Raw genomic sequence first — 72,089 nt, forward strand, 5'->3', positions numbered from 1 at the left:
ACACACTCACACACACACAAACCCCGATCATTTCAAAATTAGTATCTCATTTTCTTTGTCCTTTCTATGGAATATCTCATTAATATTTATGATGTTTTAATAGCATTTGCCTCATTTTTGAAAAAGAAAATTCTCTAGAGTTGGTTTCCATTGTTACTAATCGATGAGAAGGCTGGGATAGGCTTTTAGCTACCTAGAAAGACAATGGAATCACCCAGTTATGATTAGTCTGAACCATAGCCCCAAAGTCTAAATCTTTAAGCCTGTGATTCAATCATTTTAATGCAAGCATACCATTACCTTGTCTGAACTCTAACATTCTTTAAATGGGTGTTTTTCAAACTACAGATCAGGACCCATTAGGGGGTTATTAAATCAGTTAAATAGCTTGGGACCCATATTTTTGAAAACTAAAATCAAATAGAATTAAGCAGAACAGAAAACAACTTTCCTCACACATGGAAAGGGCAGTGTATTAGTCGGGATAAGATAACCTAAACTGATATCTAAGTGGCTTTAACACAATAGACTTCTGTATCACTTACACAAAGCCAGTTCATGTTAAATGAGCCTCCTCGATCTCATAACTTCCGATTATGCAGCATGCAGTCTCCAAGTCAGGGTATCCCCTCTAGAAGCGAAGAAATGTTTGAGAGCCATACAAAGTATATTTAAGAGCCAAGCCTGCAAGTGGCTTGCATCACATCTGCCCACATTTCATGGGCCAGCCCTTGGTCATGTGTCCAATCTAACTTCAAGAAGGCTGTACAGTGCAGTCCTCTTATGCACAGAAGAGAAGGTAGAAATAAACTTTATATCCCAGCACTCTGCACTCATTCTTCACTGAGTTCAACATTTACGAGCTTCAGTGAATAGTTAGATATTTTAACAAATACCTCACTTTTTCTGGAATATTAAGCAACAATTTAGTTTTCTTTTTTCTGAAAAGAAGATACTTTTTGTCATTATTGGACCAAAAACACAAGTTTGTTTTAATGTATTTGGGTTTTCCTGTCAAGTTAATTAAACTGACATTGAGCATCTGCCAGTGAGTGAATCAGACCCCACGGAAGAATCAAAGATGCATGAGATAGTAGTTTTCATTTCTCTATCATCTGTTTCTATATCAGCATCATTTCTTCTGCCACATGCTCCCACTGAGCTCTACTACAAGGCCTCAGATAACTGCACTTAGAGACTGTCTTTTGCCCTAAAAAAAAAAAAAAAAATGGAAATATGCAACAGTTCCTAGTCTGAGAAAAACTGTCACCTAATTGTGAAGAATTTTTCTTCTGGTGCAGAATTCCTGGTGGGCTGGAGTACTTGTCTGATCTTCATATTCCTTTTGCTCAGCCTCTGTGGACTCTGTATCCATTGTTCACTCATCTTCACAGTCTTGGTACCTACTTCTAACTAGATGGTGCCATGGACTAAACTGGCTCTTCCTGCTACCTTCCAATGAATATGTTGAAGCCCTAACCCCCAGTGCAATTGTATTTGGGGATTAGGGATTTTAGGAAGCAATGAAGGTTAAATGAGGTCATAAGGGTGGAGTCCTAATTTAGTAAGACTGGTGGCCTTATACAAAATGGAAGAGATGCCAGGGAGCTCTCTCAGTGCACATGACCGCACACAAAAGGGAAAGATCATGTGACCACACAGGGGGAAGGCAGCAGTCTTCAAGCCAGGAAGAGCGCTCTCACCAGAACCTAACTGAGCTGGCACACTGGTCTAGGACTTCCAGCCTCCAGAACTGTAAGAAAATGCATTTGTGTTGCTTAAGCCACCTAATCCATGGTGATGGCCACCCAAACAGACCAGGACAGGTGCTGACTTGGATAATCAATGATGCTACATAAGTGGTAAGTGCCTATTTCTCTGTGCAGTTTCCCCTCATCTATCCAAGCTGAGTTCATTCCTCCCAACTTTCTGTTGCTAGAGGACCTTGCATACACACTGCCTACATCATACTCTATGTTACAAATTGTGTGCATATTCTCATCCTATTGAAATATAAGTTCCGGGAGAACAGACATCAGTCCAAAGATAATGCCTACTGGTGGGTAAACATGAAATAACCCTAAGAGGCAAACATTATTAATCCCATTTTACAGACAAGAATCAAGCTTTGATATTACCCTGAGGTCTTGTTGTAAGCCATCAGTGAACCAATGTATGATTTGAACCAATGTATGTCAATCTACAAGGCACATTTTCTTTTAACATTAAGTTATAGCTCTCCTCTCATCCCTTTCTCTGTCATGACAAACTTTTGGACTTGTTTCCAGAACACCAGCTCTGCCTTTACCCCCGAATCGTCTCTTTACGACTTACTTCCATGCTTTTCCACCATTTCGGCCCCTTAAAACCTGTCAGCTTTCTATGTCCTAGGTCCTTAACCCATTGTCATCTATCTACATTATTGGAGTTGACACCTTGATTAAAACAATGCAATATTATAATATTGAGTGACTCTATATTTCATTATTTAATAATGCTTTCTTAGTGGGCTAGTTATAATAGCATAGCTAATGAATCAATTTAATTAGATATAAACAAATTTGTTCTGTTTTCCTTTTAAAATTAATCTCTTTTTCATCATATTTATTACTACAAAATAACAAATGAAATCCTTTGTTAAATCACTTAAATCCATTGGGTTTATGTTATCAGGCACAGAAATGTTTGCTATCACAAGTCTTTAATTACTTTTCCCACTCATAGTAGGCACTCCCAAGTAATATATAATATGAATTTATTCAACTATTGCAAAACAAAGAGAAGCAAAACATCAGACTTCTTAAAAGCCTGATCATCATCATATTTTGATGATTCAGATAGAGCAGCAATATAAATAGATTAATAAAATTAAGAGTGATTCATATTCATTCCCTGGTGCAATTAGCTTCACTAAAGAAAGCATGATGCCATTCTAGGACTAAAAGAAGACCTTTTGTAGCTGAAGTTTTAAACATGCCACTTTAAAACATGTGCTTTATTTAAATTTGATTGCCTGTCCTCAAAGCATAAGCCCTTAAAATATTTATGAGTCATTTTTGGTTGAATGCAGCCATAGCACGCCATATTGGCTATAAAAAGTACATTAAAAATACTAGTAATAACCCATAATATTATTTTCAAGATAAATCTTTTCCTGATCAGTGATAATGGTGTCTTATTCTTTGAGTTACCATCTTTATTTATTAAAAGTTGCCAAGTTTTGGCTCAAAGATGTTCTCACACCAGGGTTCCAAATAAGTTAATAGCCTGTTTTAAGAACTGTCAGAACTAGATAGTGAAAATTGAAGCCACCATTTCAAGTAAGTTTTCGAAAGTCTAACTTTTAGGTTTTTCCAGACTCTGGGATCAGGGTTTCACAGAGGAAAAAAAAAAAAATCAAGACCCCCCCCCCCCAAATTTCCAAATTGCCCTATCAAATATATTCACTATATTTCAGTATGCCAAAAGAAGATTCCATGGTGTAAGATCAGCTCCTAAGGTAATTTAATGGATAATAATATAAAATGGATAACAGCCTAGATACATTGATTCTAGTGTTAAAAACGAAAACAAAAGCCAGTGAGTATAAAGGGATTGGCATCGTTATTGACTTCTATTGCTCAGTAACATCTTGGGTGGCTTTCTGCTCAACTTGTGTAGGGACACCTGGGTGGCTCAATGGTTTAGTGCCTGCCTTCAGCTCAGGGCATGATCCTGGAGTCCCAGGATCAAGTCCCACATCGAGCTCCCTGCATGGAGCCTGCTTCTCCCTCTGCCTGCGTCTCTGCCTCTCTCTCTCTCTCTGTGTCTCTCATGAATAAATAAATAAAATCTTTAAAAAAAAAAAAAACTTGTGTGTTCCCATGGAATGCAATCTAATTACAAATATTGGCTATCCATGAATCATGTAAATCTCATTCTATGAAAGCCCACATGTAAGCTTCTCCTACTAGGAATACACTCATTCCAATGATCTGTTATTCTAGATTATTCACACTGCTGCTCTTGTTCAGTCATTCAAATGTGTATCTTTTCCTTGTCTACCAGATGGCTGCTGAATTTAGTTGGCATGGGAAAAGCACAGTGAGAAGATATAGTTCTCACTCTCAACAAGCATACAGGATGGCAAACAGTTGTTCAATGTGTTAGGACTTATTGTGCTTTAATCTTTACAACAACTGCCTTGTAGGGTAGGTGTCACCATTCTCATTTACAGATGGGGGACAACAGCAAAAATAAGGATTAAATATTAAGTCCAAGGTCATAGAGCAAATATGTTATAGAATTTGAATTCACACCTAAGATAGTTTAATCTGGTCCCCAAACCTCTGGGCCTTTAATTATTGCTTTCTGTTTTCTTTATCAGTATTTTTTTTTAAAGATTTTATTTATTCATGAGAGACACAGAGAGAAAGAGAGGCAGACAAGGGCAGAGGGAGAAGCAGGATCCCTGCAGGAAGCCCGATGCGGGACTCATCTCAGGACCAGGGTCCCGCCCTAAGCCAAAGGGAAATGCTCAACTACTGAGCCACCCAGGTGAGCTTCCTTTATCAGTTTAAATGTATAGTTTAAATTTAAAAATGGATGAATTTTGCTTGTAAGTCTTCTTGAAACCATCCTTATTCATTATTCTTAAAAACTCACACTTTACTATCTAGTAGACTAAAACTTTAATATATTTCATCTCTTTTATAAAAATAATACTGTTTTTAAAATATTTTAGGCATTCAAATACCATACAGGATCTTGTGCCATAAATATGTTTTTGCTTCCCGTACATGCATAGAAAATAGGTCCTCAGGGAACAACCCCAAATGAACCCCATTCTTCAGGCCGGTCATGGGGGGTAAAACAGCTGAGATTAGAATGAATGTGGTCATGAAGAAGCAGGTCTCAAAGAAGAGCCAAAAAGGACTTGCAGTCATTCTAGAATTTAAGGAGTGATTTTTAACACACCAGGAAGAAGTGAGTCAATAAGGAAGAATGTAAATCAAAAGGGTACAAGTGAAAGGAAAAACACAGTCACTTTTATGTAAATCGAAAGATGTGCTTTCGCCAAAAGGAAATTCTGGGAAAGATCTCTCCTACACATCAGCAAAACACAGGCAAGTCCTCATTTGTTTTCATCCCTCTGTCAGGAACAATTTTCCCAGACCAGTGGGGCATGTAGGACTAGAATGGAAATGGATGAATTGAAATTTATCTTTGCTATGAAATCACGGAAGGTACAAAGAGACATTTTTGTTTTTTTCCTTCCTTTTTCTTGAGAAATTTTCAAAACTGCCATATGAGCTGTACTAAACTCTGAACTAAGACTAAGTATTTTCTAGACCATTTCAAGATTTAAATAATGGACTGGAAGCCAAGAAATCAATCATTTTTAAAATTTTGTTCATCTATAATCATGGAAATTTTTCCTTTTTCTTTATAAAAATAATGGTTTGTGATGGGGTTTGATAGTATTAATAATAAGTAAAATAGCAAACTAAACTCTGATCATATTAATGGATTATAAAACTTTTTTAGAACTAATTGTCAAACTAACATTTCACATTTTACATATTACTTCATTTCTATTTTAATTCCTATAACTTGAGATCTTTTGCCCCCAAGAAACTTTATCAAAGAGTGTATGGCACTTAAGAGTATTAAAAAAAAAAGAGTATTTTTTAAAGATTTTATTTATTTATTTGAGAGAGAGAGACCAAAACAGAGAACATGAGCAGAGGGTAGGGGCAGAGGGAGAAGCAGACTCCTCGTGGAGCAGAGAGCCCGATGTGAGGCTCGATCCCAGGACCTGAGATCATGACCTGAGCCAAAGGCAGACGCTTAACTGACTGAACCATCCAGGTATCCCTGTCTGGCACTTCAAAAGTAAATTAGCCACACATTTTTAGAAATCTGAGAAGTCTTTTATCAATATCCTCCTAAATATTTTGTTTTTTTTCTAAAATGACCATTCTTCTGGCAGCAAATTAAAGTCTCAATTTATTCCTTTAATGGCTCCTGTGTTTTTTTTTATTGCTGTTGTAACAAATGACCACAAACTTAGTGGCTTAAGTGATATAAATTTATTATCTCACAGTTCCATAGGTCACAAGTCCAGCATGGAAGTGCTAGCAGGCTGTGTTCTTTTCTCGAGACTCCAGGGAGAATCTGTGTCTTGTTCATGTGAATATGAACAGAAATCAGTGTTGTACAGTTTGCAAGACTGAGATCTTTGCTTCTTTGCTGGCTGTAGCTGAGAGGTATCTTAGCTCCTCGAGAAGATCTTTCTCTGTAGTCTGCACATGGCCCCTTACTTCCTAGAGCCAGCAATGGGGGTGTCAGGTTTTCCACATGCTGTCATCTTGGACCACAACTGGAAAATGTTTCACATTCAAGGCCTCATATGATTAGATTGGGTCCATGGAGGTAATCCAAGATAATTTCCCTATTCTATGATTCTTAAATTTAATCACATCTGCAAAGTTCATTTTGCCTTGTAAGGTAATAATACATTCACAGGTTCTAGTGTCTGAGATGTGAGCATCTTTGGGAGGCCACTCTTCTGCCTACCACAGCTCCTCCACTGTAAAGGAAAACTGGACTCTTTCAGATGATTGAGCTTTTCCAATAAGTCTCAAATTAAGATGGTTCATTGCCCCAAATTTATAATATTTCAGAACCAGAAAATACAGTAAAAATCTACCTTTTCTTCTTGTCAGTTCATCTCTGCTTGCCCAGAATCATTTAATTTTTCTTCCCTATTTTTTTTAGTATGTTTCTGTTTTCTTTTTCTTTCTTTTTTTTTTTTTTATTGAAGTTCTATTCCTATTCTTGCCGTGATGATTTTACTTAACTTCAGGATGTTCCCCTTCATGCCTGGAATTCCTGAAACCAGCAGACTACCCGCCCATCACTCAGATATCACAGTTCCTGAACTTAATCCAGCACATCTTACCCCTATTTTAACTCAACCAGAACTTAGTACCTACAATTTTTAGAATCTTTGTCATATATATTAAATTCTAAATTCTTTTTCTCTGACCTTTACCACCGTGCTTCCCACTGCCAATCCTGCACTACTACCAAATCTTTCCTAAAATTGCGTCCAGTATTTCAGGTCAGACTTCTTTCTACTCTCAACATCATTTATTTCAGTCTCATTACTTTTCATCAGGCCAACCTCACTCATTAACTTATCAAGTAGTGATTTAAAACCTATTCTCAGGTCACCTGGGTAGATCAGTTGGTTAAGTGTCTGACTCTTGACCTCAGCTCAAGTTTTGATCTCAGGGCTGTGAGTTCAAGCCCCACATTGGGCTCCATGCTGGGCACAGAACTTATTTAAATATTTTAAAAAATAATAATAAAATAAGATAAAATCTATTCTCTGCTAGACACGGTGTAGGTCAATGCAGATTTTGCAGAGACATTTCAGTTGCTTCTGATCTGTTTACAATCTGGTTTTACTCTCCTTGCTACTCATCCTGATCTTATTGAAAAATCTCAACTGTTTATTCACAAGTATTCAAAATATTCTTGATTACTTGACTTTGTACTAATGCTCCTGTATAATTAGTTCCCCCAAATAAAGGTTCTATGCTTTCCTAAGTCATTAATTAGGCAAAATAATAAATATTAGGTTGTTAAATAAATAAGTATGGGGAAATCTTAAAATCTACTTTCTCTTTTTGAATTCCCTGATTTTCTGAATGAAGCTGTCAAGAAGAGACATCACCAAACCTGATTTATTTGATGACCAGGACAGGACATATGTCAGCCTTCGCTAGACCAATATTGCTCACTAATTTATTGAATTAGTTAACTTACTACTCTTTTCACATTGATGATTTCAGATTTTTTCTGCTTTTCTTAAGCCGTCCATATACAGCTATTTACAACCTGTACTATATACATCACAGAAAAAATGAAGATCACCAGGTACAAATTCTTTTAATTTCTTATCATTTATTCTCTCCAAACTTACTTATAATGGCAGTCCTTACTTTCTAGGCTAACTCTGACACTCCTTTAAACCACTTTATGAACACTGTCACTTTCCAAATGTCTTGATAATTGCTCCATCAATTATCTACCTTTTCCTACATCTTCCATATCTTCTACACCATTGACTACACATCTGATTGTCTCCTATTCTAATAAAAACTTTCCCATTTGTTTCTTTAATTCCCTTCACTACTAAATATTTCATGAAAATATTCATTACTTATAAAATTCACTTTCCTCTATCTCATTTCTTTCTTAATCTCTTAAGATCTTATGACTGCCCATAAAATATCATTGCAACAATTATTTAAAAGGTCATTTAGAATCTATTGGTCACTTCTCAGTTCTCATCCAGCTTGACCTCTCTATAAAAAGATGCTATTAATAATAATCCTGTTATATTTGAAACTCTCCCTTGACTTTCATGACAGTGTTGTACCTTTCTGATTGCTCATATGAGCAGCATTCTATGTTTATGACTGCTCCTTCTAAATCCTTCACTAACTCCTTTCTTTCTGTCTGTCCCACATCCAACCCTCCATAATGACCTCGAAGTCTGTGCTTGGTCCAGAGGTGACTTCTTCCATATATATATATATGGGGTCCACGGATACTTCTGTTCCGATTACTCTCGAGTCTCTATCTCCAGTCCTGATAGCTAAACAGATGCCTTATATTGAATCTTTCAAGCAGGTCTTCTCTCAACCTTTGCAGGGTTTGCTTCAAGAGTACTAATGGAAGCTGACATATCATCTTTCTAAGTATTTTAAAATTATAAATCCATCTAATAAACTGCTAAAAATATGTATAGTTGATTCTTCTATTCTGTTAAGTATTCCTCCATAAAAACTTAGAAGGCCAGACTCATATTTAAACCTCTTACATTTCTGAGAATTCCTCTCCATAACATAACAGAAGGGGGCAACCATTCTAAATTTGTCCCCTCTTCTTTTCTCTTTTACCTTCTGGCTCTATCCAATACCATATAGGGCCTCATGTATAAGCATGAGGACCCCCATGTTTCAGGTGAAGGGTGCATCCTTTTCCTTGCACCTTTGATCATCTCTTGGGCCTAAGGGAGGCACATCAGAAGATGGACTCAATGAGGAGGACTGCATCAATCTCAGAAGTGGGTTTGAGGCCATTTGATCATGATATGAAAGGGTCTCAAGAACCCAGAGTTGATCTACTCATGGGCACTGGACTCCAGGGCACATCCTTCTCGGACCTATGAAGTCCTCAAGCAAGGGCAAGCATATCCAAGCCAGACACCTCTAAAGTTGTGGGTGAGGACACACACCCACACCTCTAAAGTTGTGGGTGAGGACACACACCTCACCTAGGGTGAGGACTCTTCTGCCAGGATCTAAAAACAGGAGTGCAAGTATTACCTGCCAATCATCTCTAAGAATGTTATACTGGTGAATCCAATTTTCTTTTTTTTTTTTTTCCTAATCTGAGCTTATTTCACCAGGATTATTCTTTCTAATCCTGATCCTCCCCCTATGGTCCTATATATGTATCCAATCCACCTAGTCACATAGGTCAGAGAAATCAGTCTTCAAACTCATCACCTCCTTCTCCCCTCATTGATATGGTCGCCCATAATATTACTCCAGTCTCTGAAATGCATTTAGCCTTTTTCTCCTATCCAACTTTACTTCCATTGCCTTAGCTGACACATTCATTTTCTTTCCCAAGAAACCTCTCAATTAGTTTTTCTCTTTGTGATCTCTTGACTCTCTAGTTCATTCTTGTAATTCAATTTATCTTTCAACAGTTCAGATAATGACACATCTCTCCTCCAGATCTTCATTGGTTTCCTACCGCCAACCAAAAATATTTTTAGCATGTCATCATATGCTCTTTACATGATGCCTCACAGACTCTTACTGTGGCCATGCTGGTTAACTTATGATGCCAACATCTAAAAACTTTCATATTCTTTTTAAAAATTTCTTCCCAGGATCCCTGGGTGGCTCAGTGGTTTAGCGCCTGCCTTCAGCCCAGGGCATGATCCTGGAGTCCCGGGATCCAGTCCCACATCAGGCTCCCTGCATGGAGCCTGCTTCTCCGTCTGCCTGTGTCTCTGCCTCTCTCTCTCTCTCTCTCTCTCTCTCTCAGTCTGTGTCTCTCATGAATAAATAAGTCTTTAAAAAAATCTTAAAAAAAAAAACAAAAATAAATAAAACTTTCTTCCCTTAGCCTAGAAGAACTTTCCCCTGGTTCTCAGTCTATTAGTTTCACTCAAAAGCCATCACTTCAAAAAACCTATCCTGATCCTACTTTCGGAATTAAATCAGTTTTCCCTCCACTTTTAATTCATCTTGATCATCCCTCTACCCATTCATTCATCTTTTTTTTCCATTCCTCCATCCATCAAGTCATTCAACAAACGCTTATTGAAAACCCACGATAAACCAGGCACTGTTCTCTGTCCTGTGAGAGTTTTTGGTCTCACGGAGCTCAGGTTAGTGGAGGAGAGAGGTATTAATCAAATAACGACCCCAAAATGTAAGGAAAAACTGACATGAACTAAGAAAAAAGCTCTGTAAGAGAGGAGAATGTTTTGTGAGAATGTATAACTACTTTTTCCTGGAGAGTTGAGATGGACTTGGCTGAGGAATTGACAGGCAAACTGAGATCTGAAAAAGTACTAAGAGTTAGCTGGATAAAGAGGGAAGAAACATAGCAGGTAGAGGAGCTGTGAATACAAAAAGCAAAAAGCATGTTGAGAGTGACCATGGCTTATTTAAGGAACTGAAAGAAAGAGGTTGGAGTGCAGAAAGCAAGGGGCTGAATGAAGTGAGAGAATCGGTTGTGATAGGGAGTGTCCATCCAGATTTTGTCCTAATTCTAAGAGAAATGGAAAACCTCTGATGAGTTTTATACAGTTTTGTAAAGAACTTTCTGGTGGTAATATGGAAAATGATCTGAGGATGACAGAAGTGGATGCAGACTCACCATTTGTATAACTATTGTAGCTCAGATGAGAATTGGTGGGACTGTGATGATAAAGAGAGGTGTACATATTTGGAAATACTGAGATCATGAAATCATCTAGACCTAGAGATGGCTTGATTTTTTTAAAGATTTTATTGTTTATTCATGAGAGACAGAGAGAGAGGCAGAGACACAGACAAGGAGCTTGACATGGGACTCGATCCTGAGTCTCCAGGATCATGCCCTGGGCTGAAAGCGGCGCTAAACCGCTGAGCCACTGGGACTGCCCAAGAACTAGAGATGATTTGATATGGAGGATGAGAGAGAGGAAGATGTCAAATTATGCCTACTAAGTGTTGGTACCATCCACCAAGACAGAACACTGTAAGATAAGGTCTATGGGAGAAGATCTTTTCAGTTTGGGGAAATTTCTGTTTAAGGTACACTTAAGATCTGGGAAGAATGTGTTTGATGTAAATTTGAGATACATTGGCCTAAAAATTTCTTAGAAAATATTTAGCATTAGAGGGGATAAGAGCCAAGGACTCATCCTAGAGGAACATTGCCATATAAAAACCTCTGAGGTGTGAGTTTGTGTGTGCAGGGGAGGGAGTTGGTATGGAGGGGGACACACCTGCAAAGAAATCTGGAAATTCTTTCTGCTTTGATTTATACTTACTTATGCTCTGTATGTCTGCCCCACTGAAAGTTCCTTGAAGATAGAAAGGATATCTTACTTATAATTCCCCTTCCATGTCTAGAAATACCGTTAATGATATGATGCTTGAATTGAATGTTGGTGACTTTTTGACAGGAATTGTTTACTTCCTGTGGAAAAATGCCATCTTTTAAATCTGGAATCATTTGTATGCATTTATTGTTTTAAAATGTAATTCAAAACTTTTTAGGCTATGGTTTAGGATAATTACTTTCAAAGAAAAGTTACACTTTCATCCTACTCATAAGAGAATGAAGAGAAGGTCACTGCATTATCTTTCTCTTTATTTTGCTCATGAGCAAAAAGCAGTCTTCTGTACTGATTTTTAATGTGGCTGTCACCAAAACTTGAGACTGTCATAAACTAAAAACATAAAATCTAACAATTTTAATTTTCCAGAAGTCATAAACTTCATTCTAGGTCAATTCCATTGCAAAATAACTCTGAAAGGTGATCTTCTTTTTTTTTAACATTTTCAACAACAAAATGCTTTTGAGCTTAAAGAGGTTAGTGTATACACCTATTACACTATCATTTCAGATAAATAAAAATTTTCTCACTTTGCTGTCACACCTGCATGTCAAGCCAAACCTAGGGAAATACACTTTAATATTAATTATATCTGCTTAAAATATTCTCTTGTCACCTTGATCTCCTTTCATAATTTTCATACACCAATCTTAATGTTCAGTTTTCTTCTCTATTCCTAATTATTTTTTATCTGACTCCTTCGTCCAAAAGCAAAATTATATGCAAAAGAAGATGCCTATTTGAGATTTCTAAGGCAGAATGACATGAGTAATATTTTGCAAAATATTCTGTCGATGCCAAAGATTGAGAGCGACATTATATATGATTTTTTGGTGTGTGTTGAGCTGAAACTTTTCCTGTCCTTGATAATTCTTGATCAGATTTATGTAGAATGTAAATAGTGTGTATTCGCTTTCAAGGTTAACAGTCCCCTGTCCCCAAAGCAGATCACTGACAAATGAAGGCAGCGTTTATGATTATTCGTCCCTGGAAGAAATTGATAATCACCTATGTCTAGTGAGTAAGTGCCTATTTGCAAAAAAACAATAAGCCTGTAAAAATTCAGTCTCCAAGAATCTGCCCTATCTGTTCTTTATCCCATTTATGTACTCTTACCATAATTTTAGTTCACTAAATGCAGGCCAGGGAACTCACGGTACCTCCATTTCAATGTTCTAGTGAAGGTCTTAAAAAGGCAGAGGCGGGGGTGGGGATCAAAAAGCTACACCAATTTCATTATCTGTGGCACATATGCTGAAAAAAAGGAAACATAGATTTTTAGTGGTTAGTGAACATTGACCTTAAATTACTGGCTCACAAATTAGACAATAATTAGAGACTTCCTCTTATATTTTGCTTATATTTCAGTTTACAAGACTTTATTGTCTCATTCGCTTTTTCTACATGAAATAGTAAACATCTTGACAACCATGTTATTACCCCAAGCTGTTCTGCTCTAGAAAGGACTAGCTCTGCTCTTCCAGATAATCTCTGACTATATCTATTAGTACAAGCTTTCAGGAGATGAGGCTCATTACAGAGATTAAGGGGAAATTTGAGCAAAACAAAAGATGAAAGATTATTGAGCAAAATATCACATAACATATGATAATTATAAATACTGATAAAACAGTACTTCCCATAATACATGTGTATAGGTCTTGGGCTTTTTTGAGGTAGCAAAGAATTGCTGGATTCAAATGTTTTCCCACATTTATCAGATGCTTTATCTTAGGCAAATCACTTAACCCTTTTTAGCCTTATTTCTCCCATCTACAAAATGGTGATAAGAGTGTCTTTGATAATTTATAACAAAATCTAAGATTGTTTCAAAAATCAAAGCAAGAAAAAAACATAAATTGCTGGCATTAAAAAAAATGACTGGCATAGTATATATAGTAAGTATTCAATAATATTTACTATATATAAGTAACTATTAGTAACTATTAGTAAACGGAATACTTACTATATATAAGTAACTAAAGTAACTATTAGTAAACGGAATTAAAACTGTTAAACTTTATAATAAGCAATTTACAAGCTGTACCTAAGACCAAATGACAGTAAAGGACCAAAAATTAAAAGCATAGCCAAAGATATTACTAACAAGATTTTAAACCAAAAAGAGCCAATATAAATAACCAACATAGTATTCAAGACAAATAATAGGTACTAGGATGAAAGGGAACTATAATCTGATTTTTCTTTTAAAAATGTAAATAAGGCTTATTATGTGAGAATAGATCTTGGTGAGAACAGGATATTAGTGGCAAGTATATTTCTCTCCCATTTTAAAAAATTTCAGAGATAAGCATTCCAAGGCCGGTTTGAAGGTCTCATAAGACATCAAAGACCCAAGTTCTTTCTGCTATCCTTCTTTATCATCCTTTGAACATTGATTGCATTCTCAAAGTACAAGGTGGCTACTGGGTCTAGCCATCAAATCCACAACTCCAGCAGGGGGAAGTAGGGAAGGCAAAGTCATCTCCCTTAAAAAGTCTATCTGAAAAAAAAAAAAAAAAAAAAAAAAAGTCTATCTGAAAGTCTCACCCATCACCTTTTATTTATGTTTCTTGTTACCAGGGGTTAGGGACATGGTCACATCTAACTACAAGGAGAGTGAAAAAAGGCGGTTCTCAGAAAAGCATATTGCTGCCCAAATTAATATCAGGATTCAATTATTTAGTTAAATAGGCTACCTAAAAGCCTCTGCTCCAAATCTTAGGTCACAAAGAAACATATTTGGAGGGAAATATATTCTTACAAATATAAGTATAAATAAAACAGAAAACGAAAAAAAGGAAAACTAACAAATTAAAAAGCTTTTTTTAGTCAAAGAAAAAATATCTGATGAAGTTTATCAATGACTCAGAGAAAGGGAGAAAGGGAAAATGAATGAGATCAAGAGGGAACAAATAAAAAACTTATGAAAAAGATATATGAGAGAATCAAAGTTATTGGGCAGATTTTTTAAGTTTATGAAAATGCCATAAATAAAATTAAACAATCATAATTTTGAAAATCTTGGTGAAATTTATGTTATTTATGGGGAATATAGATCCCAAAACTGAGCCAAGAAAAAAAGTTAAAAAAAATAAGATAAAGTTTAAATAAATCAATAAACATGGTATTTAAAATCCTATAAGAGAATTTTCTTCAAAAGGTCAGCGATTCACTGTTTTATAATCAAATTATTTGAAACTTTCAAGAAAAGGGTAAATATCATTCTTTTTAAACGCTCCGCAGAGTAATAAGGAAAAATTTTAAATTAATATAAATAAGAAAAAAAAATAATATAAATAAGAAATATAATAGTTAAATTACCCTAATTACAAAACCTAACAAAAGGTATTGACAAAAATAGAACTACTTCCCTTTTAAAAATGGTTGCAAATCCTAAATGAAATGATAGCAAATAAACCAAGCAATACGGGAAAAAGTGAGTTCAACTATAATTTAATATTAGGAAACAATATAATTAATTCTCCTAATAGGTCAAATGAGCAAAATCAAAGATCATTTTGATAGATGATCTAAAAGCAATTGATAAACTTTATATATATATATATATATATATATATATATATATATATATATACATATTACAAAAATAATCTTAGCAAAAAGGATTTGAGGAATAGTTTCCTAACTCAGTATAAACATCTATGTCATCTTAATAACTGCCATCATGCTTAATGTTGGAATAGAAAGTAATTCCATTTAGAGTTAAGAATAAGGCAAAGACACTCAACTCATTGTTAGTATTTAACATCTTTCTGGAAATGCTAAGTAATGCGATCAGAAAATGAAATGAGGTCTTACAATTCTGGAAAGAGAGGAGCAATATTTTTAAATCTTAAAATGATATGATTTATCCACATGGAAAAAAAGTCAAGAGAATTACCTGAAAAACCATTAGAACTAGCAAGAGATTTCATTAAACTGGTCACATAATGAAGTCAATAGCTTTCTTATATACTAACTACAGTTTAAGTTCCTTGGCAAAAAAAGTCTTCTCTCACCACTGAAATTCAGTTACTAATAAGTGGAAATATGACAGAAAATAAAGTCTATATCAAATAATAAGCAAAATATAAGCTATCCTAGAATAAACCTCTCTATGGAGAAAACAATAAAATAATCACATCTATCTATTATCTATCTACCTATCATATATCTCTGTGTAATGTATTTCTAGATTCCTTTTTTTTTTTAAAGATTTTATTTATTCATGAGAGCCACAGAGAAAGAGGCAGAGACATAGACATAGAGGGAGAAGCAGGCTCTTCACAGGGAGATCTATGCAGAACTCGATCCCCGGACCCTGGGATCATGACCTGAGCCTGGGATCTCAACCGCTGAGCCACCAAGCCATCTCTATATTCTAGATTTCAACTCTTCACCAATGTACCTAATTTATTTCTAAATGCCAAGATAATGCTTTCACAATTTATTGACCTATAACTAAAATGCAATCTACATAGTACAAACTTCACCTGTTTCAGTTATTGTTTCGATGACGTTTGGTGAAAAGCAGAGTAATGCAGCCACCACCACAAATTTTGGAACAGTCCATCACCTTCAAAATTTCTCCATGCCCTCTTCCAGTCAACCCCTCTTTCTCTCCACAGCCTCTTTCACTTGTTACAGTGTTCTCTTTCCTAAAATTTCTGTAAATAAAATGGTGTAGAATGTAATCTTTTGCATCTAGCTCCTTCTGCTTACTAAAATGATTCTGAAATCTATCTACATTGTTGCATTTATCAGTAGCTCATTCCTTTTTATTCCTAAATAGTATTCCATTGTGTACATAGACAACAGTTTCTTTATTCATTTACTAGCTAATAGGCATTTGGGTTTCATAGAGAAAAAAATCAACATTTAAAAAAAGATATATAAATAATCAGTAAATACATGACAAGATGTTCAACATCTTTGGCTGCTAGGGAAATGCAAATTAAATCTACAGTTACATAGCACATCTACTAGAAAGGCTAAAATTAAAAAGATTTAATAAGGAGGGAAATAAATGGAAATCTCATATATTGCTAGTGGAATTTCAAAATCAGAGTCACTGGAAAACAGTTTGGTAGTTTCTTATAAAAGTTAAACATAAAGTCCATATAAAGACTTAACGACTAATATTCCCAACAGCATTATTCATGATAGTCATGTATTTACTGGTTATATGTTTTTGAAATACTTGTTTTTTATTATTCTTTTGGTGTTTTAATATTGAATTATAAGAGTTCTTTAGGAATTCTGACATAAATTTTTTGGCCAGATAAGTGTGTTTCACAAATATTTGTCTGTGGTTTCTCTTTTCATTCATTTCCTTAATTGCAACTTTTGATGAGCAAGAGTCAAATTTTGATAATAAGTCTAATTTGTCATGTTTTTTCTTCTATGATTCATGGTGTGGGTATCTTGTCTAAACACTTTCTCTTATATTCTCTTCTGGCACATTTTTTCTAGCTCAGCTCTTTATGTGTGGTTCTGTAATTCATTTTGAATTCATATTTGTGTAATGTGTAAAATAAGAATCAAGTTTTAATTTTTTACAAAAATCCCAAAACAATTTATATTTTAACTTCATTAAGTTATTCTAAAGGTCATCTGGAATAAGAAACATGTGAGAATAGGCATTCTGAAGACGTGCAGGAAGGGAGATATGCTCTTTCTGAAATGAAAGGCAGTAGACAGCTACAGTCAATTAAGTCATGGCCAAACAGGTCAACACAATAGAATAAAGCACAGAACAGAACCATATATCTGTAATGAGGTAAAATATGATAAAGGTGGTAATTCAAATAGAATAGCCACAGTTATAGTCAGTAAGTGATACTGAAACAGCTGGCTTACTGTTAAGGGAAAAAAAAACATTGTGTGATAGATTTCAAATAAAAATACAGTCACATGTATAGAATTATATAATACTGAGGACAAGGAATACCTATCGGATCTAAGCATTTTTTCAAAACAAATATTTGTCAAACAACTTTCATGTACCCATCTTTGCAGACACTGGGGGCTCAGCACAGGTGAATAAAACAATGTTCTTATTGCCTCTTTGGAACTGTAGCATTCTGTAGTGAGGAAACTAACAATAAACATAATATGCTAATACATAAAGAAACAAAGTCAAATGACATAATACCCAAGAAAATCACTGATAGTTTAGAGGATTCACATTCACAAAACCAAAAAGGGACAGAATTTAGATTCAAAAAAGTTTTGTCTGACTCTAGATATTGTGATTTTAAGTGTAGATTTTGTGCTGAATCATATGCCCTAAATATAAATAACTATTATCTCTGGGTATACAAAGATTTCTTCTTTGCATATTTATGATTTAATTCCTCCCCCCTTGCTGCATATATTGCTTATGTTAAAAAAAAGTGAATAAACACCTATATGATATTTACATTGTATTTTGCAACTCTTACTAAATATTTTGCACATGATGATTCATTTAATTCTTATATAATAATCTTCATTTCATGGATGAGAAAACTGAATCACAAAGAGTTAAAGTGACTTGTTCAAGGTCATGCAAGGGGTTTTGAAAGACTGACTTTTAGAATGCGTGTTGAATGTCTAGATCAAGAGGATAGACCACTTAATTGATCCTTCCACTTGTATTGATTCTACCTGTTGAATTAGTGAAAACCTCATCTCATTCTCTTACTTGTTCTAGGTCGATAAGTCTCACATTGAGATCACACACACAGTGGAATCACCTGGAGAACTTGAAAACCAAGTAGGTCTTGTCTTCAGAGATTCTGATTTAATTAGTGTGGTTGAGGCATCAAATTTTTTAGAATCTCCTAGACAATTCTCATGAGCAGCCAGGGTTGAAAACTAGTGTTATAGATGAACAAAAGGGAAACATTCTACTCCCTGAATGTTCCTTTGATTTTATTAAGTCTCTTTATTATTTATCACTTTATTTGTTTGAATACTTGGATCAACTTTCAATTTTTGAAAGTAGGTATTTCTATGTGTATATGGATGTGCAAATGGAAAGTCTTATTCAACAAATGTTTGACCGCATACAAATTTTGATTTTGATTGCATACAAATATTTGATCTTGATTGTATACAAACATTTGATTTTGATTTGTGCCAAATTTAAAATTTGACTTAATATACAGTTGATGGAAAAATTTTTTTTTTTTTTTTTTGGAAAAAAATTTTTTTAAGTTGAAGTGTAGTTGACACAGTGTTATATTAGTTTCAAGTATAAAACATAATGATTCAAAAAATAAAAATAAATTAAAAAATAAAAAATAAAAAAATAAAAATAAATAAATAAAACATAATGATTCAACAACTCAATATTATGCTGTTTTGTAATATTATGCTTACCACAAGTGTAGCTACTATCTGGAAAACTTTTATTTGGAGAGAAGTTATTTTCATTCTTTGATGAGGTTCTTGTTTTATCATGAAGATCTCCTGAAGTTACAAAGTTTTCACCTTTGAACAAGTTCACTTGGAATATATATATTTCTTAGCCTACACTATGCTATAGTGTATGATTTCTTGATGCATTGATAGGATCATGCACAGGGAGATGTAATTTCACAAAATGAAGACCAGAGAAAATTATGAGGCAACTCAAAATACTTTTGCCCAATAATTTAGATGTTACAGGTAGAAATTCTGTAAGAGCTTGGAGCACTTTCATAATTATCCATTTTCTCCTTCACTTTACTTTTATTAAACTGGTATATATAAGCATTTTAAACTTTTATCTTAAGATAAATTATCTGTGAGAAATATGAACTAATCATGTAATGCTTTGCCTTTTGTATCCAGACAATTATTTAACATCTTTGTTTCATTTTCTATACCTGGAATATTCCATGGAGTCACATAATGCTACCAATGTTGTAAACAAATAAATTAATAATATTTTTCCAGTACTGAGAAAATCTCTTAAGTCTGAGGTGTACATTTTTTCAGAAGTTATCTTTTTTACTTTAAAAATGTATTCTATTGATCTGAAATGTATTCCTTTTTCAAATACTATTTACAAATTATTTTTTCAAAGATTTATTTTATTTGTTTTAGAGAAAGAGAGCAAGCCTGAGTGGAGCAGGGGTGTCAGAGGAAGAGGGAGAAAGAGAATCTTAACCAGACTCCCTGCTGAACACAGAGCCTAGAGCCCAGTAGGGCATGCGTTCAATCTCACAACCCCCAAGATCATGATCTGTGGGGAAATCTAGAGTCAGACATTTAACTGAATGAGAGCCACCCATGCATCCCTATTTACAAATGATGTTTTTTAAACTAAATTATTTAACTTATTTAAAATATATCCCAATCTCAAGGTGAATATTATAAATGCATATTGCTATAAATTTCTATCTTGAACCAGAGCTCTGTATGGGTAAGAAATAGGAGATAGGAAGAAAAAATATTCACAAGTGAAGAGACTTATTAGCCAAACTGTCTTCTCTTTTAAAGGAGATTCTAAATTTTAAGCACTTAGAGTTGGGTTCTAGAACTATTCTATTTTTATTCATAGACAGAAAACAGGCCTGAACCAGGGATTAGGAAAGCTTACAGGTTATTAGGAAAATCCTTTTTAGGAAAATCATAGCTATTAGTCTGCTGCTGAGAAAGTTGGGTTTCATTCAAAGAATCTCTTAATTATCTCTCCTATTGCTGAAGCTGCAGTTAACATATAGGAAAGAGTTCTTCCCTTTAATGAATTCCCAAATGCTATGGCATTTATTAAGGAAATATTTAAGTAGAGCCATTGTTCAGAGGATATTTTATTCTTTTCTTACTACTACTGCCCCTGCCTCAGCTTATTAGTTTCCTAGTGGGAGGTTATAAGAAATCCGTGAAAATTTATTGTATTCTCTGTCTGGCCTTATTCTGTACTTAACTTTGTACTTAACTGGTACAAAAATAAAAATAGGTTCAGCCCCTAGAGGGTGCTGAATAAGGAAACTCTTAAGCAAGATACAAGTTATTTTAGCTCCACTAAGATTCTGTTTGCTTAGCCCTTTCACTTAATCATTAATATAAGGGAAATTAAAGTTCATGATTATTCATTTCTTTTCAGTGGGTATTTTTAGAGTGTTCAACATGAGCAAGCTTGGTATTCCGTTCTGGAATATAAAGAGGGATAATAGAGTCTTGGGTCCTGGTCACATACACTTACAGTCTACCTATAGGGCAAGATAAATATGTGCTTATTCACTTTAATAAGCACCAAATTAGAAAGAATACACTTGACAAGAGCTCATCCATGCCTGGGAGACCAGCATGTTTCCAGGAGGAAGTTTGAGAATTTACCTTTGGCAGGGAGACTGGGTGAACATAATCGAGTAACAGTAAACATTTTGATGTAGCTGGACTTTAAGAATCTATGGATGGATGAAAGACAGTGAGAGGCAAATAACATCTCTTTGGGGATATTGATTGAATAAAAGAAGACAGTAAGTTAGCCAGGACTGAATTACATTTGCAAAAGAAATATTGAGCAAGAAAGTTAAAAATATTGGTAAAAAAAAAATGGTTGACTTGAAGTTTAACCCAGATCCCTGAACTACAGGTAGAACCCTTGTTCTCAAGAGATAGACCTCCTCCCAGTCTGAAACAAATCTGATTGCTATGATAGCCTCAAAAGAGTTTCTACTTACTTGTTTTTCTCAGCCTCATGATGCCTACCTGGTTTACTAACATGGGAGATGATTCAAAGCCTACATCTTATTATCTTGGAGTACTTATCATTGGGACTTTATAGAAGGATCAAAAAAGGAATTGAATTTAATATAAGGAGGCAAAATTATATACAAATAAGCTAAAATGACATAAAATTTAATTCAAATAATAATTTTATGTTCTTCCTCAATAAAAAAAAACCTCTACCCAGATGAGTTGTTAAAAGAGAAAGATCTCCTCCTGGGCAGTCTATGTTTCTTTCCTCTTTTTCCTTTAAATTTGGCTGAAAGTCTTCTGTGTGTCCCACCCTGTTCTTCTACATAAGTCTAGGAGGTCCTTGCACAGAGCGCTTATAGGATCTCCAGATTTTCTAAGACTCCACTAGAAATCTTCCAAAATACTTTTCATTACTGAGAGTAGTAGAGACATGGTTTTGTTTTTTCAGTTCCCTCTGCAAAATTCCTGCCACTGCTTATTACTGAAAACTCTCTTTGCTTCAGATTTACATCTGTTTTCCAACCCAAACACGTTTCAGTCATTGACTACTATTTTTATGTAACTCTCCTGATGCAGAAATGTGCCAATTTTAAATTATATTTTTATTTTTGAGAAGAGTACCTTGAAAATGGTGTCTGGGAACTTAAAACTGATTTTCCACAAGATACTCAGTAAATCAATCAAGAAAACATTTATGGTGTACCAATGGATTTCCATACACAAAGCTAAGCACAGCAGACAATATGATGAACGAGATCAAATCTTTGTATTCAGGGAGTATATAGTCAAATGAGCAGAAACATGGGTGCAATGATGCTTTCATGTAACATAATCCAACATCCTCCTCAGCCTCAGAAGCTCAGGTATTTTATTATTTGGCACTTGATGCTTGATGCCATGTAGAACAGTAGATACCTTATATTTATCTCAAAGTGTTCCATCACCTTACTGTGGGTTACATTTCCCTTGTCTATATTTTCCTCACCCATTCTACATATCTCTATTACATATCTTGGCATAATTAACTTTTTAAGTCGAATTTATTGAATTTCTTGAGAAAAATTCATAACTTGTACAGACATATAAATCCACCACAATCAGGACAGAAATTTTCCATCACTCCGAAAAGTTCCTTTTGGTCCCTTCCTATTCACATCTCTCCCTATACTATTGTCCTGCAATTGAACTGATTATTCTCCCTCTAGTTTTGTATTTTACAGAATGTCATATAGTACAGTCACAGAATATCTACACTTTCATGTCTGGCTTCTCTTATTTATAAAATGCTTTTGTATTTCGTATTGTCATATGTATCAGTACTTTTTTCCCTCTCTTTATTGTTGAATAGCATTCCAATGTATGCACATGACAAATTTCATTATCCATTAACTAGGTAATACCCTTTTGGGTTGTTTACTGGGTTTGACTATTGGAGGTACTTTTATTTATTTTTATTACTTCATAGCACTGATTAGGACTTCCAGTATAAAGTTGAATAGATGTGGTAGTAGCACGCATGCTTACTTGTGCTTAGTCTTCATCCACAGTAGCTCATGTGACATTGGATAGTGCCTCCCCTCCAGCTTGATGCATACAACACACTCTTCAGTTTCTCCAATCTGTGCCATACCACAGGCTGCTAACTGCTGTGGATGTCTTGTATCTGTCAGGAAGCTCTCTGGGACTTCTTTTCAAACAATCTTTGGGCCTGTTCTCTTCCATAAGGTGTTTCTTTGGTCCATGGGAAACACATACAACCCTGACCTACCATCAACTCTCTCACAGTGCTGCCACACTGTTTCTGCCACTAATAGCATCTTGTAGATACTGGTCAACCATGTCATTCAAGTTTCAGGGTTCATGGAACAAGTTCTCTAGGTGGTCTCCCTGAAATACCTCTCTCATGACCCAATCTGCTCTTAGATGGAGGCCAAGAAAACACCCCTGAGTGCAACAGCTTTCTCCAAACACATTCTTTCATCAAGTTTTTTCAAACTCAGCCATTTTCTTCCCTTGAGTAAGTTGGCTGAAGATTGTAAAACTGGGTTTTGGGCTGGACTTCTGAAAATCCTGCATAGAGGGGTCAAATGACTTTTTTTGAAAGACAGGAATATTTTCCTCTATTGTTTTATTCCTCGGTGAATTTTACTTGATAGAGAAGCAGAACAAGTCCCATTTTAGAACTATATTACAAATTAAGGAACTGATACTAATAGGTTGATCTTTCAACTTCAATAACTTTTCTGACTACACAGTATTTCAGTTTATTTCCAGTACATTTTCCTCTACGGTCAGGAGAAACATATTCATGAACATATAGCTTTGTACATATGTTCCTTTTAATCACTGCAATAAATTCCTATGATTAAGGAATTATTGATAAATTACTAAATAAAAACTGAAGATGAGATTAGGTAAAATTGTCAAGATCACAAAGAGTAAATATTTAGCAGTAAGTCAGAGCAGTTTAAAACATTTTTTTTAAAGTAGAACTTTGTTTTGAAGTGAAATCTTTTTTTCATTCAATATGTTTATTAAACTCCACAAGCGACCAGAAAGAGTGTCAGGCAATGTAAATTCTCTGATGAAGCTTGCTTTCCTGAGAAAGAAACAAAAATTAATTAATTAAATAAAAGAATGTGGTCATTTTGAGTAGTGGTGGCTTATATATCAAAAAGTTATTTATATTTTAAAAAGGGGGAGATATGATAAAAAATGAATGGACATGAGGATGGGGTATTTGGGTAGACTTGAAGGCCTAAGGAGGGGATATTTGAGTTCAGACAAATGACAAGAAGGATCGAGCTCTACTAAGATATGATGGCAGCTTGTCCCAGACAGCACGAACAGAGTGAAAATGCCCTAAGGCAGGAATATGCTTGGCAAATTCATAGATCAGACAAAAGGCCAGTGTGACTATAGATACTGAGAGAGGTGGAGCATAGCAGATGATGAAGTCAGATAGGCAGGTAACAGCTGGTCATGTAGAGTCTTGAAAGTGATGGTAAGTCATTAGATTCATTCTAAGTGCAGCAGAAAGCCTTTTGGAGGGTTTTAAACCTGGGAGAGACATGTTCTAATTAATGGATTTAAGAGATTATTCTCTTTACTGTGCAGAGATTGAGTTTTAAGCAGCAAGAGTAGAGGTTGGAAGAACAAGTAGAAGGCTATTACAGTCGCTCAGGTGAGATACAAGAATGGCCTAGTAAAGGTGGACAGAGGGAATGGATATATGATTTATATTGAAGGTAGAAATTTTAGGACTTCTTTATGGATTAGACTTGGAATATAAATGAAAAAGATAGTGACTTCTCAGCTTCATGGCTGATTGAAAAGGCTGGATCAGAAACAGTTTCAGAGATCAACTTTGCAGAAGGTAATTTTGAGAAGTCCATTAGATATCCAAAGGGAGAAATCAAATATATAGCTGCATGTATATTGGAAGCCAGTGTAGAGATCATGATTACAAATTTGGAATTCATTGACATTTTGATGACAGTGAAGGGACTAAATATAATGTCTTGAGGAAAGAGTTTGTACTGAAAATGGTCCGACAATTGAACCCTGAAACACTCCAACAATTGTAGATGAAACATAAAATTTAACACCAATGAAGTAGACTAGGAGAAACCACTAAAGTAGGAGAAAAATCAGATGAAGGCACATCATAGAAATCATGAGTAAGAAGTGTCACAAAATAGAGTGATCTACTCTAGTCTAATGTTTCTGAAAGGTAGAATAAGATGAGGAAAGAGAAATGACCACTGGAACATGGATGCCAATAGTGATGGTTTCAGCTTGCATAACCCACTAGAAAGCAGAGCCTGAAATAAAGCTACCATGAAGGTAGTTTATTTTGGGACATGATCCCTGCAACTAATACCAGAGGACTGGGAAGAGTGAAACAGGGAAGGAGGGAAAGTCAATACATGAATTCATTAGATTCATCATGACTGTTGACACAATCATCCCAGAATCTTCTGAGAAGTTATATAACATGCCTTAGAATTAACTGCCAACGGGATAAAAGAGAAGAACATTCACTTATAGGCACCCATCCCCTACTGTTGAAGGGTCGTTTAGGGGGTGTTAATTTTTTCATTCTTCCAGGTTTTTACAAACTTCACTGTTGAGAGATGCTGCTTTCAGTGGAATCAAAGAAGCACCAGGACAGTAAGACAGAGATACATGGCTTCACTGAGAAGAGGTATTGCCAGATTATATCTGCCAAAAGCTGGTTACTATAGCAATAATTGAAATCAAAGGTGAGCATCAAGGACGTAAGATGGGGAATAAGAAGGTCTGATAGTATCCAATCCTTGCACCTCTCAGATCTGCTTAGTCTAACATAGGTCCTTCAAGATTATGGATGACCTAAATTTCTACAAAAGACAATACTGAAGTGTTAGTTGAGCAAGCTATAGTCTCCAGTGCTGCAGCTGAGACTAAGGCTGTGATTTATATACATCAACATCCTTCTCTACCACCTATTCTGGATTCATTTAGCTTTGGCTGGCCCTTCACTAGGTCTAAATTGTTTGGTAGTGATTCAGATCTTCCTCAGTAAAGCATCTGAGTCATTAGTTGCTGTGCATCTATTTGGCCATAGTTGCTGGATTTGCCCACTTGCAGTTAGTAGTGATCATGGAAGTATTAAGAAATACTCCAGTAACTCTGCTGGGTTCTATACCTATTCCTTTCTGTCCCCATTATGTGGCAGCTATCCTAGGTTCTAATGGTAATTAATTACTACCACCAATGCAATAACCCCTTTCTTTGCCTGCTGAGTCACTCACATAGGAAGTGGCTGAACAGATCAGTTATTAACAGTCTCTTTAAATTCAACAGAATCCTTATTATGCTCCCTATGGGAGTGTCTGTCTTACCTGAGATCCAGGTTTTGTTTTTTTTTTATTTTTTTTTCTTTTTTTTTTTGAGATCCAGGTTTTGAATCCTACAGAATCTAAGAGAGAAAAATGTATATTCTGCTTTTCCTCTCTTTGATTTCCAGATCCATATGTCTCAAAGTTCTGGAGACTAAAAGAAAATCCAGGATCATTGTGCCAGCATGGTCAGGTTCTGGTGAGGGCCCTTTGCTAGGTTGTCAATGGTTGGCTTCTTGTATTTTTAATGACAAAAAGAGTGTGCTTTATAAAAGCATTATTCCCATCATATCATGGGGGCTCCACTTCCATTACCTTATCCAAACCTAAGTACTTCCCAAAAGCCCCACCTCTAAATGCCATGCCATCATCATAAGGAGTAGGCTTCAACATATAAATTTGTGAGGGGAGGTGGGGGAGGGGCACACAACCCTTCAATCCATCGGATGCTGAAACAATGAATATCCTATATTTTAATAGAGGAAAAAGAAAACTTCAATCTGTGCCTCACACCTTAATGCTCAAAATGGATCATATATTCAAATGTAAAGTCAAGCTCTGTAAAAATTATAGAAGAACACATAGGTGAAAACTTTAAATGATTTATAAGTGATTTGGGGTTAGGCAATATTTCCTAGCTATGACACTAGAAAGATAATTTATAAAAGTAAAAATGATCATAGACTTCATCAAAATTAAACCATTCTTCTCTTCAAAACACATTAAGAGAATGAAAAAAAAAAAAACCAAGACAGATTGAGAGATAATATTTGCAAATCACCTATCTGATAAAGGACTTATATCCATAATTTATAAAGAACTGTTAAGATTCATTAGGAAAATAAAAAGACACAGAAAATGGGAAAAGATTTGAACATACTCATCATCAAAGAAACTGTATGGATGGCAAACAAGTACATGGAAAGATGCTCAACAGAATTAGTAATTAGAGAAGTGAAAATTAAAATCTCAGCAAACCACTACCACAAACCTATTGGCATGCCTAGAATTAAAATGACTCACCATACCAAATGTTGGCAGGTATGTGGAGCAACTAGAACACCCATTTGCTCCTGGTTAAAAAGAGTTTGGCAGGTTCTTTAAACATTAATCCAATACCTACCATATGATACAATGATTCAATCCAAGGTATTTATCCAAGAGAAATAAAAGCATATTTCCACAAAAATCTCATACGTCAATATTCCTAGAAACTTTAATGGTCCCAACATAGAAAGAATCCAGGTGATCATTAGTAGATAAAAGGATAAACAAATTATCATATATCCATTCAATGAAATGTGATTCAGCAATAAAAAGGAATGTACTACAGATACCTGTAACAACACAAAAGAACCCCAAAACAATATGCTCAGGGAAAGCAGAAGACACAAACACTACATATTTTATGATTTCACTTAAATAAAATCCTAGGAAATGTGAATTAATCTGTAGTGATAAAAAATAGAGTAGCTGCTGCCTAGGGAAAGGTGTGGCAGGGAGATATAGGAGTGGGCCATTGATGGGAAGTGAGAGAACTTTTGGAGGTGATGGCTATTTTCATTATTTTGATTGTAGTTGTGGTTTTATAGATATATTCATGTGTTGAAAGTTACCAAAATGTACACTTTAGCCATGTTCAATTTATTATATGTTCATTATATCTCTATAAAGCTAATACTTGGTACAGGTAAGGCAAGATGATGTCGTGTTGCACATTGCTAAACTGTTAGCCTAGAAATAACCGGAAAAAAGAAAAAGTGATCCAAAAACACGTGAGGCACACCATGAGAGGTGTCTAATATAATGATAACAAAGTGTGAACAAAGAAGCCCAAACAGTAATATAGACAGAAAATACAAAAAAAAAAAAGCTTGCAACTATTTTCAACAGATTCATAGCACTATAAATACATATATTAAAAATGTAGACATTTTAATAATATTTTCTTATAACAAACCCAATGGTAGATAATTGTTATTTCCATTATAAGAATGAAGAAACAGAGACTCAGAGTTTTAGCTTGCATATTAGGGTTGTAGAGAAACAGAACCAATAGACACTGACTCACACAATTACGAGAGCTGACAAGTCTCAAGATATTTAGGGTGAGTTGGCAAGCTGGACACGTGGGAGAGCCCAGGGTGTAGTTTTAGTCTAATAGAAGGCTTGAGACCCAGGAAGAACTGATGTTTCTTAGAAAGTGAAGGCAGGAAAAATCTGATGACTCTGTTCAAAGGCAGTCAGGTGGAGGAATTTTTCTTATTTACAAGAGGGTCAGCTTTTTGTTCTTTTCAGGTCTTCAACTGACTAGATGAGGCCCACCAATATTAGGAAGGACAATCTGCTTTACCGGGTTGATCCACTTAAATGTTAATCTCATTCAGAAACCTCATGGTCATACCCAGAATGATGTTTGACCACATATCTGCACACCCTGTGGCCTAGTCAATTTGACACGTAAAATTGCAGCAGGTAAAGGCTAAAATATTTATAAAAGAAGTAATTTGGGGAAATACTGTAAGGTAAATTTAACTATGGACAGATAGAGAGAGTAGTTAGGACAGATGAGTACAGGAAAATCTCACATTAGGAAAGAATTTTTATTTAGAGAGTAAATGTTCGTACATGTATGTATGTTGATAGATGATTCAGAAGAAATCTGAACTTTTTTAAAAAAATAAATATGTTTCAAAGGAAATAATATAACTGCAAGAGTGAATTCTTGGGAAGGTGAGTCACTGAATTGATTCCACAATGAGCTAAAAGGCTGAGAGCTGGCATTAGAATTTCCTTCAAAGCGCATTTAAGCTCAGGACCAACTTACCTTTCCAATCTCTTCTTTATTACTCTCCATTTCACACATTAAAAATCTCTAATGATTGTAAACACACCGTGTTTTTCATTCATCAGGCCTGTGTTCTTCCTTTAACCTCATATAAGAGCATCCCTCACATTGCTCCCATGCCTACTGTCTACCTCACTCTTCAAACCCAGTTCCAATGTCCATGCAGCTTCCTCTGTGCAGCTTCCTTCAACTTCCTGAGAGCAAGTCTCTTACTCCCATCCTTGGTACTCTGAAGATACTTCACGTGATCCTTTATAGCTCTGATCACATTACACGGTAATGTTTATTTCTGTATCTGCGTCCTCTATTAGATTGTTATGTCCTTGAAGATTGGGCAATGCATTTTCTCTTCTAATCCCTTATCAAACACACCGCCTACTATAGTGTTTGTTCTTAAAATTTATCTCAAAGAATGAAAACATGGATAAAATGTAACTGCCTTGGCTGAGTCTCAGAACATATTTACATGTAGAAAGAACTTTCAACATTTGATAACAACTCAGTAGGAAACTGCTATGCGATTTCAAAACTTGCCTCTGCAAGCGCACAAGAATACAGAGTGCAGAATGCCCAGGGCCTATAAGACAATGCCCCTAGGGTTTAGACTAGCATCTCAAACATTACCTGATCACTCTTGGAAGTGTGCGGACATCCGCTTTGTCCCCCAGTATCTATGACCTCTGAAGATGGCATGAGTATTCCTAGGCTATTAGCAGTTCTGGTGAGGGAGGCTGGATAGTTTTCCAAGAGCTATGTAGAAAGCTGAAATTGACAAAGGCTAAAGGACCTGCCTGAGACTAAAGAAAGCCCATATTTGAGTTCTCCTCTGACCCTATTTGTATGTTTGGAGCATAACCTCTTCACTTCAGCAGAGCAACTAATAGTTTAAACATTTACAGTAACAAAGCAGAGAATGCCAGCAATGCTTTTCCTCTGTAATAGGAATTTTCCATGGATGTCAATTCTCTACTACAATTTTTCTTCAACAAGCTGAGATAACTTATGAAAGATGCTCTCTCTCTCTCTCTCTCTCTCTATATATATATATATATATATATATATAGTTGATCCTAGTATACCATGCCCAATGTGAGCCGTAGACTTCCTATTTGAGATTTATAGCCAATTTTGAACTTGCTGCTGCTGTCTGTTTCCCATTCTATTTCTCTAGGCTAGCAAATCTGTACACAGTTAACATGCAGGTTTAATTTTTTAGTCTATTTCCTTATCAAATTCTTGGGCTTTGAGTCTTCTAAAATGGCAGATGTAATCAGATTTGGAGTTAGGCAAAGGGAAATGGTGCTTAATGCAGGTGTTCCTGGAACCTCCTCTCCCATCCCCTCATTCTTTCCTTTTGTCCCCAAATTTTCTGCAGTCCTTGGTCTCTCAGGAATGGGCTGCTCCGCCATTAGCAACACTACTTTTGGGTGATGGCCCAAGCAGATCCTGAGTTCACTTTATTTCTGATATAGTCAAAACTGTCTTTGCATATGCTTATATTTAATGGTTTTTCTCTTGGGACTCAAGTAATTCTTATTTTCTCTGAGGTAACTTAATTTTATGATGTGTCTGGTATAAATAGTTTTTTTTCTTCCCTACTCCCCTAAGGCAATGACAATTTGATTTTCCATTTATGGTAACATTAATGTAATCTCCTGGAATTGAAGTACATCATTTTGGTCTGTTAGTAACTCATTTGCCAAGAATCAGGTTGAGTGCAGTGTTTAACACTGACCCAGCACCACCAACATCAAGGAGATCTTTGTCTGAGGAACCAATCATAAATGAAGGGGAAAGCAAGATATTTCCACAATGGTCTCTCATCTCTGTCATGTTTCCAGTTGATAAACTGCCACCCACCTAGCCTCAGAAAAGTTGTAAAACTGCCTCTGCATTCTGGCATAATGGTGCATGTTAGATTTCCATTTTAAGTCCTCTGAATCTCATCTTAGTAAAGGTCCTCAAACCATATTAGTTTGAAAGGCATAACGTTTCTTACAAAAAAGAAAATATCTAAAAGCTTCCATTGCTTGTCATTAATGATACCCATAAACTCCTTCCCACTGCCGATATTTCTGTCAATCAGGGAAATTAGTGCTAAGAAAAGTGCTGTGCTCAAAAAACCAGACTGTGCCTGGAAGACTTCATTCCAGTCCATTGTTCTTCGGTACCATGCTGCTCTAGCATAATAGCCATGAAGCTCAATCTCTGACATCGTACATTTTAACTAGAATATTTTGGCATTCTGTTTTACTTGTTACACTCATGTCTAAGGGAGGGAAAAATGGATCTTTTCTATTTTGCACAAGAAAGAATTATTCTTTAGAAGTCACTTTAAAAAGAGTTCATCAGATTGAATTTTATAGAATCATATATACCTTAAAAAAAAAAAAATGCCCGGAAATACATGACCTAGGTTAACTCACAGTTTTTCTTTCAAATCTTTCCAGCCAAGATCAATCCATCTTCTTCCACGGGTTCTGTAAGATACTTTTACCAAGTTTCTTTGGGTATTCCTGTAAAACTCAGGCTGGGCACAAGGAATTTCTGAATTCTGATTAAAAATATTTATGTTCTCTCAATGCAAATATTGGAATATCATCAGAACAAAAGTGATACTCTGCACTACATCTCCTTTTCATCTATTCTGACAGAGCAGCTTTAGAGCTTACTCAGTGCCTGGATGAGCTAAAGATTCACCTGAAAGCTCACTGGCTGAGTTTTAAGCTAAATAAAACAGAGATGAGGATGTTGGGGGTAAAGGGTTGAAAAGGAACCAGGGACATTATTTAGATAATACTTAAGCCTGAGGGGTTTCTTACTCACAACTGTGCTCCAAAAACCTTAGAACTCAGTTAGGATAATGCCGAGTTCTTAACCCCAAGGAACTTTTTCTGTCATCTAGACATTGTGAAGCAAGCAATTTCTCATGAGCCAGGCTTGTCCATGCTTCTGTTACCTGCTAATTTTTCAAATGATGCCACCGTGAGATTGTAAGTTCCTCAAAGGTTGGGTCCCCTAGGTTCACTTTTGCCTCTCTTGAGTTTAGTATAATGACTAGCATATAATAAGAAACCAGTACATATGTGTTGAATGAAGAGATGGATGGGTGAATGAATGATTGAACGAACAAACACCCTGGCCTAATCAATAAGTGGTTCATGTTCATCCTAACCTTTAATGCTGTACTGAGAAATCTTTTGATTCTAACTGTGAAAAAAGCTTAATAAAGTATATTGCAGCTTCACACTTAAATAACACCCAGGACTGAAAAAAAAAAAAAAAAAAAAAAAAAACCCAACAGAGCCTGTGTACTACTATGGATAGTTCTCCTTCAAGGGCTTAGACAGACACAGCCTCACACAAGGGTGCACAGCCTGGTGAAGTGAATAGAGTCTGCATCTCTGCCCTGATACAGCCCCTTAGTCATGAGCCTTTGAGCAGAGTACACATGGGGGCCCTATGAAGCCTCAGGGAGAGTTACCATGGGGCACTACCCCATCAAAGCCCCATTTGCTAATCTTTATAACTTAGCAGGGAATTGTTCTTTGCAAGATAGGATAATGATTTAATGTTAATAGATTCTCAAAATGGCTATTTAAGCTATTGTTCTCCAAGGCTTCTGATTTTTAAATTACTAATGTTTTCAGTTTTAAATATATACTTGTGCTCTAAAGCAGTTTTTCCAAGAAAGAAATTGAAAACATTAAACAGGGACTCTCCTCTGATTTACTAAATCAGACTTCTATACAAACGACCACACTGATAGTGAAAATTAAAAGCCGGGACACTTTAATAAGAAGCCAACCAACATTTAATTGGAAATTTACTGTAAAATTAGTTAAGTTCTACACTCAAGAAAGCTTGAAAACTCCTGAAAGCACTTGCTTTCCATCATCCAATAGATATCCGATCATTTTGGCTACTCACAGAAGACACACTCTGTTTTTGATCATATGAACAAGTTAGCTCAAGTCAAAAGAACAGTCTGGAAGTACTTTCAGTCACTGTGCCAGATGAAAAGTGTGGTGACATAGCCCGCCATGTGCAAATGTTGTCTGCATAGTTCATGGTTGTGCTCACAAGCAGAGAGACTTGGAGCAAACGGGTAACCAGCTACGGATGTGGTTCTTAGGTGAAGCTGTCTGTGTAACCTATGCAGAACAAATAAAAGTAATGATGAAAAATAACCCATAGAAAGACATCACTTTGTATTGCAAGATGTACCTAGATATTATTACAGTGGGGCCAACTTTAATAGTTCATCTAAAAGGCCACAAAATAAATACAAGGGAATTTTGAAGAAATGAAAAGAAGAAGCAACAAATATGCAAAGCAAAGGAAGTAAAAACATCTATTGTCCCAAGATCTAGAGGTAACTACTATGATAGTTTTGTTGAATATTATTCCAAGAGGCTTTTCACCCAATAAGTCTATGTTGTTATGAAAACCAGTTCAAACTCCATACATTCATTATTCATGATCTAGTTGTTAAAATTAATGGTATATCACATATAGATTTCTATGTGAATAGTTCAATATTTATCTGTAGCACTATTTGATGCTCTAGTTGTTGTACAATATTCCATTCTTTCTGATGATATATACATCATCCTGTATTTTTTTAAAGATTTTATTTATTTATTCACAAGAGACACACAGATTGAGAGAGAGAGTGAGAGAGAGAGAGAGAGAGAGAGAGAGGCAGAGACACAGGCAGAGGGAGAAACAGGCCCCATGCAGGGAGCCCGACGTGGGACTTGACTCCAGGATCACGCCCTAGGCCAAAGGCAGGCTCTAAACCACTGAGCCACCCAGGGATCCCCATCATTCTGTATTTTTAATCGGTACAAGATTGCTGAGTTCAAATAGTATCCAATGGTTCACCTCTATAAACACTGCTTTAATAAGCAACTTTGTAGTTCAAAGATTGAACTTTATGTTTTCTCAGGATAAATGTAGAAATGCTGGAGCAAGTATTATGTATCACATTGTAGAGAATTTGGCCTGCTTACCAAAACCCATCTTCTCCTCTTCATCTTGGACACAGCCAGGTTACATATCCCTGTCTACACTGCATTTGTATATGAACATGAGAACGAGTTTCAGTCCATGATTGTCAGAGCAATAGTGACCCATACAAACAAACCTCTTAAGCATACTTCTCTATACGTTTTTTCTTTTTCACTTATTTGGAGCAACAGTCTTCCTTGGGAGAACTTTGGAGGCCCTGTATTTAAAGTTGGTAAGAGGTGCCTAGGTGGCTCAGTTGAGAATCTGACTCTTGATTTCAGTTTGGAACCTGGTCACAGATCCCATCCTCTGCATTGGGTTCCATGCCCAGCAGGGAGTCTGCTTGCGATTCTCTCTCTCCCCCCCTCCCCAGATAAATAAAATAAATCTTAAAAAAAAATAAAAAATAAAAAAATAAAGTTGGTGAGCCTTCTGTCAGCCTGAGTGCTAGCGGGACTATGTAGAGAAGTACTCTACTCACATGGTCACTGACCCAATACTTAGACATACAAGAAATAAATCTCCATGGTGTTAAGCTGTTAGGTGTTCAGGGACCTACCTGACACTGTAACCAATATATACATTTTGAAACTTTTATAATATTTATTGTCATAATGACTTGCAAAATAAATAATTTCATCATTTATTTTACACAATAGACAATTGAGATTTTATTATCTTTTGAAAACTCTTTATCAAACAAGTGAAAATGATATGCCCGTGTTCTAATTTGCCTCTTTTAATTATTAATGAGGTTGAATGCATTTTCACACACTCATAAGTAACTGCAATTGAAATAAAATATTGAATCTTGTTCTCTAATCACTAACCATCCTAAAGGTAGTGTTAGTAGTAATATTGACTTTCAGCAAATTGGAGATTGGAAAGTATTGCAAATAGAGCTTCCAAGATTAAAAGGAAATAAGAAAATAATATTAATTTATTTAAAATTACCCTGTTCTAAGGAATTAAGGTGATGGATTTATTATTTTCTATGAGACTTTAAGTTTAACATAATAGCATAAACTATGGGAAAATAAATTTCATATGTTATTATTGACTCATTATAATTAAACATCTTATTCAAGCAGAACAGAAAATTGAACATAAACTACACCTTTTACAATTAAAACAAAGAACCTTCAGGGCACATGTTTACTAGTTTTTTTTTAATCCATCTTTAATAGTTAAGTGTTGTCTACTTATTATTGAACATATATGTACAAATCTCACATTTAAAGAAAATAGAGGCAAATAAAATTCTCTACAAATAATAAAATTTTAACTGATTTGTCCCCTTAGTATTTTCTGTCGCTTGATGATCTTTTCATTAGGGCAGCCAAACCTTGCTGCTCTGTAACATCCATAGCCTTCAGACAAAAACAAACTGTGACTTCCTTTGAAACAAGCTTTCAAAAGCCTAGCCTTGAGTCACTAGGGATTTAGAACCCTCACAGGAAGCCAGAGTAAGACTTTTGCCCTGCTCCCCAAGACTGAAGCCCCTCCTGGGATGGGAGAGTCAGCAAGGAAGCAATGAGCACTCCTAGGTCCCAAGACTGGGGAGCTGGAGCCTTCAAACTCACTCCACACAAATCCCTTGCAGAAGAGTGACAGCAGGTTGGTAAGGCCAGGAAAACTAAATAGTTTAAGCCTAATAGCCTTTTTCCAAGGAGTAGAAAGAACCCCAAAGTAGAGAGGTTTCACAGAATGTTTAGGTCAGAGGTCACAATTGACACCTATGGTGGCCAGAATAGTGACCCCCTCCCCCCAGTACCACAATCCTAATCCCTGGAATCTGTCCATGTTAATCTACATGGCAAAAGGAAATTTAGTTTTGATTAAAGTTAAGGGCTTTGAGATAAGGAGATTATCTTGGATTACCCACATGTGTCCAATCTATCATATGAGTCTTTAAATGTGGAAAGCTTTTCCGAGCGGTAGTCTGAGAGCTGTGACAACAGAGAAGGGGCCAGAGAGGTACGATATTGCTGGCTTTGAAGACAGAAGGGAGCCCTGAGCCAAGGCGTGTGGGTAACCTCAAGAAGCTAGAAAAAGCCAGGAAATAGAATCACTGAGCATCTTCAAAAAGGAGCATAGCCTATCAACATATTGATTTTAGCCCAATGAGATCTATGGCAGACTTCTCAGCTACTCAATTGTGAGGTAATATATTCATACTGTTGTATGCCACCAAGTCTGTGATAATTTCTTAAAACAGCAATAGAAAATGATTATGGCTGTTTACATCCTAGATATAGCCTGCTGCTGGCAAGGTGCACATTCAAACCTTATGTCTACTTTCTTGAAAAGTCAGCAGATCTGCGAACATCAGTCCACATTTGCACATAGAAATATTTCACTAGAACTGAAAAAAACTCTCCTCTTCCAACAGGACAAGTTGTTCTCCAGATCATCATGGTCTTCACCATCCACCTACCTCTGCTACCTCTTTACCCATCTAGCTACTTGAGGGATTTAATTTGTGGTATGGGCCTAAGCCTCTGGACTCAAAATAGCCTCACATAGTTTACCATCTGTTTAGCATTACATGGGAACAGTAGAATAATCCCAATGTGGCCAAAGAATATCTTGGACACTGTAAAGTCTGTAGGTAGTCCTGCTGAGTTTCCCATGCCAGGGGAAGAGTGAGGAGGGAGAAATCTTTTAGTCAAAAATAAAGGAGCATGCAACAAGAGCAAACAGAGCAAGAATGAGGACATCTCATTGGATGTCAGCAGTTGCCTTTTTCTGTGCTTTGGTAATTATGGAAAGAAGCTTCCCAGAATTTAGGGTTCATAACACCAGAAGAAAAAGAAACACTAAATTGACAAAAGATTAATTTTACTCCAGAGTGATAAAAGAGAGCATAGTAAAAACTTCAGAAAAAAAAAAAAAAACCCAAGAAACAATTAGTGGATCATATAACATGTAGTCATGTAAAACAATGGAATGCATAAAAATGCATAAAACAAAGGTTAATAGAAATAGTTTGGGGTTTATCTGTTATGTCAAAACAAAGTACAAGTATACAGATGGTGAAAATTTTAGTGTAGACAAGCACACTAGACTGAAAAGTCCCATATGTCATCATGAGAGTTTTTTCCTCTCTTTCAAACCCACATACAGAAAAGGATATAAAAAGATAAAGAGTCATCTTTGATTGTATTAATTCTAAATTCATCTTATGGCAAAAAGCATTATGATGTTATTTAAATATTAGTAATTAGATTCAGATGAATGGACAAAGAAGACGTGATATATATACATACACACACACACAATGGAATATTAGTCAACCATAAAAAGGAATGAACTCTTGCCATTTGCAACAACATAGATGAGCTAGAGAGTATTATGCTAAGTCAGAGAAAGACAAATACCATATGAACTCACTCATATATGGAATTTAAAAAACAAATGAACAAAGAAAGAAAGAGAGAGGAAAAAAAAAGAAACAGATTCTTAACTATAGAGAACAAACTGATGGTTACTGGAGGGGAAGTGGAGGGGGGATGAGGAAAATAGGTGATGGGAATTAAGAAGTGCACCTGTTTCGATGAGTGCTGGGTGTTGTATGTAAGTGTTGAATCACTACATTGTACACCTGAAAGGAATATAACATTATATGTTAGCTATACTGGAATTAAAATTTAAAACTTAATGTAAAAATAAAAATAAAAGAAATCAGGTTCAGTCATTAATTCAAAAAAGTTATATTTCCTGAATGTTATATTTGTGGCAGATTTTTTCAATAAACTTTGAGATGAATTTCATATCCAATACAATGCATGTGAACATTTTAAGTGCACGAGTTGATGAATTTTGACAAACGTATATACCCATGAAATCATCCCCCAATGAAAACACAGAACTTTTCAACGACCACCAGGAATACTGCACTCTACTGCATCTTCTGAGAGAAAGTATTGAACTCAAGTCCAATAACAGACTCTTAAACGTAATAGTTATTTTTTAAAATAGCAAAGGAGAGTGACAGAAAATAATTTTGCCCGTCAGCCATCATGTTCTAATTCTAAAATTTCTTAGTACCTCCTAAAATATGATAGAGAATGACTATCACCAATTTGTACTTTATTTAAAAGTAAAGTACCAAATTTGAGGTTTATATTCTTATATATGTTTATGTCCTTTAGATTGCTATGATACAGATGTTGCACCATTAAAATCTCTAATACAAAGCTACAGAATCTAGATTTCAAACGTGGATCATGACACAGTAGCAAATAGTAAGCAACATTGCTCAGTATCCCAGTGGTCTTTTTATTATTCTTTCCTGCTAGACTAAAAACTCCCTGCAGGTCATGGCTGTATCTCTTACCACAATTGAATTGTTGCTAACACATGGTAGCACTAAGCAAATATTTGATGAAGGAATGAATGGAACAAGTGCCAAAACTGAGAAGTACCAGCTAAGGTTCTGAAGGAAATCACTTGTGCTTTTCTGTTTTAATGCCAGAAGAGTTTGAGCATAAGAACACATGCTGGGGAGCAGGACATTTTTCTATTAGATGCTTTCTTTATCCCTACATCTTTCAGACAGGCAGAGGGAATGTGCTCTAGGAAGGAGAGTGGGATGCTGGGTGTCAAGTCTCCAGGGTTTAATTCCCAACTCTGAACCTCACTAGCTTCAAGGCCTTGGGCAAGTCACTTAACCTCTGTTCCAAACAGAAATAATACCACCTCCTCCCAGGAGCACACCAAGGCAAGTTTGATTGATGGCTAAGCTCTTGGAGTCTTTGATGAAATGTGCTGACTGGCTGCCAAGTATTACTACTGCTAATAATAATAATGTTTTTCTAACACAGTCCCACAGAGCAATATAAATCTGTAACAGGGGACAGATTGCTCCAACAAAGCAAATTGTGACCAATTCTTTTTGAAAGAAGGATGATAAGCTTAATTTTACAATGGTGTTGTTTTCTGTGCTCTCTTCTCTCCTTGTTTATAAGGAGAACAAGTTGTTATGGGTGTCCATGAGGTGTATAGGCTTCTTTGGAAAGGGAAAATAAAGGGGAAGGATGGCAGGCAGGCACAGATACAGTCATATTATGGAAACATCATGTTTCTTGGGTAGGTTGATCATCTCTATAAAAAAAAATAAAAAGGTGATTAGTAAAGCAGAAATGGTGTCATTTGTTATATTTCATCAGTTACATGGTTTTAGCAAAACTCAAAAGAAAATTTAAGGAAACTCCAATTCAGCAATTTGGTTTCAGAACATCTATTTCTTGAAATAGAAATATTATTCTCTGGTATTTAGGAGATTTTCTCTTTTCCTTTACAATATCTAATACGATTTTAATAAGATCTAATTAGATAGTTTTCTGGGTCATAAAATAATGCATATTTACCCTGGAAAATTTGGACAAAGATATAAAACCTAAATGAACAAAAATTGGGATGTTGTTATAATATAGTAATCAAAAGTGTGTTCTTGGCATAGAGGGTAAGGCTCCACCTCCTGTTTCCTTGAACAGGCCTCTGAATTTCTGCGTACTTGATTTCATCTTCTAAGTGGGACAATAAAGCCCATCTTCTTAGTTGTTTGAAGAATTCTATTAAATTAAATAGTGCATGTGAAACACTTGGAAGCGTGCCTGGCATAGAAAACATTGTTCATTAAGTTACTGTGATTCCATAATTACTCATAATCCCTAAATTTAAGGACAGTTTTTCTGAAGTCCTTCTGTGTATATAAAATTGTATACTGAATATGTAGCTTCTTTTGCAGAATTGAAATGTTTATGTTCCACCTCCCCCATTCATATGTTGAAATCTAATCCCCTGTGCGTTGGTATTAGGAGATGGGTCCTTTGGGAGGTGATTAGGTCACGAGGGTGGAGTCCTCATGAATTGGATTAGCGCTCTTATAAAAGACACCCCAGAGAGCTCTCTCAGCCTTCTGGCGTGTGAGGGCACAACAAGAAGACAGCTGTCCAAGAACAAGGAAGCCGTTCCTCATCAGACACTGAATCTGGTGGTGTCTTGTTCTTGGACTTCCCAGCTACCAGCACTGTGAGAAACAAGGGTTTGTTGCTTTGGCCAGCCAGTCAATGGCATGTTGCCATAGTGGCCCAAACAGACTAAGGTAAGATCATACTGTACAAACTGTTTTTAACCTGCTTTTCATCACTCCATACATTACAAAGATTTTCTCATGACATTAGATATTTTTGTGCAGGTATGGCACAATCATTTAGGGCTGCAAATGGTTCGGTGGGTAGATTTGTCATAACCTAAAAAACCACCTTCTTACTGTCAACCATTTACATTGTTCTCAATTTTTCCTTTTATAAAAACTACTTCAAATGACCAGCATTAGTGTGCACCTTCGCTTTGGGATGGATCTCTAGAAGTAGAATTTCTGAGAAGCAAAAGATAGGCATACTTTTAAAGCTTTTGATACTAAATTGTCCTCCAGAAAATTTGAGACAGTCATATATACATCATACTACTTTAATTTCGTCTTATTAAATCTCTATAAACATGTATGGATTCTCTCTGCATGAGATATGCCCAAGATACTCTTTTTGGGGGACATCAAGAGGCAGAAGAATAAATAGGAATAGAGATTGAAAGAGTGTGGATGACTTTTGCACTTTTTCAAGATCAGTTTCTGCTGAAACAGTCTATGGGGGCTAAGCATCTAGTATTTATAAAGCTTAGTAAAAACTGACAAGCCTAGACCTGACCCTTCAACTCTATTTAGAAGAATTTGTTTTCCAACTTGCTATTTCTCTCTCTCTCTCTCTCTCTCTCTCTCTCTCTCTCTCTTTTCTGATTGCGTGTGATACCAAGGCTATTTTGAAATAGCCATGTTCTGGCATAATTTATCATACATTCTTATAATTTACTCTCTTTACAATATTTGTTAACAGAAAGCCACTATCTCCTTTGACATTTTCCCCAATCCAGTAAGATGTAAGTCTTGACAAAAATACGAATGCAAGTAAAGGTAGCTTCCAATACACAGTAGCAACCTGACATCAGCTTTTATTTTTCAACCCACTAACTCATCCGTGCCCACCACTTGGCCTCTTCACCTTTTCACTCTCACTTTTTGTTCTCTGCCCTGCCCTCTGAAAAGGGGACAATCATTTTTAAACTAAGGTCATATTCATTGAGTCTAGAAGTAAGCAATATATGGGCTCACTTTGGTGGAAGAAGTAAAGAGAACAGGCGCTCAGTTACTCAAATCGAGTCCTGTCCCTTGATGTTAATATATCCGGCACCTACGTTTAATGGGAACATTCTTCATGTAGTGCAACAAACGGTGTACATCTAAATTCTACATATAAAGCTGTAATTTCATTGAAGGATTCTAGTGACATTGATAAATGATGTCACTGGTAAGCTGTGCTTGAATTACAACTTTAATTATTTACACCTGGGCCTACATTATTCCTGTATTACACCTGTCATAGCACTATCTTGTCCCGGGCCTGCTAACAGGACCGTGATGATAATTTATTCCAACAGTGGGTCAGATAGAACAGCACAGCGGCATCCGTCAACCACTACACAGGATGGTAAGACTAATGCGGGACCGGTCAGGGCGTGAGGGTAGGATTTACACAGGAGCTATTTTGCCAACTGTCTTACCTAAGGAAGAGAGAGCTTTCTGGGCTCTTGAGAGAGGAGCACCGCTAGCCTGCTAACCTAAAAGTAGAAAGCTGTCATTCTTTCTTTCTCTCTCATTCTCCCCTGCTCCCACTTTCCTTTCACTCCTCACTATTTTGTGATTTGCCTGAGATTACCTTGGTAACAAAGGGGAGCCCAGAAGGTATTTTTTAGATACTTTCGTTTTGAACTCGTATGTGCCTTTGAACAGACCCCCATCCTTTTAACAAAATCACCCTGTTTGTGACTTGTCTTATAGTAAAGTCTCCAGGAAAAAGCAATCTGGTCTGGGCACACATAGGTGATTGAGACTTTCGATCCATTTTTATCTACTCAATATTTCACTTAAAGGAAATCCTCAACTTCAAGTTATTTTTACGTATTAAAGACTAATCGAATGGCACAAATGAAATTAAACACAATATTTTGACCTAAGTTCATTCATTGCAAGGCTCAGTGCCAGATGATGGTATTTGGGGGAATGACTCCTACGTGGTAGGGATGTTGATGTACCTTTTCACATACTCTCCCATGAAGATGAAAGAGATGGTGTGAGAAGGGCTTCAACTGGACATTAATCACACCTAGCATTTGAGGTCTCTAAGGAGCCCGAGTAATTCACGAGACAGCCTGAATAAAGAGAAGTTTATTGAAAAAGAAACACGCCAGTCATATCTGATCCTACCAGCCATATGTGCTAGAGAATATCTTCAAATCAGCTTGTGTATAACTCAAATACAGATTATTATAATGGTTTCAGCTGCGAAATGAATACTCTTAGAGAAAAGGTACATCAGACTAATTTATTTTCTTGAGAGAGAACATAATAGAGGGAGAGTCTAGAAGGGAAAATACAAACATGAAAATAGTAATTGAGTTAGGTAGTTGGGATTATTGATGCCTCTAACTTATTTCAAGAAAGCTGAGCTTCCATTTGTGTGCTAACAATAAAGAAAAAGTGAATCCCATCAACTTAGTCAAGTTCAGTCTCCTGCCAAGACAGTCAAAACTTCACAGGCACGTGGGCCACTCCAAAATCACGATTTATAAACTTGCATGTGCCTATTCGTCTACCTTTAGAAATAAATATAGTTCATTAGAACAAAAGCCACTGTATAAAGCTCTAAACTTACAGGAAACAATATTGTGCTTCTGTACAATATTGTACTTCTTTTGAGAAGAATCTCAAAAATGTTACATACGAATTGCATTCTTACTAAAATATGCAGGAAAGCTATTGTTAAAAATCCCATGGGCCTGTTTTCTAACTTAAATTGAAAACACTATCGTTTATAAAGTAAGAGAAGTCTTACAGATGGGCAGGAATAAAAATCAGCATTAGCTCTAGATGGTCCATGTGACTTATTTTCCATACTACAAACATTGCAGTGCTCAACAAACGGGTAACCTGCCTTTAGCCACATTATTTACATTTAATTACTGGGCCAGAATATCAGGAAAGTTCTTGGAATTTGGTGAACAATTCTCTACCTAGCTTCTTAGTTCTGTAATATTAAGGCAAGTCTTTAAAAGCCAAATCTAAAGTGTTAATCTGGCCTCATGTTCCCACGAGAGAACTTCTTACAGACTCATACCTTTGGCCCTTCCCGCTTTCGGGCTGACTTGTGCCTTCTCATGGGATTTTTCTGACTGGCAAGTTGGAAGACCACAAGGTAATTCCAGCTTCTCTCTTTGAAGTTGCCTGCCCATGGAAAGTCTGGGTTCTGCTCTGTTCTCTGTATGTGCTAAGCTTCTTAGGTCAGGAGGCTTTTGCAGGGGTGTCCTGTGGTGGCCCAGCTCACCGTGACCACGTGACTAAGTATAGAGAGTGAAGAATTAGGAAAATGCACACATAAGCCATATCCTTCAGCTGGGGTTTTATCAGTAAGAAGGTAATATTTTGATCTTCATCAGTGTTCAATGGCTACTGAATGTTATTTACTGAGAGTCCCAAGAGAAGAAAGGGGCGATACACAGTCCATTAACTCTGAGAGATGGACACAGGAGCTGATATTTAGGAACCAGAATAGCATGTGTTAATCTTTGCTTCTGATGGGACAGCTGGGAGACTTAATTATTTGCACTTAATAGATTTAGGTCTTGCAGCGTTGTGCCTTGGTATACTGAGGCAGTAGATATGTGGCTGTTTTTTTTTTTTCCAGTGATGCAGCCAGTTATTAGCTGGGACAGACCCCAGTAAGCTGGCTGTCCAGGCTTGAAGGTGCATGTCACTGTCGCTGCCCATGAATCACACTGGGCCTAATATTGTAGGTGAGGCCAGAAAAGGATTAGCAGGGCGTGGAAAAAGAGAGCCCTTTTGTCAGATATCCCTGTGCAGGCTCTCTAGGTGCTGCTTGTGTGGAAAGGATTTTAACTTCATCACAGTTTTTCTTTTTTCCATCAAGGTCTTTAAGCTAGGATGTTACATTTCAGGGCAGCTAGGTTCCATGTGAGCAACAGAGCTTCATAGCAGGCACAGGTAGGAATCTGAGTCAATCTTTCTCCCCAGTCTTCATTTAGTGTCAGGGGATGAAAGCATGGAAGCCTCAAAATATGTCTTCACGTGGTTCACCTCCAAAGAGCTGCCCCACACCCCTTGCCCTCAGGGGACTAGATCCAGACTCAGAGGGTTAGTGATTCCATCAGTGGGCAGCCCCCCAGCAGAGGAGCCCTTGTTAAATAAAGGATGGACTATCTTTGCTCAGGGTGAAGCCACCTAATGAAATGTTCTCAAACCCAAAGCTAAGAAGATAGAAAAAAAGGTCTGTGCCAGAAATGTTCTGTCCTCAGGAACCAAGTTTGTTTGGGTAACAAGGAGTAATGGGATCACTTTAAAAATGATCAGACTATGGGCAGCCTGGGTGGCTCAGCGGTTTAGCGCCACCTTTGGCCCAGGGCATAATCCTGGAGACCCAGGATTGAGTCCCAAATCGGGCTCCCTGCATGAAGCCTGCTTCTCCCTCTGCCTCTCTCTCTCTTTCTGTGTCTCTCATGAATAAATAAATAAAATCTTAGGAAAAAAAAATGATCAGAACGTGATCAGTGGGCAAATGAAAGAGAAATGAAGGTAGTTTAAGTAAGGGGAAGAGAGAGATTTTCTTAAGGGCAATGTCAAGGTCTTATAGGAGAGGGTAGCCCAGTATGAACAGGACCTTGGAAGTCAGTCTGGGCAAATAGGAAGGAAGGGGCAAGGTGAAGCATCTGGGTTTAGTTCTCCTTACACATGAGATTAGGGAAGAACATTTTTTTTTTTAAGATTTTATTTATTTATTTATTTATTTATTTATTTATTTATTTATTTAAGAGAGAGAGAAAATGAGAGCGAGAGAGCACTTGAGTTGAGGGAGGGACAAGGAGAAGCAGGCTCTCCATGGATCAGGGAGCTTGATGTGGGGCTCAATCCCAGGACCCTGGGACCATGACCTGAGCCGAAGGCAGACGCTCAACCAACGGAGCCACCCAGGGGCCCTAGGGAAGAGTATTTTAGTTGTTACTTGATCAGAAATGGTAGTTGGGGTTCAAAGAAAACCATCAGAGGAAGTGTGGCAAGATCTCCAGAAGTTCACTTGAATGATTCTCCCAAAAGGAGCCTGGGTCCAGAAAACCAGGGAGAGGCATATCCTGAAGGCTGCAAATATTTCCTTCCTTAGGGCTTGAGTCAGCTGTTACCTAGCTGGATAGGTATATAACAGAAGACCAGAGTGTCATGTTTAAGGCATTGGTTGGCATATCTGGAGGGACTCCAGTGATTGTAGGTGCTATCCTCTGCCTTCTGGGGTAGAATGCCTGGGAAGGACATAAATAAGAGAAAGCACAGGGAAGGTAGCACTTAATACCTATTGCTATGTATCATGAATGAATCTCAGAATATTACATCTCAGTTTATTTGATATTTATAATAACCTCACCATGGAGGAATGTTAATAATCAGATTTTACATCTAAAGAAACTGAGGCACAGTAATTTAAATGTTTTACCCCCAAAAATATACGTACAGTATGTAAAGTAACTAAACTTCAAACTCACGTGGTTTAGTCCCAGGATCTGGACTCAAGCCCTATGATTTACTCTACTTTGTATTCAAGTTCAGTGCCAGGTTAGAGGTCATCTAATGAGAGAATGCATCCTGGGTGGGATCATTCAATGTGGGGATGGAGTGGAGGAAGTAGACACATTTGTTTGAAAAGTATATACTTTTGGCAGACTTGCAGTTGATTAAATTCATGCTTCCTATGGGACAGGCATGCTGGTGGTTGTGAGCAAGGCTCAATCCACAGGAGTATGTTAGAAAAATAAATGTCTGAGAAGAAAAGTGGCAGATCGAGCAAAGAGAGTGAGTTTTTCAGGTGGTAGAAAAAGAAAGGGACAAGTTTAACTTAATTGCAAAAACAAAACACAGTCCCCCTGGAATGAATTCGAGGATAAAGAGAACACAAGAGACATGCCCTGGTGCTCCAAAAAAGTTAAGGCAGAAGGAAATATTATTGTTGACATTAAAGTTTCTGAGTTATTCAAGACCTGATGAGATAAAGACCTGAGGAAAATCTAGGCCACAAGGAAGGACACGTGGCAAAAGTATTGGGCCTGCCTAGGAGTTGAGGGGACATAGCTTCTCAAAACTCCAGCCATCTGCTGGAGGTGATTGTCCAGATGACACAAAACAAATAAAATCTAGGAGGCAGATTCATAGGGCTTCTTTTTGGTATCAGTAGGAGTAATAATAGCAAGTCATAAAACAGGATGGACAGGGCAGTGAAAACACTCTCTGTGATACTATAATGATGGAAACTGTATATATCGGGATTCTCTTATCCAAACTCATAGAACGTATAACATCAGGAGCGAATCCTCAGGGGAACAACAGATTTTTTTATGATTGTGATGTGTTGATGCCGGTTCATCCTTGGGGGAAAAAAAGGTACCATTCTGGTGAGTGATGTCAATAATGGGGAGCCTATGCCGAGGTGAGGAGGGGTAGTATGTGGGAAATCTCTATACCTTCCTCTAAATTTTGTTGTAAACCAAAACTGCTCTAAAAAAGCATGTCTTAGGGACACCTGGGTGGCTCAGTGGTTGAGCGTCTGCCTTTGGCAGGATGTCATCCTGGGAACACTGGGTGTTATACTATGTGTTAGCAAATTGAACTCCTATAAAAAAATATACAAAAAAAAAAAAAAAAAGGATGTCATCCTGGAGTCCCAGGATCAAGTCCCCAATCGGGAAGCCTGCTCCTCCCTCTGCCTATGTCTCTGCCTCTCTCTCTTTGTCTCTCATGAATAAATAAATAAAATCTTTTTTAAAAATTAGAATAAAAAAATAATAAAAAATAAAAATAAGAATAAAATAAAAAGCATGTCTCAAACTATAAAGGAGGCTAAGCAATTAGGACAAGACATGATGCGTTCAGCACGGGGTTACTGAATGCAGAGAGGCCGAAAGATGATACAAAATGGGAATTAAAATATGATAGGAAAGAAAGGTGGCCCAAAGAAGACAGAAAATTTCTAAATTTTGCAGCAAAGGAGTGATATCCTAAGTGCATTTATTCTCCAGAATGATAAATGTGTGCATGAAACTCAGAATGGGAGAGCTCTCGAAATTGACTTCATGTTCACAAGCCATAAATTCCATGTATTTGTACTGGACTTATTGGCAACTAAACCGTGGAATGCTATTGAGTTTCTTCTGGTAGCTGTCACAAGGTCTAGATTTCTATCAAGAACAGGTATCTAGGAAAAAATGTTTTACTTGCATAACAGCTTCAAAGGCCTAGATGGTTTTTTGCTTGTGTTTTGAACTTCCTGGGATGTAGGACTAGTACGGGGGTGGTCTTTAGACCCTTCCCTTTAGACAATGAGAGGCATGAATGTGAAGTGGATGGTGGAAGAGAAGCTGTTGAAAAGCAGGGAGCTGGGAACCACAGTGGTGGTTTCCCGTGGCTTCTGGGGGTTCTTTTGAGAATTACCTACCTGACTTTGCTTGTGGTGACTTTCCTGTGAGTCACACTTCTAGATTTCCTGAAAGTGGCCTTTTGATCTTATCTCTTGCAGCCCTACAAATGGTTGTATACATTTCTAATTCCATGTAATAAATAACACTTTAATTGAACTAATGTGGAGTGAGTGGCTTCTATCCTGACTCATAATATTGAGGTCAAAATAGGTCAAATTCTGAGGCTTAAAGGAATTTTATTCAGATGGAAGACAGCCCAAGATGGAGGCAGTTAAGAAACCCTCACTCTACTCAGATATCAGAGTGAGCTGCCTTTGGCTATGAATGACTTGACTATGAAAATTTGGTGATAGGGATACTTTTTGGAATTTAATAAATCTCTCTTGAACTTGAGAAGGCGAATCGTATTTTCCTTTGATTCACTTAAATTTTGTTAATTCTTGATTTATTTAGAAAAGACCTGAAGTTTAATTTTTGATAATTCCTTCTGGGAATCAATAAGGGCACTATGTTAAAATGTGAGACATTTTGGGGCGACTGGGTGGCTCAGGGGTTGAGCATCTGCCTTTGGCTCAAGTGGTGATCCTGGGTTCCTGGGTTTGAATTCCGCATCAAGCTCCCCACAGGGAGCCTGCTTCTTTTTCTGTCTGTATCCCTGCCTCTCTGTGTCTCTCATGAATAAATTAAATCTTTAAAAAAAAACATTTGAGACATTTTTATATAACAGTGTTCTGTTATTTTGAAATATATTTGTATTTACCTGTACAGTCTCAGGTGAGCTAATTAAGTAATATGGCTGGGCATCGTTAGAGATAGGAAATGGTTCAAGAAGTAAATTTTTATAGGTAGGACCTTGGAGTTAATCAATATGGTGACTCCATTCAGAGTCTTCTACACACAAAAGGTAATTGCCCAAAGAGGTTCTAGAAGGGCACACGAAGAAAGAGTAGTTCATATGAGGTAAGATAGTTTCTAAAGGTGAGGATAGGGCTCCCCAATAAGCTATTGTTTATTTACCCCAGTGGACCTGCCTCACTCAGGTTGACCATAAGACTCTTGAAGCTATGGCAGGTGAGTTGGGCAAGGCAGTGATATCTCAAATGCTACTCTCTGAGAATGAGGAGTGTGCATAGGGGAATCAAGAACCTTTGTACTTCCATGGCTTCATGTTTCCCGAGGGTTCTTCCAGGAGAATAGCATCCTCTACCGCTCTTCCTTCTCAGTCTCCCTTGTCTAGACCACTCATCTGGACTTCTGTTTCGTTCTGCCCCTTTGGCAAGGTAGTGAGATGTACCTCACTGGTGAGTTTGCCAGAAGGAACACTTCTGCATTCTTTCTCTTTCGGATCTTCTACTCCAGAGTCTGTCATGAGGTGAGCTTGCCAGAGCTTATTGGAGCAGTGCTGACCATGATGAGACCTGTAGACCTCTAGGTAGCTAGACCTTTCTAGCTCTGCATGAAACTAAGTAGCATGTACCTCTAACACTTCTTGTGTTAATATTCACTTCTTGCGTGAAATATTAGGAAGCCCCCTGTGGCCACTCATGTAAGCTAGGTCTTCAGTATGAATTTGGCAGTAATGTGACTGATAACTTTGTTCTCTAGGATTTTGAACTTAGTGAAGAAAATACTACTCCAACATGAGGTAATTCTCTTCAGTGGAAAAATGCGTTGCAAGCATCAAGATCTTCTGTAGTCTTACTAGGACTTCCTGTTTAGTTTCCTTGATGCTGACCAGATGCATTATTTCTCTTTTCCACTACAGGTCATGGTGGGAAATACATTTTACATTGTGACTTGGCACATGTGCAGAAAAATCACAATTTTCATAAACTTTTTTTTATTAAGTCTCCTGTCTCTGATATTTTCTATTCTACTTCATATTTTAAAAATGATGATTATGGCCTCCAAATAAATTTCTTGCCCTTGTAATAAACCACAAGCCACAGTAGTTGAAAAAACACTAGACTGAAGCATAATATGTTCAGGTATTAGGAAAGAACACACTTTTGGAACAAGTTCTAGGCAGAGATAGTGTTTAAAAGACGATATCATTTTCCTTTCCTGCAAACATTTGTGATGATATGCTTTGCCCTCCAAAAGAGAAAAATGAAACTCAGGTGTGAGTCTCCTTAAAGAGCTGATGACAATCCTGAACATAATATTTGTTTCACTTGTTGAGTTCAGGACACTATAATTTGTATCCGGTTGGAAAATGTTGCTTAATAGTTGCAGAGCTGCATATCTTCTCAGCTGGATCACATGCTCCTTGTGGGCAGGGAGCATAAATTCTATTTTTCTTATATCCTTCATTCACACTTAATACGTGGCAGGTACGGTCCCAGACTTTGAGGACTACACAGTATAGTTAAAGAACAATACTAAACTGTCATTAATAAGAACCTTTGCCAGGTGATCAAGAGCCAATTATTTTTATAGACTCACAATTGGAATTCTGAGAGTAATGTGTAAGTAGTTGAAATCAAGTGCAATTAGTGCCAATTTCTGGAATAGGCAAATTCGGAACTGACTTTTAAATGATTGACAGATGATTGGGGAGCCTCTGTAGAGGCTATACGTTCTGGGTCTCAGCACATCACCTGTTTAAGGAAAGCAATTTCATTGTGAAGGACTCAGACAATCTTTCCCCTAGATGTGTGCTTTGAACCAATTATAATTTGGTGCCAGAGAGAACCAGAGCTGAAGCTTATCTGACATACTGGTAGAGCATCACTAAACTTTACAGATCAAGAAGAAAATAAAGAATAGGGCAGCCAGGGTGGCTCCATGGTTTAGCGCTGCCTTCAGCCCAGGGCCTGATCCTGGAGACCCGGGATCGAGTTCCGAGTAGGGCTCTAGTCCCTCATTGGGCTCCCTGCATGGAGCCTGCTTCTCCCTCTGCCTGTGTCTCTGTCTCTCTCTCTCTCTCTGTTTCTCATGAATAAATAAATAAAATCTTTTTATTTTTTTAAAAAAAGAATAGTTTGTTTTGCAGGGCTGATCTAGAAAGTGCAGAGGCATGGGGTTGCCCTTAACAAGTTGTTTAAGTAATTGGCTAGTTTGGGGTGGAAAAAGGAACCAAAAGCCTGAAAGGATTGTGTCCCAAACTAGTCTGATCCTAAGAATCACAAGGGATGGATGGATGAGAGTTCATATTCTAAGATGAACCATCAGTCAGAAATAATAACCTAATTAGTCTAGAGTAGGGCCCAAGTTTGGGCATCACCGGTCAAAGAATAAGTAAAATTAGTAAGTATATTCCAATAACTGTCATTTAAAAAACAATTATTCCTCACCAAGCACATATGGTGTATTGGACATTGCTTCTCTGTTATATCATTTAATCTTGAGAAAAACTTTATGAGGGAACATGCTGACCTCCATTCCACAGAGGAGGCTCAGAGCCTATTCATGCAGCTGGTAAGTGAAGAGCCCACATCTGTTCCACCTCAGCCCCTGTGCCCCTGACCACCACGTCAGTCACCGGCACCTCCAAAGAGGAGCAGTTCTCCACCGTGTAGGCGCCTGTTCAGGATCTTGGGCTCTGGGGTCTAGCCAGCCTGATACACCATCTCTGTTTCACAATTAACTGTGTCTGATCATAGTAAGTGGCATTTGCTCATCTGTAGAACAGTGATATTAATAGTATCTACCGCCCCTGGAGGTGTGGGGGCCAACTGCTAAAAATCTATTGAAAAGAAAGGTGCCCTCAGTGCAAGTATTGGGCCTTTGTCAAGCGTCAGCAAATAAGAATTCAGTGCATGTGGAAAGGATGTCATGTGTAGTTTTAAAAATAATTTTCCATAAAAATCTGAACTTTAAAAAGTTTCTCTTCCTTTGGGATTACTTCCCTGGTTTTTCTCTGATGAGAGATAGCCATTTTCTCTTGAGAATACGAGATACTCAACCGGCCCCACAAAAAAAAAAAAAAAAAAAAAGTTGCCTCAGCACAGCTTTTCAAAACATTAAGAAAGTGTACTAAATTACTCTTCCTCTTACCACATGCCAGAATATTTTCTCTTGCCCTCCCAACTAAAAGTAATGTGTCTTAAGTCCTAACAGATTCCGGGGATTAACTCCTATGACTAATATTGGGCAGGCTCACCCAGGATTTATTAGGGATCAATGTGACCAATGAGCTTGGCAGCTGGTAGTGGTCCTCCTTTCCTCCTAATGCTGTAAAAATAACATTGTTGCCATTATTACATCATTTCAATGTCTCTAAATATGTTCATCAGTCTGACCACTGCTAAATGTTTTTAGAAAAAAAAAAAAAATCCTTCTGCTTCTCCAAAGGTTAGCTGACATCGAAGAGCTGGCAAGTTACCAAAACACAAATCTTGGTCTCCTTCCTCACCTCCCACCGCCCAGCTGATTGAACAAGTAATAGTCAAAATATTTGCAGAGACCAGTGTTGCCCACAGGAACACCAAGTTTCTCCTACTGATTAATTCTTTCTGTTCCAAGTTAGCAGTGCAATATTGTCCCGAGTGCTAAAACTGCCAGTAACTCTCTCCCTTTTGTCTTAAAGGCACCACGTCTGGAGCTTAATGGCAGCGCTAATTCTGATTTATTCCTCTAAATGCCAAATCTGGAAGGAGAGGTCAAAATGGTCAGTGGGTTCCCGTTATGGTGAGCTCTAAGATGAAATAAGGGGTAACATGGCCAGAAGGGGCAGATAGAGAGCGGCTTGATCTTGCCCTCATTTACTCAAGACAGTCCACTTACAGCTCATCTGTCACCCAGGATCACAAGTGAGCCTTCCTGGGTGGCTGCTGCCACAGTCTCTGAAATATTTTGCTCATTCTTTCCCATCGGAGCCAAGTGTCTCTTACAAAAAAAAAAAAAAAAAAAAAAAAAAGCAGCACTGCTCATGTTCCTAAGACCTCAAGATTACCTCTCCCTTAAACCCATGCCAACAAGGAAAGGCCTCTCCTGTCTCGATTCCCTTCTTTCACAAAAGTTTTCTCTCTCGTTAATCTTTTACATTCAAAACATTTCTGGCATACGAGGACTGCATTTAATTAGTGCAGACACTTGGAAGACTAAGTGTCTTGGCCTTACAAGGAAAGGAAGGAAGAAATGTCTCAGGCCCAAAGGTCTGGCACTCTGAAAGCCAGCAGCTTAAGCCCATCACCTCTCAGCTATTGAGGTTAGAGAGTAGAAGCAGCACTAAGTTTATAAACTATTTGGAAGCCACCCCTATTAGGATTAGTGCTCTACCTTATGTGAACAGGAGAGTTATCAGACTCTGACACCATGAACCGAAGCGGATCCAGCTTTCAGAGAAAGAGGTACCTTTAAATCCTAGCGCGACACATAATCTCTTACTCTCGCTATCTTGTCTCCATCAGCCTGCCCACCTCGATGCCCACCAGCAGCTCCAGCGTTGAATGTTCTCTGTTGTGATTTCATGCTTCCTCTATACGGCCAACTACTCACTACCTCCCAGATTTCACTGGGGTAGGAAATGGACCCTGAGGTCCTCCCAGGCCAGACAAAGCTATTGATGCCGATTGTTTTAGTACAGCCTCGTTCATCTCAGAGATAAATGCATATGCAATAGTTTCCCTCTCGAATAAGAGTTGCTTCATGGTGATTAAGTCACATTTCAAATCTGCAATATTCAACAGTCTCTTAGTGATTCAAAAGCACATAAAGTGGTCCTCCCTCTTTCCACTTCACTGTTTAGATGAGATCATCCATCCTTCTCTCCTATACTCTAATATGGGGAAGACAAAAAGCCACAGATATTACCTTGTATCCCAGGGGATACAAAAAAAAATATTCCAAAGACAATACTTCCGACATTAAAGACCATGCATGTATTGGTTTTGTTCCCTTTAAGTATAAAATCTTTTTGTGATTCACTTAGGCTACATTATACCTCACCTTCCGAGACACAGCTACGGGCAAGGACTATGAGTAATTGAGTTGTTCTCCTGCAGTTATTAAACCTGCACTATTCGAACCAGATACATAGGCAATTTCTATTACTCCTCCCTTTCAGCTGGTTTGCTTTTGAATCATCATTTGCAAATATTTTATCGCATCTACATGTATCTACATGTTTCTGGGGGAAGTGAGCTTCCATTTTCCTTAACCACCTCTTCTGTAATGAATGTGTAGCAATCAGGGTACAAGATTCTTCACTCCAGCCTTCTTGTATAAGGTTAAGATACAGTTGTACAAGTATATACTTGAGTGTATATGCTTTTTAATTCCCCTTCTACTTCAATTCCTTTCTCTCACCGGCCTTTAGAATTCTGTATACCTTTCAATGCATTACCTTGTAAGGATATGGAAAATAGAATATTTTACATTAAATTTTTCTAAGCAACTGGACTATAATTTTCTGTACATTCACATGACTCTATCTCCATCCCTTGCCCAAACCCCATGGATTTCCCATGTCTTCCCAGCAGATGAGGGATCTTTTATTCTTACAATACTATATCCTGTTGTTACTGAACATGACTTGTGGATGGCATGGATGCACAGGAAGTCTTGGCTCTGCTTAGGAAGGATCAGAATAAAAACCATGTTCTGTGTGTGTGTGTGTATGTGTGTGTGCGTGCGTGTGTATTTGTGCATGCACATGTGTACATGAGCACACACAAACACGCATGGTCACTGTGTTAGAAAGTAAAAACCCAGACCAGTGAGGCAGCTCCTGGTAAGAAAGGTCTGGAGTCTTGTTATGTAGGCATTTCAAGGCAGAGGGAAAGAACGAGAATAAACAGGACTTACGAACCGGTCTCTTTGTCTCCAGCCTTTGTCCTCCTTCAGATCTCTTCCACACTGTAGCTGCCAGAAAATAGAAATCTGATCATGATAATCCCTTACTTAAAAGTCTTTAATAGCTCTCTGCTAACCCGTAAGATAAAGTCCAGACTCCTTAGCATGATATATAAAGCCCTTCATTATCTGGTTCCGGCCTTCGTGGTCAGCTTTATCTCCCTCCACTCCCCATGAAGCTAGAGCCATAGAGCTTTTTTATGTTCCCAGAACATACTATGAGAACCAGGATCTTTTCTTTATTTAGGACCACTATCATGAGAAGAATTCCGTGACCCCCAAGAAGCGTTGGGAACTTTATATCTCTAGGAGTTTTGTTTCCTTAACCATGGCTTAAATATGAGCTTAGTGCCTTGCTTATTAGAAAAGATCACTCGATGGAATTATGTTGATGTGGGGTACTGTTTAAAAATACATCCGTTCAATTTTACTTTACTCAGACTGCTTGGTCCCATTAAGTACTCCCTGAAAGTCTAAAATGCCCTGGGATTTAGTGGGGTATCATTTGTTACTAGTTTGTTGTGCTCTGCTTAGCTCGCTTTAAAGTAAATCAACCTAATGGTCTATCTCTTTGAACGTGTGTGTGTGTGTGTGTGTGTGTGTGTGTGTGTGTGTGTGTGAATATGTGCTTGGAAAATTTCTCTCAGCAACTCATCCAGATGATCATGAAAATTAGAAAAGGTCGTGAAAGACTGCACTTATTTTGGAGGTGCTTTCTTGAATGTGACTATCTGGAAGCCCGAGAACTGACCTGGTTCCCATCCTGCCATGAAGCGCCTTCCTGACCCAGCCTCAGGCTTCAGTTCTGCCCACCTTGAGCCAGACTCTGGCTTTGTGGTATTAGAAAGTCCCTAAACTTCTCAGGGAGACGTGGCTACTCTGTTTCAACTTTAGCCACTTTGCAGCAATTCCCAGTCTATTGAAATCTTTCTTTCTTACCAATAGCTTTGCTGGTAAGGCTATTACTGGGCACTTCTAATCACCAAATGCAATAAAAAATTTCAGTCCTTATCCGCTGGATTTCTTTATACCACTTACAGTGGTTGATCACTCCTTGAAACTCTGTCTTCCCTGAGCTGCTTATTCTCATTATACACTTGGCAGTATTTTCTCTTTCATCTTTATGGGGTCTTTTCTTCTTCCTACCTTTCACATGTTGGTGTTCCCCATGGTTGAGTTCTAAGCCCACTGCTCACCTCATTTTCACAGCTGGCAAGACACCTAGTCTTGTGGTTTCATCTTTCATCCAGACCTTTATGATTTCCTCACCCTCATCTCAAGCTTGGACCTGGCTTTGGACCTTTATCCAAAGTCCTACTGGTTGACTTGTCCTGGATTTCCCACTGACAACTCAGCCTTTAAACGTTCAAAATAAACCTCTTCATTTAACCCCTCTTCAAACAGTTTTCCCTTAACAATCTCTGTCTAAACGGATAGTACCAGTTACCCACAGTAGAAATCTGGGAAATCTCTTCATTTCTTCCCAGTGTCCCATGTTTAATCAGTTTGTATATTCTCACCAATTTTGCCTCTAACGTATTTCAAATACACCTTTTTCTTTCATCCCTGTGATATTGCCCAGGTTTTGATGAGTATCTTCACAGACTCCTAATTTGATGACTTCATAACAGGTATCTTTGCTTTCAGAACTCTGCTCCCCAGAGGTCAAATCAACTTAAAAATTTTTTAAGGACTCTGTCTTTCCTATACAATAAAACACAAGAGCCTTAACATCTATGAGACCTTCATTGATCTGGGTCATGACTATTCCTTTATGTTCTTATCACCTCCGCGTTTTCACATCATCTTCAAGAAAACCAAAATCCACCTGGCCCAAATGATGATGTTTCTCACCTCTGTACTTTTGCAGACCCTTTCTTTTTCAATACTTTAACTGTGGCAGAGAGCAATGTTCACCATATGGTCACCATCCTCCTTTGCTCTTGCACTTGAGTTGGGATATATGACTAGTTCTGATCGATAATCTGGAGTGGAGGTGAGATAGATCATTTAAAAGTCAAGGCAGTTAAGTGTCAGAGTACTTACATCTCCTCTCATTCTCCATCTCCTTCCCCTAGACACATGAGAGAACTCGAAGATGTAGAGTTGCAATTTGGAAGCAGCCACAATCCCTGAATCACTGCTGGTGGAGAAGAACCATGAAAAGATGTCTAATCTACTTGTCCTGTGACATAATTAAGAAATAAGCCTTTGCTGCATTAAAACCATGACATTTTTGTGTTTTATTGGTATTGACAGATTTTGCTTTCAGGATTACACTCCAGAATCATTAATTAGGAAAATTGTCTCTATCCCTACCCGGACTGTTACCTGCATCTTCCCTGGGGTTCCCAAATTGTGATTTTCATTCTGTCATAGCGATAAAACGTATCTGGTGATATGTCTACCCCTTCTTTCTTAATGATCAATTGTGCTCTCTTTCAGGGCAAGATCTATCCCTGCTCTATCATCTAGGTTTGTTGTATAAATTAATCAGTTAATGTATGAATAGTATCCCGAGCTGTACCCATACAGAGTGAGTGCTCAATAAATTTAAAAAAAAATAAGTCACCATTATTGTCGCCGTTAATAGTGTTATTATGGTTATTTCCTCAACACCGATCATGATGTCTGGCTCATACTGAGTGCTCAATACAAGTAAGAATGAAACAGTGTATGATGTAATCCTTGCCTATATAAAATTGAACTAATGCTTCCTCTACTTCATAGGATTGCTGTAAGGAATGAAGTTAACTGTTCATTGTTAAACACAACACTGTGTAAGTTATTTTTATTCTAATCTATGCAAACAGAAGTGGCATTTTACTTATTCCTCTTCATTTAACTCTTTTCTTTCAGAAAGACTTAGTCTTAGTCTTTAGCCATAACAGTTTCTAGTGTATTAAACTTTGGGATTTTGTTGCAAAAGAGATGTAATACTAAAATAAAGATCACTGAGGCTTAATTAACTATGAACCTTTTTTTTCCAACTTTTCAGTTTCTAAGAAAATTTAAATAATCTTAAATAAATTCTTAGAGGGATCTATACAATATCTGTATTGCAACTACTTATAAACTATACATACATTATGCATCACAAATGTCATAGTCAGCTAGAGAAACCTAGAGAAGCTGGTATTTATAAAATATGGCAATAAAGACAAAAGATGGTAGCACATTTTACTAGTTTCCTGTTGGCTGCTGTAACAAATTACCACAAACTCAGTGACTCAAAACAATACAGATGTATTCTCCTATACGTCTGGATGTCAGAAGTCTGACACAGGTCTCGACTGGGCTACAATCAAAGTCTGACAGGACTGCACTCCTTTCTGGCAGCTCTAGGAAGGAAGATTTTTCCTTGCCTTTCTCAGCTTCTAGGGGCCACTCACATCCCTTTGTTTGCAGCCTCCTCCTCACACAACACTTTCCTATTGGTTCTGTCACCGATAGATCTACTGATCCTCCTATCTCCCTCTTATACGGATCCATACATTAGGTCCAGCCAGATAATTCAGGTCAATCTCTCAATTGCAAAATCTTTAATCACATTCTCAAAGTCCACTTTACCATGTAAGGCATCATCCTTACAGGTTCTAAGGATTAGAATGTGGGCATCCCTACCACACTCTTGAGCCTATCATACAATCTAAGTTTTTGTACATTTGATATTGATTAAGTGTAAATGTAAACTTTAGAGCAGAACAATGGAAGAAAATAGGAGTAGTGGACTCTTGAACAACAGGAGGGGTTAGGGACACCACGCTCCTGCAGAATTGAGAACCTGCATATGACTTTTGACTCCCTCCAAGCTTAACTACTAATAGTCCCCTGTTGACTGGATGCCTTACTGATAATATAAAGTCAATTAACATATATTTTATATGTTATATGTGTTATATACTGTATTCTTACAACAAAGTAAGCTGGAGAAAAGAAAATGCTATTAAGAAAATCATAAGGAAGGGAAAAATCTGTGTATAAGTGGACTCACACAGTTCAAACCCATGTTGCTCAAGGGTCAACTATAAATACAGTTTTCAAGTTTTCATTAAACAGTTGTTTTGTATATTTAAAGTGGTTTCCAGTGGACTTACAGCAGTCATTGTTTTATTTTATTTTTTAAAGATTTTATTTATTTATTCACGAGAGACACAGAGAGAGAGAGAGAGGCAGAGACACAGGCAGAGGGAGAAGCAGGCTCCCTGTGAGGAGCCCGATGTGGGACTCGATCCCAGAACTCCGGGATCACTACCTGAGCCCAAGACAGACGCTCAACCACTGAGCCACCCAGGCACTCCAAAGCAGTCATTGTTTTAAAGTGACAAACCTAAGTACTCCATATGTACATGTACACAATCCTGGAGCTTGCTCATTCACTTTCTTCATCCAAATATGATATTATGCTCCCTTGATGATGTGGTCTGTTACCCTTCACCCCACTAGACTGTATCTTCTATGAAAAGTGACCTGAGCCCTTTGTGTCACTCCTATATTCCCTATGTCTAGCAGATAGCTACCTAGAATAGAGGCCCAATAAGTTGTTTTGTGGCTGGCACTGATGTTTAATCCTTCTAGCAACTATCATATTCTTTATCACTAGCAGTTCCCAATTTTTTCACTCTTCCTTTTTTTGTGAGGTATTCAAGGAAAGAGTTTCTTTCTACACCCGAGAGGTGAATTTTAATTAGTCTGAGACAATCATGGTAATATCATACCCCATTCCACTGACAATTAATTTAAGAAGGGCATGTGATTACTTCCAAGCTTGAGAAATCCACCAGGGACTTTCCAGTGATAGTTTTCCTTTCCTGACAAAAAGATGTACAAGGAAGAATGCCACTTTTCTGAGTCTTTATGTGATTGTCTGAGGATGTGGTGTCTGGCACTGTGGCAGGACCTTGAAACCATGCTGTCATAGAGCAAGGGATCACCAAGAAAAAAAGTAACTGGCTAAGGATGGTATTGCAGGAAGACATAAAATATATAGGCTCTTGATGAAATTATAGGTACTGAATTAACCAACCAGGAACTTCCCTACCATCAGAATTGTTGTTATATAAAGCACTAAATTCCATGTTCTAAGCCACTTTTATGTATATTATGTTTTCTGCAGATGAAAACATCTTAACAGATACATTTAAGAAAATGAATGGATGGATAGATGGATGGATGGATGGATGGATAAGGTGTTGTTTCTTATCATGCTATGCAATTTTGTACTATATTTTGCTCATTTGTAAATGAGAAAGTTGAGAATATTCCCTCATAACCTTGCCATTTATCAATCTACCTTTGATCAACAAATACAGAATATTAGCCCTCTAGCCATAAAACTGCAATAGAACAGGACTTAGCAGATGTTTTATAAGTGATGTACTTTCTCTCCTTCCAAGTTCCATCCCTGGATCAAGTTAGAAAATCAGAAAATTGTGTAAAACAGGACATCAGGTTAGCCAACAAAGGAAACTTGCCGTTGTTAAGATTCATTTTAATATTTTGCCCTTTTTAAAAAATAAAAGTATTTCTTTTGCAAAATGCAATAGCAAATTGTGCATATTGTTGGTAACACTGAATAATACAGCGATTATCAAACCCAAGGCTAGATTCTCACCTGAGATAATTCTTCTGATATCAGTGCTACAAAAAGTATATTTCCTTCAAAAACATCTTTCTTTTTGCAAACAAAGAGAAGAAAACCTTAGAGACAAATTTGAGACGGAAACACAGCAGTTATTTTGGCTTTTATGATCAGCAGACTAGTATCCTCTTCCAATTTTGTTTTGATTTTACTATTTTATTATTTTTATTGTAAAATACCTTAAATAACAGTTGGTGGGAAAGGCAATGTGTATTACACACTTAAATAAAAATTTTAATACTTAAAATAATATGTTTTATTAATGTTACTTTATGTGGCTGGATGGCTAAAGCAAACATAATGAGACAAAATGAATATAGTTTATAAGAACTGAGGCAGAAAGCTACCTTTTTAACCACCCAAATACTTTCTTTAATTTAGAGTCAAAAACAACACTTTTTATTACAAAAGTAATATTTATTCAACAGGTTTTAAATAACAAAAATAGAATATATTTTAAAAGAAAAATCACATGTACTACATTGGGCAATAATTTTAATCATTTTGTATCCTTCTTCCTAATTTTATTTATACATATATAACACATCTATATGTTTATTAATGAAGTCATGTAAACTGGCATAAATTGTTTTCTCACATTCTTTACCACTTATTTTTTTTCATATTTTAAATATACTTTGCTAATATGATTTTAATGACTAAATAATTTTCTTTTGGGGGTACTTTTTAACCAGTTTCTTATGACTATACTGAATAAAAAGTAGACAGGTTTAGAGAATTAAATGTTTAAAAGATACCATGTAAAAAGAAATAAATAGAAGGATAAAATGATACCATGTATTACCAACCCTTAAGAAGTAAAGAAAATAGGGGATCCCTGGGTGGCGCAGCGGTTTGGCGCCTGCCTTTGGCCCAGAGCACGATCCTGGAGACCGGGGATCGAATCCCACATCAGGCTCCCGGTGCATGGAGCCTGTTTCTCCCTCCGCCTGTGTCTCTGCCTCTCTCTCTCTCTCTCTCTCTCTCTCTCTGTGACTATGATGAATTAAAAAAAAAAAAAAGAAGTAAAGAAAATAATAATCTCCAGAAGTAAAGAGACTCAAGTGTTAATTGGGTCGTCCAGAAATAAAACTGAAAGAATTAATATCTACTATGTCAGTAATATTACAACCAGTAAGTTCTTTATAGGAACTGATTAAATCTTACTGTAAAATATTCCTTTTTCAAAGAGAAAGACCATAGAGCTGTAAATAAATATCTTCCAACATTATAAGACCACCATAGGCATTTTATCTCATTAAAATGAATGAAGCCTCTACTTAAAATACATTACCATACTTTCCAACCATACTTAAGTAAAGATGAGATGAGGATCAAATAAACCTTTTTCAAAGTACTCTTCAGTTTTAGGAATCTCCTGCTGGGAACTAATCTTCAAACCAGGCATATTTGATAAATCTGGAAGGTACATTCACCATTAGAGGCAGGTACAGAGGAATTCTTTCCTAAACTGTAGTTATAGCTGGTGTTCAGTGGGTAGAATAAATATTTGGTTTTATGCCCCATTACTCCTACATAGTGATGTGTCCACATCCTTTACTGCTTCTGATAACCTTTCCAGAAGAATTTTTGAATATGTGCTTTGGGTAAGACAGGAACTCTGAAAGTAATCTCCAGAAATCCTAGCCTTTGCTAAACGTGTGTGTGTGTGTGTGTGTGTGTGTGTGTGTGTGTGGTAGTTTTACCAGAAGCAGCAACAGATGAAATGCAGGAAGAATTTTATTAGAACCCCATCTTCTCAAAGTCTGACAATTTATTTCTCCTGGGAAAAAAGAGAGGAAGAAAGAATGTTTGGGAACATATCGCAAATCATTACCCTACCCTGCCACATGTAAACTCTTGCTTTAATCATTCCTCACATTGCCAGATTAGAGAAAAACAAAATCAGATGTAAACCTCTATATTCTCAGAATTCAAGTGTAAGTGAAGCATATTTAATGTTCAGACCAAGTCCTCTCTTAATTTGGATCTGAAATACTAATAGTAATGTCATCTCAAAGTTAGTCATGTAGTAACCTAAGACCTCGAGGGCTCACATACAATTGCACTGTTCACCTTTGTATTTTTTTAGATAAGATGGTGGCAGATGTTCCAATACAAAGTTGACAGAAATAAATAAATCTTTAGAAAAAAAAAACCAAAGTTGACAGAGAAAGAAACAGAAAGGGAGTTTATAATTTGGAGAACCTACTGTCATTGGATTTTAGAACTAAGGTCTAAAGTTACAGCTTCTTCGCATTCTGTTCAGAACTCTTTCTTATACCAAATTTTAAGAAATTTCTCTGCCTCACAGAGCATAATCTGTTAGTGGTTCCAAACCAATGCTGAGGTTTGGATAGACCCCAAGTGACACCCCTCTGTCCAGCTTCTGAGTCCAGAGTCAGTGCATCTGGTTGGATAGATTGAGAACTTCCAACTCCATGAGAAGCTATTCACACTCACACACACCAAAGTGCTTACTATCTTCAGACAGTCACATTTTAAAGAGAAGGAGAAAAGGAAGGGCAGATCTTGGCCAGCTTAGTTGTTCCAGAGCTACCAGCCAGAGAAGTTTCTTCATCCTGAAGAAGAAGTAAACGAGAGGGTGGAGAGAAGTCTGGAATATTACATTAATGATACCTCACTGCAGAGAACCACAAAGCCAAGGGCAACAGAGGTGGCCCCTAACCCCCCATGAAAATTATTTTTCATAAAAAGAACTTGAAGACTATTATATTTAACAAATAACACAGGAGAATAAAGGCAAAAGCGGAAAATATCAACGGATGAAAAGGAATTTTATCTTCTGTCAATAATCAATGAACTGTGTCAAAAGAGTGAGTGGAACCTTTTCTGTGGCCACTTTTAAAAGCAAAGTGGGGGAAATGAACTCTTCATATTATTGTTAGTCATTTTGTCTAACAAAGAATAGTGAATCCAAGAGTACAGATTCACAGTAAAAAGCTCCCTGCCTGGCTTTGGGGCGGCGGGAGCAGCTCTGTTAGCTTGCACGCTGAGCACTCAGATGTTTCCTCTCCCTGGCTAGTGCAACTTCCAACTCTTATTCCATACACATAACCCATTTGCAAAATGTCTGTGATAGCATCAAGGAGAAAAGATTTTTTACTAACTTTAGAGAGTGTATTTGTTACGATCTATGAAAACTATGCTGTGTGCCCAGGGCGGGGAGTGGGGGTGGTCCTGGGTGGAATTTCAAAGGCCTAGGCATTCTCTCTCAATATTAGGAGGCTGCCTCACCAACAGGCCTGGAGATGTCTTCAGTGGCGATCCTCAATAAATGGCATAAGGACAGACATGGAATTGTGGCCACTAATGTGAAATGGAGCCGTTTCTCATATGGGCAAGTCTAGAATGTTCCAGGAGGAGAGGAACAGGGATTTATTTATTTATTTGGATATTTGGTTATTATTTTTAAAGATAGTCCAAAATCATGTTTAGGAAGAGATAAAGAAAAAAGATGAGCGAATTAACCAACCATTTTCGACTACCTCAAAGAGAACCAGCTTTAGTGATGAAGCAGATGAGACAGATTTTCCAGCATAAGCATCAAATTCTTCAAGCATGTGAACTGAAGCCACTTGCTTCCTCCTTCATACAAAGAACAGACACCTTCACTCCTCGTGTTGCCTTTTAGGTCAACAATTAACTGTCCTCCTTACCTGGAACATTGGGTGAAGGACTGTCTTCTTTCTGTGGCATTGCACTCACTCACTCATTCACTCATTCATTTACTCACTTTGGGAGTCGGACGCACTTTGTGTTCAATTTCTGACTTTGCCACTTAATGGCTGTGTGACCTTGGACAGATGTCTTGCCTCCTCTGTGCACACACGTGTTCAACTCACAGGGCTGTTGTGAGGACTCCATAGGAAACTTCATGTAAAGCATGAAACAGTTACTGAGAACACGGTGAACGTCCATTAGATATATTATTAGAAATATTGACCACACTACTAAGCCTTGTGAATTCAAAGATTAGTAAGAAAGTATCCCTGAGGACAAAGATGACGGAGGAGAAGAGGAGACAGAGGTCGACTGGAAATAGACCATGAAGTGCTGCTCTGAATTCCCTCTTCCCAAACAAAAAGGACACCAGGCAGGCAAGTGGCGATTCATAGCCTTATGTGAAGGAGTTTAAGGTGGTAGCTAGATCATAAGTGCTGAGATCATCAGTCTGTCTGGTTTGCTGTTTAATTCCCAGAATTTAGAGCAATGACTGGCCATCATTATACAGAAAATAATCAGCACCTTTCAAAAATAAATGCATAAATGAATTAGTGCCTGAATTATTGGACGATTGAATTATAGGGAGATGTGCATACCTACTACTGTGGATACACCAATAAAAGAGCGATTTGCTCCTCAAGGTGAGTGGAAGTGAGGTGTGAATTTTTGTTTGGGAAGAGGGAATGAAAAGGGTAAATCTGCTTGTGTGTTGGTTAAGAGTGTGGTCTGGGGAGGGAAGGATTGTGGAGGTAGGCCTTTAGGCTCAAGTAGAAAACTTCCAGGTTGTACAACTAGGGCAGGGTGTTTAAATTTGAAGACACAACAGGATCGGAAGTTCCAGGGTAGGAATGCAGATGCCACCGGTTAGGGCAGGATGGAGCGTGGGCCTACAGGACAAAGATGAGGGAGAAGGAGAAAAGGAGGCAGAGGTCGCCTGGAAATAGACCATGAAGTGCTGCTCTGAATTCTGAGGCCTTTGGGCTTCGTCCTGCAAACAACGGGGCTCCACGGGCAAGTTCTAAGGAAGGGAGACACATCTTCGGTTCTGACTTGCCCCCCACAAATTCGGTGTCACAAATGAAAAGGCTGTCATTTATACCGTCTGTATAAGGCCTGCGCCAGGCATGTGGACCCGAGGTGTTTTCCCATTTTTATCTTGTAACATCTAATGCCAGCAGCTTTGAAGTAAGCATGCTCTCTTTCAAGTTGCTTCATATGCTTAATTCTGTAGTTACCTGATAAAGTACCCAATGTTGTAAAGTTTAGAGCTTATTTCTCAACATTATAGATAAATCAAAAGAAGAGTGCTCAGAGTTTCGGAGTGGAGTTCATCAAGGAAAGGTTTCTCCAAGAGTCAAGGTTTAGGTACTGAATATAATGCAGTGAATCCATTTTATACATGTTATTAAATGGAAAAAAATATGTATCTGAGAAGAAAATCCAATTTAAAGACTTCAGAGATCTGATATCTCCTTAAAATAGTGCTGGCTACAATACACTCTCTCACTGAAGAAATATTTATTTGCCTCATGAATCTTGGCCCTATGAGGGGAAATGGCAGTCCTGAAATATAATTTAGGACCGCAGGAAAAGTGAACTGACGGGAAAAAAAAAAAACACATTGAAAGCCGGGATGCGTTATGTCGAGATCTTAGAAAATAAAATACAAAGAGCGAAGTCAGATGTCCAGGATTTTAGACTAATTACTCACTTTGGAAAACAGGAGTACAAAATTATCCTGCAGAATTTTAGAAGTAAAACTTGATCTTGTGTTTAATATACAAAGCCTCCTTGGCCCTAACACATCTTTCCTATATCCCCATTTACAGGACAAGAGAGTTCAAGCTGTTTATGGCAGGAATGTCTACCTTTGGGCTTTTTAAACCAGGTTCAAACCAATCCCAATCTCTTTCTTAGGTCTTAAAATAAGATCAAACAGCACAAAATTCCCTTACTAGTATTTAAGCCCAGTTGCCTCTGTCCAGATGACTCCTATAATCCAACCAGGCAGAGCACCTCACCCTGCTGTTCCTGCTGCTTTTCTGCGTGTCCTTTGATTGTAAGTAATTATCTCCAGCTGTCCCTGCACCCTGGCCTCCTTTAACTCCTCAATGTCTGGCCTTAGAGACTGCCAAGCTGGAGCAAGCTGAGACTCTTGAGTATCATTGCATGTACCACTCGGACACAGGACATAAAACAAAACACATTGTGGCATCTGGATGGTGCCATGTCCTGAGAATTTTTCCCCAAGGTCCTGGAGAACGTTGAATGTGCAAAGTCAAGAGCAAGAGAAAAACTTCCCAAGGAAGCCTTCCCAAATTTTAGTTGGGTACACTTCCCCAGACGATGATGCGTCCAAGTCTATCTGCTTTTATGTTGACAGAAAAAAAAAATCGCCTGAAGGAATCTTTTTTCTTTTTTCCTTGTTATTGCCACCTTCGTTCTTTTAAAAATGATCATCCGTAATTTGTGAAACATTACTTAAGGTTGGAGTATTAGGTCTTATTTTTGCGTTGGTCTTTGCACCGAGAGGCAAAAAGAAATATAAATTGTCTCACAGAACTTGTAGGTCAACTGTACGTATGCCTATTTATATGGGAGCAAAATGAAATATTGAGTCTTTCTCAATTTTTACACTTGAAATTATCTGCCCTAGTCTATAGATGCCTTGTTTCTCAACTTTAAGAAGTGTATAGAGTTTCTGATTTGCATAGGTTTTAGTTGTGAAAATAATACTTTTTGTAAATCAATATTATCAAACATCACTAATGACATCACAGCATTTGATGAGAGTTCTTGACTACAAATCTCAGACAACTTAGAGGCAGAGAGCTTCGAGAAAAACCTTGAGTTGAGTTGCATCGATGGATGTCCCGAGAGGCTGGTGGTGCCTTTGCTTCTTGGGGATACAGGTTTATGGCAGGAGGGGGAAGAAAAAAAGATATCCTTGAGACTAATAATAAATCCAGATTACTTATAATGTAGTAGAGTTATCTATTACAACTGACTATTCAAAAGTTTGTATTTTGCCCTTTTCTATTCAAACGCATGCATAAGAAAGTGGGTTTAAGAATGAAAGTCTCCCTTTGGCATCTGGTGATAAGAGTTCCCTTCTGAATCTCCCAATAATATAACATTTCATTCCCTTAGATTTAGACAAATAATCACATAAATGTGCTTCAAATGGGGAGATACGACTTGAACTATAAAAGGGCATCACGCAGAGGGCTCTTAGGGGGTTGGACTCAAACCTGTCCCCTGTCATCAAGTGGCAGGATTAAGCAGAAATTATCACAGAGTCAGGCTTGACCCCAGTAAGAATCAGAAGACCTGGATTCAGAGCATTCTCCTTCACTGCCAGTGGGAGAGATGATCAATATTGTCTTATTGAAATGCAAGCTGGAGGTCTGTAACAAAAACCTTTAAAAATTATCCAGAAATTCTGCTCTAAGAACCTGCCCCGTAAAAACATCGGGTCATGTATACAACGATGTATGTACAAAGATATCCTTTGAGTGTTACATCCGGTAAGCATCCAACAGCATAGAATTGGCTGAATGAATAATGACACGCTTTTTAAGTTGTGATACTATGTTGCCAATAGATAACATCAGGGAGAACCATATTTAATGACATGAAAAATATTAATATTATATATTTTAGTGAAAAGTTGCTAATTTATAATAAGTATGCAGAGTATGATTCCAATGTGAGAGAATAGATCTGTACTAGAGATCCCGGCCTAGGAACTCAGGGTATGACTCTTGTAAGCCAGCCCAAGTGTGAGTCACCCCCCGTCCTGAGGCTGGTGACCTTGAGAAAGCTGATTAATTTCTTTGGGCTTCAAGTTTCTCATTGGTAAACAGAGATAGGAATATTACTTACCTTCCACAGTCATGGTCAAGGCCAAAGTGGTTTAATCCATGTGAAATACTTAGAAAAAGCTCTAGTTTATAGAATGACTCAATAAATGCCAGCTATTAGTATTACTATTATTAACAGTACCACCTAAACTTATATGTAATTTATATATAAGAAATATAAGGGAGATAGTAACAATGATTTTGTTCTTTGTGTGTTTTTAAAATTGTCTACAATGAGAGTTTATTTTGAAATCACGTGTACATGCAAGCTCAGTCCATGATAAACATTAGGAAAGGAAAACCTCGATGGGAATCAGGGTGCATCTCTTCCAAGTCGGGTGGTTGTCTAACTCTCAGCAAGACATTTGTTATCTTGCGGCCTCAGTCTCTCCATCCATAGAAGGGGACTGGTTATAACTACTTTACAGAATTGTGGTGAAATCAGGTGAGGATCTATCTCTTTCTAGTTTTAATCCCTTAGGTAGTTTCTATGGTCTGTGCTGAGTTAAGCTGTAAATACATACATTTTCTATTTAATCCTCATCAAAAGGAGGGGAAGCATGCACACAGGATGGCTATTATTTTTATCTTCCAATGAGGACTGACATGTTACAGAAGCATCCCAATAAAAGCAGTTTGTCCAAGTATACACTGAAATTAAAGATAGGCCTGGGCATGAACCCTTATTTTCAGGAAGGCATTTTTCTGAGTTCAGTCTTTCTTAGGGCACTGGGAAATTTGTTTGACTCTGCAGTTAATTTAAGGTACTAGAGTATAGTTTCCAGATACAAAACAATAATTCTCCTGTAATGTACCCTTCTCAGCAGTGTAAGTTACAGGGAAATGTTCCTACTCCAGATCAAAGGGAATCTGCTCATTGCCCTGGTCTATACTGCCCATGGTATAGTAATAGCTCCCCCTCTGCCCTCAGTGGCCCATATGATTTTACTGCAGAGGTCAGCTTATTATCCCCAGAATGGAGAACGAATGTGTGTATGTGGTGTGTATTGGTTTCCTGAAATAGAAACTTTCTCTGGACGTGGATTTGCTTTCCTTGCATATGCTTCTGCCAAAACTTCCATCCCTGGATTTACAGAATGCCTTATCTGCCATCATGGTATTCTTCACCGAGTTGCCTCTGATCAAGGAAGTCACTTCAAAGCAAGAGAAGGGTAGCAATAGGCCCAGGCTCAGGAATTCACTGGTCTTATCATGTATCCCATCATTTTGGAGCAGCCAGCTTGATAGAAGAGCAGAATGGCCTTCGAAAGACCCAGTTACAGCGCGGGCTACGTGGTAACACCTCGCAAGCCTAGGACAATGTTCTACAGGAAGCTCTGTATGCCCTAGATCAATGCCCCGTATAGGGGGCTGTTTTACTCAGAGCCCCTGTTCATGGTCCCGGAATCAAGAGGTGGAAATGGCAGTGCCACGATTCACTAGGACTTTTAGTGATTCACTAGCAAAAGTTGTGCTTCCTGTCTCTACAACCTTATGCTCTGCTGGTCGAGACACTTTTTTTTTTTTTTTTTTAGAATTTATTTATTTATTCATGAGAGACACAGAAAGAGAGGCAGAAGGAGGAGAAGCAGACTCCATGCAAGAAGCCCAATGTGGGACTCGATCCGGGGAACCCAGGATCAGGCCCTGAGCCAAAGGCAGGCACTCAACTGCTGAGCCACCCAGGCGTCCCACTGCTGGTCTAGACACCTTAATGTAAATGTTGGCACTGGGAGACACAGTTATGATTCCACTGACTGGTTATTCTGTGCTCTTCATGACCTGCACTCTTAATATTAGTGTTTGTCTCTATATAGACATATATATAACTCTTTATCTAAAATCTCCTCTTGTCTCTGTTTCTTTCTCCTCCTCCTCCTCCTCCTTTTTCTTCTCTTCTTCTTCTTCTTCTTCTTCTTCTTCTTCTTCTTTCTTCTTCTTCTTCTTCTTCTTCTTCTTTTCTTCTTCTTCTTCTTTCTTCTTCTTCTTCTTCTTCTTCTTCTTCTTCTTCTTCTTCTTCTTCTTCTTCTTCTTCTTCTTCTTCTTCTTCTTCTTCTTCTTCTTCTTCTTCTTCTTCTTCTTCTTCTTCTTCTTCTTCTTTCTTCTTCTTCAGCTGAAATAATACATCGTTTCATACATTCAGTATATAGGAGTGTAATAGAACCTCCTGAAACTTGATCCTTTTTTTTTTTTTTTATTTCTTGACGGCTTTGAGGATGCAATTTACACTCCAAACAGAATCTTCTTTTTTTTTCTTGGAAGGGCCCTCTTGTAAACTCCTGCAGCCATACAATGTGGGACGAGTACCTACCTATAATTCTTGGATAGAGCTGTTAGGATTTCCTAGAAGTTTCCTAAATATATTTGCTTTAAACTGAGCTGTTATTCTATTTCAGTGATGTAAGAGATTGTTTTCTTTGTGGCTGAGAGTATCTTTGTAGATAGTATTATAATGTCAACTAAATGTTGGCTTCTTCTCTGGGCTCAGGACCTAAGAAGAGGGCTCCCATCTGGAAGTGAAAAGCTGGCTTCTCTACCCTGGATGCTAAGGTTAGAACCTGTACAGAACCAACTACCATGAAAGGGCCCGGGCAATGTTCTTAAGGAACAGCGATATGTACATTTGTTACATGTAACATGCTTGGTCCATCCCAGTCAGGAAGGGGAATAGAGTCACTGTGGATCGAGCTCATGAGATGCATCTACTCTTCTGAGATACAGAAGAAAGCCATTGAGGCCAGCAGAGTTGATGATTTCTGAGGAGCAGATACCCCAGGAAGTGACGCATCTTGGGAAGAATGGCTGTCGCTGTGTCTAAATCTAGTTTACCCACATCTAGCTCACTACCCAGAGGCACGATGGATGGAATTTGGCGGGGAAGGCACCTTTAGCACCGGGAAAATAAGAATCATCTTTCCTGACTTAAACTTCACGGAGAAATCTTTGGAATCCACATCACAGTCCACATGCTGGTCCCATTATTGAAAAAGCATAGCCAGTAGTCCTAACATATTTATGTATCAGTCCCCAATAATCAGGGTAATAAGCTAGGCCACGTGATAACCTTGTATCGGTTACCAGGGGCAGATGGAAGTCATTAATCTACGTTCCTGGGTTTCCTATCTCTTGGGGATAAGGTGGACTCTCTCTGGTCTTTATTAGGAGTGGATTTCTTGCATTTACATTGCCTGAGAAATTGTATTAAAGAAGATTATATTTATGTATCTGGAAAAGGCCTTATAAAACACGAAAATTAACGGCAGGGTTAATGAGAAAACTTCCAGTGGCTCAGAAAGGCCATATGGCATCAGAGAGAAAAGTCTGAAAGGGAAGTCAAGGTTTATTCCCAGGGCCTACATCTGATTTATTGTGTCTCCTTGGACAAGTCCCTTAACTTACCATCATCTCTCTCTCTCCAGCTGTAATAATATTCCTACCTCATATCTCAGAGGAGTATTGCAAAGATTCTAACTAAACACAGGCTAGACTTTTATGACTGCTGGGGACTAGCTTTTAGCACCTCAGAAGATAGGGTTGAAAAAAAAACATTAAATATCGATATGATTGTGATGATGGCATTTTATATCACATCCTATCTCCTTTCTTATATTATGGAAAAATTTCAAGTAACAGTAGATCATGCTCCTGTTTCAGAGACTGCTCATAATTAACTTCAAGATTTTCTCTTAAAAAAAACACAAAAAGCAAACTTCTCTGTAGTTTTTGCCAATCTCGGTTCACAGAAGCATTTTTACAGAAATACTAGAGGTTTTATTAACTTATATTTAGGATGTGTGATAATAACAACTACAAAAAAAAAAATAGTGGTGCTATTTATACGATTCTTCTAGTCTCCTGGAATTAAAGCACAGCATATAATTCCTGCAGTAGGTGTTACCTTTGGCATTCAATATAAAAATGTGTTGAAATTCTGAAGTGTTATGTAAGTGTTGATTATTAGTAGCAGTACACCATGAGAGAAAGCTTAAAAAGCAGGATTGGAGGTATTTTTCACTTTCTTTTTTGCTCACATTTAGAATTTCATGAAAACATAAGATTTTTGCTTCCCCCTTCCCCATAATTATTCCCTTTTCCTTACAAGTGAAAACTAGATGGCTGTCCTACTTTTATTAACATAGGTGACAGAGAAGAATATACTGTGTTTTCAATGATTATAAAACTCAACATTAAAAGTCACATGCCGCGTGCTACATCACGGGTGAACTTGAAGGTATTCAGCTAATTGAAAGAAGTCTGACACAAAAGGCCGCATATCGTGGGATTCCATTTATAAGAAATGTCCAGAATAGGTAAACCCATACAAATGGAAAACAGTGGCTGC

General features: G+C 37.4%; 1 long non-coding RNA gene across 1 annotated transcript; it reads left to right on the forward strand.

Annotated features, from left to right (window-relative positions):
* The first annotated feature begins 18,378 nt into the window (after positions 1-18,378).
* On the forward strand, positions 18,379-56,692 carry LOC140595181 (uncharacterized). The gene is made up of 3 exons (XR_011996620.1): positions 18,379-18,443; positions 25,472-25,626; positions 56,575-56,692. It is a non-coding gene; the product is annotated as an uncharacterized lncRNA (long non-coding RNA).
* Positions 56,693-72,089: the final 15,397 nt, after the last annotated feature.

This window comes from Vulpes vulpes, chromosome 13 (genome assembly GCF_048418805.1).
Source record: "Vulpes vulpes isolate BD-2025 chromosome 13, VulVul3, whole genome shotgun sequence".
NCBI lineage: Eukaryota > Metazoa > Chordata > Mammalia > Carnivora > Canidae > Vulpes > Vulpes vulpes.